General features: G+C 42.5%; 2 protein-coding genes across 2 annotated transcripts; both read left to right on the top strand.

The window, feature by feature from the left end:
* The first annotated feature begins 121 nt into the window (after positions 1-121).
* Positions 122-2,377, top strand: LOC111956919 (regulator of G-protein signaling 5). The gene is made up of 5 exons (XM_023977620.2): positions 122-273; positions 463-552; positions 748-809; positions 1,311-1,477; positions 1,686-2,377. Exons 1-5 carry the CDS (start codon positions 230-232, stop codon positions 1,860-1,862), a joined length of 540 nt encoding a protein of 179 aa, XP_023833388.1. The 5' UTR covers positions 122-229; the 3' UTR covers positions 1,863-2,377.
* A 27,509-nt stretch (positions 2,378-29,886) lies between these two features.
* nos1apa (nitric oxide synthase 1 (neuronal) adaptor protein a) lies at positions 29,887-54,901 on the top strand. The gene is made up of 10 exons (XM_023976929.2): positions 29,887-30,192; positions 30,645-30,716; positions 36,012-36,104; positions 37,028-37,086; positions 37,239-37,347; positions 41,148-41,292; positions 41,632-41,753; positions 44,888-45,034; positions 48,257-48,425; positions 53,673-54,901. The coding sequence occupies exons 1-10, from the start codon at positions 30,088-30,090 to the stop codon at positions 54,197-54,199; spliced, it is 1,548 nt and encodes a 515-aa protein (XP_023832697.1). The 5' UTR covers positions 29,887-30,087; the 3' UTR covers positions 54,200-54,901.
* Positions 54,902-58,599: the final 3,698 nt, after the last annotated feature.

The following is a 58,599-nucleotide window of genomic DNA, read 5'->3' as shown; positions in this document are numbered from 1 at the left end:
AAACGAGGGAGTATTTTTTTCTCCTCCCACGGCCCTCATGTCATTGGCTAAGAGGCGTGATGTCACAGAGGGGGCTGCCTTATAAAAACACACTCTTCACACACAGGCAGTAGACCACACTGAGAACTACTTTCACTGCAGTGTTAGAACCATCGCAGACTAAAAGCTCCGGAACACTACAGAAATACAGCACAGCAGCACAAAGGATCACATCTCATCATCTCCCACCATGTGCCGAGAACTGGAATCACTGCCTATCACATGTCTGGAGAGGTATGTTTTGTCATARATCTCTACTATTTCTACCATCTCATTATACGTCCCTGGATTTGGGTTACATTTTGGATTTACATCGATGGGAATTATTATATATCTACTTCATGGGGAAATTGGATGGACAGTTGTAAATAAGATGTGAATGATTGCATCAATCTGATGTAAATGGTTTCTCTGTTTTCACAGGGCAAAGGAACTCAAAGCTCTCTTTAGAAGCTTTCTACAGAAGCCAGATCTGAGCATCATCAGTGACTCACACAAGACTGACAAAATAAGGTAAGATATTTTAGCTCAGAATACTCCATTTCTATATAGCTTTTAAACCTGATCTAAACTGAATAGTGATAAATGTAGTCATGATTGAAATTTTGCATCGGAAATGGAAAAAAAACTTTAGGATACTATGCTAAATAAATGCTAACAAATATTTTTAGGACTGGGTGAACTAACCTGACTCTTTTTTATCAACAGGTTAAATATGGACGAACCCTTAAAATGGAGGCAGTCGTTTGAGAACCTGCTGTCCAACCAACGTAAGTCTGATTATTGATATGGGTTATCATACTGATCACTTCTCTTGCCTAAATGATATACGAATGTAGGATCTTAATTTGATCACCCTGTTGTTGCAGGAAATTATTTTAAAAAGCTAAAAGTGTGTCAACCCCTTCAAAAATGTCCATTAGTTATAACCCACACAATTATTCCCTATTCCTGTTGCTGCGGGATTATTTTCCTGCTGTGAGAAACTGGTCAAATTAAGATCCTGCATCTTTAGCATACTTAATTGGGCATACTGTACAGGCTCAGAAGTACATCTTGTAGAGATGTGCATTGCAAAAGTGTATAGGAAAAGCCATGTAGCTGGTACCCCATATAGCCAGAATAAATAGCCTAAAGAGCAGTATCAGGATGCACTCATAATATCACATTAAAATATACTATTCATACTTAAACACTATAGGAAATGCAGCTTTTTCCAAATATCAAAAAATCGACACAGTTGAAAGTGAATCTCATCTTTTCTTTTCCAGATGGACTGTGCTTGTTCAGAGCTTTCCTGGTGTCAGAGTTTAGTGAGGAGAACATAGCTTTCTACCTGGCCTGTGAAGATTACAGGATAACCAAGCCCTCCTCAAAGCTATCCGCTAAGGCTAAGAAGATCTATGAGGAGTTTGTCTGCAGTGACGCACCAAGAGAGGTAAATATCAATATACAGTATAAATATAATGATGAAATTGTTCTGACTACATACAGAATATGTTTGAAGTGGAATTCATGGATTGGATGTACACTGCATAAATATATGCGCCCACACACACATAATTGACTAATTGTACATGAACAATACTCAATAACACTTAGTTTATTGTTAAACACATATTAATCAAATTGCCCTCTTTACCCAGGTCAACCTAGACCATGATACCAAAGCCATCACCAAGAAGAACCTGGAACGCCCCGGCCAGTCCTGTTTCAGCCTGGCCCAGGAGAAGATCTACGCCCTGATGGAGAAAGACTGCTACCCTCGCTTCCTCAAGTCCATCACCTACCTGGAGATCAGTCGGCAGGTCAAAGCCGGTTAAGACCAGTTAAGGCTGGTTAAGACTGGTTAATGCTGGTTGAGGCTGGTTAAGGATGGTTAAGGCCCACTGCAAGTGGCGAATGGGACACAAAGAAGAAGTGTATAGGAAACAAGCTGAAAAGCACACACTGGAAACCAGGTAGCCTCACTAGGTTCCTCCTCAGTACTGGTTGGTCAGAAGTATGGAGGGGCAACTGAAGATGAATACTGGACTGGAAGTCAGTCAGAATCAAGACTGGAAATCTTGTCCTGTGGCCTGGGAAAGAGCCTCGCTCAATGTGAAGATTGAGGTATTGAGGTTTGCTCAAGGTGAGCCTGTGTCTTGAAGTCAAGGACACACCAAGAGGTTCCTGTTCACGGCATTTGAGTAGAAAGAATAACGAGACGGAAAAGGACTGCTTTGCACAATCACTGATGGAGAAGCTGTTGTAGTCTTGTATTATCCAATGCTTTAATTTGTCTATTTATTTCTGTATTTATTAGCATTTATTTATTCGTTTCTACTGTGCAACTGTTCGACTTAGATTGTAATATTTATGTATATATATTTATGTGTTTTTTCTTCACAGAATTCCTTATGTGACAGGAAATTATTTGAAATAAAATGTAACTACATGAAACATAATGACATGAGGTTTTATGCATTTTCATTACCAGATCAAAAAGGACAGAAATGATCAGATCAAAGGTTGGGTTTCTTTTACATTCAATATGATGTATGAAACATGCAAAACATATCCATAATTTCTGTCTCTCCTCTCTGACTTGCACATACTGTATATAGACTTAGAAGACAAAGGGGAAGGAGGTTGAAATCATTTGGCTCCGTGAACAAATGAAAGATAATCATCACTGGCCATGCACCATAAAGTCCCATCTAATTGGGATGAAGCCTTTGCCTCCTAATATCAGGCAGGCACTTAAGTTGCAGGGAGGACAGGGGGATCATGACCCTACTAATATTACAGACAGGCCAATTTGAATCCCTCAATAATATACCATAATGAATTTGATGCATTCATCTTTCTGTGGCTTTACACTATACAGTACTATTCAATTCAAAATTGTATGATTGGATCCCCCCCCCCCCCCCCGTGCCAATGATGCATTTGCTTTGGCCTCGTCCTCAGAGGCCATGGTTTGTGAAGGGGAAAAAGTTGAGCGAGGCTTGTAAGGAGCAGGGTTTCCACTGGGTGCATGTTTAGTTTTTTGCCCTAGCACTACACAGTTGATTCAAATAACCAAGTCATCGTCAAGCTTTTATTATTTGAATCAGCTGTGTAATGCTAGGGCAAAAAACAAAACGTGCACCCAGGAGTGCCAAAGGACCGACTTTGGCAAGCCCTGGTAACGAGAATGGAGCAATAACTCCTAGTGGTCTAAGTAAAAAATACTTTAAAGTACTACTTAAGTTGTTTTTTGGGGGGCATCTCTACTTCACTTTACTATTCATATTTTAAACTACTTTTACTGTTACTTCACTACATTACCAATGAAAATAATGTGATTTTTACTCATATGTTTTCCTTGACGTACAAAAGTTCTCGATACATTTTGAATGTTTAGCAGGAGAGGGAAATGGTCCAATTCACGCACTTACAGCGCATTCGGAAGGTATTTAGACTTTTTCCACATTTTGTTAAGTTACAGCCTTATTCTAAAATGGATTCAATTGTTTTTTGAAACAATTGAAACAACCCTCATCAGATCAACCAACAATGTACCATAATGACAAAGCAAAAACTTGGTTTCGTCAGACCAGAGAATTTTGCTTCTCATGGTCTGAGAGTCCTTTATGTGCCTTTTGGCAAATTCCAAGCGGGCTGCCCGTGCCTTTTACTGAGGAGTGGCTTCCGTCTGGCCACTACCATAACTGCCTGTTGGTGGAGTGCTGCAGAGATGGTTGTCCTTCTGGAAGGTTCTCCCATCTCCACAGAGGAACTCTGGAGKTCTGTCAGAGTGACCATGGGGTTCTTGATCACCTCCGTGACCAAGGCCCTTCTCCCCCGATTGCTCAATTTGGCTGGGCGGCCAGCTCTAGGAAGAGTCTTGGTGGTTTCAAACGTCTTCCATTTAAGAATGATGAAGGCCACTGTGTTCTTGGGGACCTTCGATGCTGCAGAAATGTTTTGGTTCCCTTCCCCAGATCTGTGCCTCGACACAATTCTGTCTTGGAGCTCTACGGACAATTCCTTCGACCTCATGGCTTGGTTTCTGCTCTGACATGCACTGTCAAATGTGAGACCTTATATAGACAGGTGTGTGCCTTTCCAAATCATGTCCAATCAATTGAGTTTACCACAGGTGGACTCCAATCAAGTTGTAGAAACAGCTCATGGATAATCAATGGAAGCAGCTCAATTTCGAGTCTCATGGCAAAGGGTCTGAATGCTTATGTAAATAAGGTATTTCTCTTTTTATTTTTAACAAATTTGCAAATATTTATAAAAATCTGTCTTGGCTTTGTCATTWTGGGGTATTATGTGTAGATTGAAGAGGAAAAACATTTTGGAATAAGGCTGTAACGTAACAAAATTTTGAAAAGGAGAAGGGGTCTGTATACTTTCTGAATACACTGTACAGTATCAATAAAACATGCCTGGTGTTTAATTGATCCCTACTGCCTCTGATCTGACGGACTGACAAAACACACGTTGAAMAATCTCTCTCTCTTTCTCTTCTTAACAAACCCTTAACTTTGTGAGCTGACTTGTAACAAATAAAGAAGAACACTCCCATTTGACATGGTCAATTCATAAGCACAAATAAGAATTGTATCGAAAAAATATATTTTTTAAGTAGAGAAAGTTGATATTGCGACGTGGCTAGACGCACATGCGTTAATTCTTAAAACGAGAGATAATTGGAAATGGGTATTTTTTGAGTTCCCTGACAACTTTAGTAGTATTTTAAACTTTCAAACAACTGGTTTCTATTAGGCTACAGACTTAGAGAAGGGATGTTCCTCTGAACCTCAGGCAGTAGACTCAAGCAGGCCTGTTTCTCTTCTCAGTCAGAGGAGGCCTGCCTGCCTGTCTCACRGACTCAGACCAGCGGCAGCAACCTATCCTCCTTATTTATGTGGAACACTCGTCATGTTTATGCAACCCAATAATCACCCTAAGAATACCTCCAGAACCACCTTCATATTTATTTCAACGGAAAATCTACAAAGGAAATTGGCCAACCCTAGTCTTTATTGATAGAGATGCATGTGACATTGCACAGCGGTACGCTGGTTTATTATTCCTTTATACAATTGTTCTTCTTGGTTTCAACATGGAAGGAAACCAGGTACTGGTGTTTGTATGTATTGTTTCTTGATGAGTGAAAGGTATTCTTATACCATATTTTCTGTGACAACAGTAGCACTTTATTCAATTCGGGGAAGTGAGGGAGCATATGATGTTCCTCCATGGTGAAAAGGGGCCATGACTGAAAAAGTTTGGGAAGTGCTGATCTAGCTAATGATTATCACAAATACAGATGGCCACATGCTTCAGCTGATTTATTTATAGCCACCACTCTGCATCAGTTGGGCTACAGATGGTAATGTTTATTTCTAAATGACACACCAGCCTGATAATCTGGACACATTTTTAGGCACATTTTTGGAGGGGAAAAAGTAATTTTAATGGTGTCACCATTATTTGATTTTCATGAATTTTGGAGTAGAAAAGTCACCAGGTCTGCGTTCAGTATTAAAAAAAAATGAAATGCAGCGTTCAATTAAACGGCAACGGTGCTGTCCAGAATTACCAGTTGAAAAACAGGGAGGGGCTCGTTTGTGGTTTGAAAATGCACCGCTGCCCGTCAAATACGTCACTCATTGATTCACGCCACACCCATCAAATGGAGCAAATGACACCTCAAAGTCTGTTCAAGAACGTTGAAGAATGTTTCGGAAAACGTAATTCAGTGCAAATCGTTATGCAATGTAGCCAACGTTCCGTCAAACTGAACACACCGCAGAATTGACTTCCTCAGTCGTTCTACAAAAAAATGACCAAGCATGGTTCCCTTCTGAACTGTTAGAGTTAGACCAACAGTTTAAAGTAATACAGACTTTTTTGGTATTTCAGTTGTGGTTGAACAAACAATCAGGAAATGTATTTCCCCTTCAAAATTCACCAGAAACAACCATTTCACAGTTATATATCTCCCAGGGGGGCCATTGTGTTGTATATTGGGGCGGTCAGGTTCAAAGTTACGCCGTTGGTCTCAGGGTTCTTGTGTATGTGAGGMGGGTAGACTGCAGGAACATCTGGAGGAGCAAATTCTCCAGTACGCTCAGCCTCACAGAGGGGTTTTCCCAGAAAGCTGCTTCAGAGAGTTTTGCCTGGCCGTGGTCTCCATGAAGACTAGCGATCACCCATTGCGCACCTCTTCAGGTTTATTTGCTGTGGCGCCACAGCCCACGAGTGAACCCCTCAGAGCCGCGGTGACTCACTTTACATAACCTCTCTCTCTTCCCCCTTTCCTTCCACACATCAATGAAGTATGTAATACAGACTCCCACAGAAAAGTGGGTGAGGGGAAAAAAAGGGTTGTTCATCAAAGCCACTCATCACATGGAGAAGGATGGTAGCCAACCGACATCTCCAGTCAACCCACTAACTCAGTAACTATAAGGTGGGTGGTCCCGTGTGGCTCAGTTGGTAGAGCATGGCGCTTGCAACGCCAGGGTTGTGGGTTCATTCCCCACGGGGGGACCAGGATGAATATGTATGAACTTTCCAATTTGTAAGTCGCTCTGGATAAGAGCGTCTGCTAAATGACTTAAATGTAAATGTAAATAAGGTCAAAGATTGATGGCACATCTTCCCAATGCAGTGCACTACTTTTGACCAGGGCCCATCCTCTCTCCAAGGAGTATGTAGTCTGACCAGAGGGCAAGAGACAGAGCAGTAAAGCAAAGGATCTTTGGTCTGAACTATATCAAAAATATTTGATTGTAACTGTGGCAATAGTTGGAAGAGATGCATTATTTACATATGTACTGTATACAGTTCATTGTACTGTAATGAGCATGAAAAAAACCCAAATGAATGATAGAATGATTCTATGTCATTGTTGATTAGAAACCTGTATCTTCTACAGACAAGCCCTCGCTTGACTGTATTTAACTATATGTATCTCTAGTATGGTGATCAAATCCTATGTTTACCATTCAACTTGGTTGATCGATTACAGCTAATGCGTCTTAATCAAGGGGCTTTAAATCCCCTACTAGAAAGTTTCATAAATGTATTTCTCCCCAGTTCCACCTAGGCCTACACTGTTAGAAAAAAGGGTTCCAAAAGAGTTCTTTAGCTGTCCCCATAGGAGAACCCTTTTTGGTTCTAGGTAGAACCCTCTGTGGAAAGGGTTCTCCTATGGGGACAGCCAAAGAACCCTTTAAGGTTCTAGCTAGCGCCTTTTTTTCTAAGAGTGTAGAGCCGTTTAAAATGACCTTCATGCCTAGACTAAGTCCTTAGTCAGGCCTCGACCAGAAGAGAGTAGCTGTGAGAAACGTGTAGGTCTCAGACCTACCATTTGAAACACTACTCTAAGTGTCAGTCTATTGCGTCGAAGCAGATTTGCTTGGAAATGGTTTTACTCACTCACTACGCCATGCCCAAGGGAATATTTCCTGATTTCAGTTACTGGAAGTACTTACAGTGTCAAACTCCTAACCACTCTGGAGAGAAGTTATAGAAGTCTTTCCAGGGTAACAGTCACACAATAGGAATTCCTTTGAGTACTCCAACTCTGCCCCGTTGTGGTGAGATGGTTGTAAATGAATGCACTTTTGGCTCAATAGAGATTACCCTGAGGTCATTGCTAGTTCACTGCAACTCCGCAATTAGTTTAGAAGAATTTCTTTATGTGACGTTCAAGTTTTATTCTTCCACATTCACACCATTCTCAGCACTAAGATGTGAATAAACTCGCACTGTGAAGCTCATGTAGCCTCATATTGTAAATGGTCCATGGTCGTATTTGGAAGAGTTAACTGAAAGGTTTCTTGGAGGTTCATAAGCAGGGCCAGGAGTTTTTCCTGACCATGTGAACGGACCAAGGAAAACTCCGGGCCCTAGTTGCAGGTATAGCGAGATTCCCCTAGCTTGGGTGAAAGGAGTTTTTCCTGGTCACATAAACATCCCTTCCCTATACAGCATATCCTAGATGATCTGATCACTACTGAATCACTAAGAAAACATGATTTATCATTCAAAAAGATTGTTCCATCTTACTGAGATGTTCTTAATATACTGTGTGGGTGTTGTGGGAGAAAACATCCCTTTGGAGACCTGTGAGAAATTAACAAACCAGAGAGATTACTGTGCTTTCTGAGATTTCAAAATAAGGCCTTACACATTTTTTTAAAATCCAACTATGGACCAATTCACTGTGACACAGCGGACCTATTGGTGCATTGGTTGAGATTTTATTTTGATTTATTTAAGGAAGAAACATCCACCCCTGTTAGAACATGTACTGAGATTTTATTCCATGAAATGGTTTGAAATCCACCCACAGAGGGCAAACAAACTGTAAACAAGGCTGTTGCTTGGCAAAAGAGCTTTCCTGGCTTTCTCTTCAGTGGAAACCTTGGCTGGTTGGATTCTCTTCCTGTCTGTCGGTCTGTCTGTCTTTGTCTGCAGACAAGCAGTGCGGCTGGATCACCAAGGTCCAATGTTGTTATAACCGAAAGGAAACAATGGTAGGGATTTTCTTCCGGTGACTGTCTGTCTGTAGCTTTACAGTGTGGGTGGTTCCCAAGGTTCAGGCGGCAGGCCAGGTACCTGAGTCACTGGCTGGAAGAAAAAAACAGACAGGTCCTTTCTGATTCCTGTCAAGCATAACAATCAACAGCCTTGTGAATCTTAAGTCATTCGTCAATTCTCTAAATTGACATAACAGAGACATAATACTTTAAAACCTGGTCCTTGAGCATCTCAAAAGAAATGGAATGTCAGAATGAACTGTTGGTTTGTAACAAGTCAAGTGGAAAAGATGGATGAACGCGTAAGCAAGCGTAGCTGTGAAGAGCAACAGATATATGTGGACTTACTGTTGTTGCAGAAGGACCCACATGAAATCATTTCACTGTTACTCTACACCTGTTGTTTTACGAAGCATGTGACAAATACATGTTGATTTTATTACTAGCCTAAGAGGGCCCTTATCTTTCTAGGCTCTCTTTTCCAAGAAGATGGATCATTGGACTTGGCAGTTGGGACAGAACAGCTGACTTCTCATCAAACCCCTTGTGAGAACATGTTAGTCCTTTCTCCCTGTCTTGTGTCCAAAAAAAACATGGTGGACTTCAAGGAGTTGCCAGTAAATCTGAAGCAGGTACAACAACAAGAATATGAACAAAGAGTAGCAGGCCCATTTGAGTTAGAGCTTGATCAGTGCAAATGAGTCACATACTGGACATGTTTAATACAGTACACTGATGGCTTAGAAGTGATGCTTGATGATTTTGCCCTTCACTTTTAAAAAAACAAACGATGTATGATGTTGAGAGAGCCATGTTCAAAATACAGGGCCATAGTCATGGTAACAAGGTTACTAGGGGAACCAAGCCGACGAGTAGCGGAGGGGTCGTTTGGAGAACGTTCTCGAATTACATGACATTTGCCACGCAACCGCTAACATTAGATCCCCATGATTGTGATTGCCTTAATCCATTGTGGTTCATCTTATTGTAAGACAAATTAATGTTTTGCAATTAACCGTCCGTATCATAACGGATAATAATCAACGTTTAACGTTTGCCTCGTCACTGGAAATGTAATGGTGGTTGCCTCAGCTCTGGCATTAATTAGGTACATATTACTCACAGCATGGCATTTACAGTTTGCAGGGTGATTGCTTTCCCCCCCAAAGCTTACAAAGACTTACTGGAATGAGTATAGGTTCCGGAAGGTAATAAAGAACCGGAAAGGTGTTGGATGTTCCTTGAAATAGTCGTTCAAAATACTATAAATATTCATAATATAATTTAAATACGCATATGAAGTACTTTAAATACTCATAATATAGCAGAATTATTTGTTTTTTTCATTGTTAAATTATAACACCAGAGGACTGCAATTAGTTGTCATCACATTAAAAATAAAGAACTKAAACTCCAAAAATAGCATTTGTCATTGAGTGTTTGTCATTATTTTCTATTGAATACACATTCCTTAGTTTAACTGTAAATAAAAAAAGCAGGAAAGGGTTCATTTCAGATTGCTTGTTTGTGGACAAAAGCAAGTTTTTAAAAAGTATTTTGTGGCACATTTGTGTGACCAGATCCCAGAGGGTGAATAACCCACTAGACGAGTCCATGTCCTTTGGGATATAACTAATGTGATGTCAACATGAGCAGCCCAGATGTCTCCTCTAACTCTCAGCTGGACTCAATTCCTCTTCTTTAAACCCTTGGCCCATAAGCTGTCTCTTTAGAACAGAGCTTTTCAAAGAATTATGCAGAGGAGAAACTAATACAGGAAACCTCAGAGAATGTGTAAAAGGTTTGCGGCCTTACAGCAAACATGCTTTGAGAGGTAAATGCAGTTCTATATGGCCCCCCATTCTGACCTGAGCGCGTAAATGCACTTTTCTCTCAATGTGTATTCTGACCTTGAACTTATGCATGAGAATAGAGTGCTATTCACCTGCTATTCGTTTTGGGTGGAGAGTCTACAGATGTGCCATATTCTGACCTTGACTTCATTCCCTAATAAATTCCACCAGCTGTACCACAAGGAAACCATGAATAAGGTCTAGCGAACCTGCCAGTTCTAAGTGGAAAAGCATCTACTTAATTTTTTTACAATAGATATAAAACTATTCTCCGGCACATCACAGCACCCCTCACCCTCACCATGGGACCCATGCACCAGGAAAGCCTTCCCTACCTCATCACCACCGCACCCGTACACAAAGCAATCCTCTGCCTCCCGTGACTCCAACGTCATAACCCCACCATTTCCCGGGTCGAGGATGAAAATCACCGCCTGCAGACCAGGATGCCGGAGGACTTGCTTTCCCGTACCCTGTGGTTCCATGCTGGTTGAGAGTCCAGTAAGTGCCCTCCAGCCCATCAATTGGTCCTCCCATATCGTTGGCCCCGTGTTTTGGGACGTAGATGTGGACATACGCCAGGTTCTGGAGAGGGAACCCGCTCCTGCTACCTGCCCTCCAGAACGCATCTACGTCCCCATGGGGTTAAGAGATCGGCTGTTGACCTGGTCACACACATCCCTCGCCGCTGGATACCCAGGCATCACCCACACCATCCAATCCCTCTCCAAGAAGTACTGGGGGCCCACCTTGGCGCAGGACATCACCCACTATGTCAACTCATGCTCCATATGTACCCAATCCAAATCTACCCAGCACTACCCAGCAGGGAAACACTTCCCCTTCCACTACCTCAGCGGCCTTGGTCACATCTGTCCATAGGCTTTGTAACTGATCTCCACCTGTCTGATGGTTTTACCATTACGGTTGTTGTTGTCAGATACTCTAAATCCTGCCATTTTACCCCTCTCTCTGGTCTACCTACCGCTCTCCAGGTCACTGAGGCACTATTCCAGCTGGTCGTCTAGTACTATGGGCTTCCTGACGACATCGTTTCCAACCATGGTCCCCAGTTCACGTCACGGGTCTGGAAAGCCTTTATGGAGAACCTGACATCCATGTACCAGCCTCAGTTCAACGGACAGGTGGAGAAGACCAACCAGGAGCTGGGGAGGTTCCTAAGGAGTCACTGCTAGAACCAGCTTGGAGAGTGGGCCTGGTTCCTTCCTTGGGCGCAATACGCCCAGAACTCACTTTGACACTCCTCCACTGGGCTGACACTTGGTGGACTCCGAGCCAGACCGAGGCTCCTGCAGTGGACGAGTGGTTTCTGGCACAGAGGAGGTGTGGAACACCTCCCACGTGAGGCTCGAGTTAGCCGTCCGCCGTCAGAAGGATCAGCCGGACCGCCACCGCAGTGAGGCTCCCGTGTTCCATCCTGGTGATCGCGTCTGGCTCTCCAACAGGAACCTCCCGCCCTGTGGAAGCTGAGCCCCCAGTTTGTGGGGCCTTTCAAGGTCCTCCAGAGAGTCAATGAGGGAACCTATCATCTCTACCGGATCTCACCCTCCTTTCATGTTTCCCTCCTCAGGCTGGTGGTTCCAGGTCTCCTAGCTGATGCCGTCCTCCACGACACCCCGCCGCCTCCCCTGGACATTGAGGGGACCCCCATCTATGCTGTTGGGGGTCAGCTCCAGTACCTAGTGGACTGGGAGGGGTACAGTCCTGAGGAGCACACTTGGTTCCCAGTGGCGGACATCCTGGACCCCAACATCATCCAGGATTTCTATCTCCGCTGTCCGGACCGGCCCCCTCCTCACCCAAGGAGCCGGTGACATCCTGCGGCTGTAGCCGTGCATCGGGGGCATTGTCACGCCTACTCCTGCTCCCTTCCTCCAGTGCTCGACATCGCCGGTCTACTAACCACCGGTCCTGGCAACCCACATTACGCACACCTTGCAACCATCATTAAATTGCATGGCATTTTAACTTGCAGAGATGGGCACTCTAATGTCTTAATTATAGYCTACACCGACTTTCTGTTTCCTATTGCTATCATGTTAAATCCCACTATGAGTATCGACCATCAGTAAACCTAATAACAAAACATATTCAACTGCCAATTTACTGTTAGTTCCCTAATGTATAACCTACATTATCATTGAATTACATTGTTTAGTTTACCTTAATTTGCGTCTGTCATGCCTAATCCTGCTCCCTTCCTAACTCTCTCTCTCTCTCTGGCACGGGAGTCGCCGGTCTCTTAACCACCGGTCCTGGCAGCACCCATTAAGCACACCTGGCAACCATCATTGTGCACACCTGCTCCCCATCGTTATGCACCCCTGGACTACATCATCACTCTGATTACTCTCCCTTTATTTATGCCTCAGTAGTATCAGTCATTAGGTAGTATTGTTTTCTCTCACGTTCAGTGCGCGCCTCATGTTTGTTAATCTGTGTAGGTTCATTATTAAACTCACCTTTTGCACCTGCTTACTGACTCCCGGGCGTGTACGTTACAGCTTCCTCTGTAAAAGCTGTCATGGCCATGTGATTGTTGCTGAGGATTATTATTAACTGTTGATAATATGAAGAAAAACATGTAGGCTAATTAAATCTTTATTAAATCAACACCAATATACCAGTTGGTGTTGAAACGGAGACGAATATGCATATATTTAGATGGACTTCTTTCATTGATTCCTATTTTATGAACCCGTTCTCTCTATGTATTCCAGTCTGTCGACAAAATTCTAATTAAAAGGACACCGTATTTAAAGGGATGGCTTGAGACAAATGTACTGATAAACCCTATTGAATGAAAACGCCACAAGAAAATCTGTTGGCCAGCAAGTCGGAGGGTTTTCCGCGTTTGAGTTACATTTATTCAGCGTGTGCAAGGGAACCACGTCTGCAAAGCCCTTTACGCACCTTCATAAGATAAGACTGAAAACCAACTACTGAAAAGTGCGTAGGAATGGCGTGCGTAAGAAAGGCGTCATTTCCTAAATTGGAATTGGGCACCATGAGCATTCTGTCCAAATAATATGTTTACTGAATGAATTTTCACATCTAGGCTATTTAAATAGCTCTTTTTGATACAACAGTTGTCTTTTAGGGCTCTGTTTGACTAATGATTTATTAATCCTTTACAGGTTTTTCCCTCTACTTTGCAATTGCTCAGTGTCATTAAAATCATGCCACCAGTTGAACACTTACTTGTTTACCACTTGTTGTTTAACACTTGTTTAAAGCTTTAACACTTGTTCTCCTGACTCCTAATGTTTGAATGGAAATGTACAGTATATGTGTGCTTTTCAAATGTAACCCCATTCAATTGTCTTTATTGTAAATGTTTAGAAACGGATGTTATTCTGATTCAAACAAATTACATTAGTCTTTGAGTTGATGGTATGCCAGATTGTCACATGCTCATTCTTCTTGTTGGGCCAAGCAGATCAAATTCAAGTTTGGTATCCTGCTCCAGAGGCCAGACCATGATCACACTGAGAATGTCATCCCTCTTCCAAAGAAACCTGAGAGATGTCTGGAGATGCCTCCGAAGCATGGCAGGTAATGAAAACCATACTCTTCAAAACAGACAGAGCTTGCAGGCCCTAGAAAAATATGTGTCCCTACAGAATAATGTGTTATTGTAAAAGCTCAAATGTTGATTGCAGTACTTTTCATTATATTAACAAAGTCATGTGCTGGATTATTATGTTTCTACATTGTCAACATTTTTCTATACGCATAGAAAGTGGATACATGGACATGCGTCACAATTAGATTTAATTTCTTCCCGGTACAGGACATGCTATTTATGCATACTCTTGCATAATTGTTTAGGTATCAGATTGTTCTGAGAATTCTCACATAGAAACTTCATTGGCAGGAAGGATGTTTGAAATGCTTTTTATACTGAACAAAAATATAAATTCAACATGTAAAGTGTTGGTCCCATGTTTCATGAGCTGAAATGAAAGATCCCAGAAATTTTCCATATACACAAAAATATTATTTCTCTCACATTTTGTGCACAAATTTATTTACGTCCCTGTTAGTGAGCATTTCTCCTGTGCCAAGATACTCCATCCACCTGACAAGTGTGGCATATCCAGAAGCTGATTAAACAGCATGAACATTCCATATACAGCCGGGCTCCAGAGTGGCGCATCAGTCTGAGGCACGGCTGCCATCTAGAGACCACATCTAGGGTGTCGTGTGGGCGAGCAGTTTGCTGATGTCAACGTTGTGAACAGAGTGCCCCATAGTGGCAGTGGGGTTATGATATGGGCAGGCATAAGCTATGGACCTTGAACACAATTGCATTTTATTGATGGCAATTTGAATGCACAGAGATACAGTGACAAGATCCTGAGGCCCATTGTCGTGCCATTCATCCACTGCCATCACCTCATGTTTCACCATGATAATGCATGGCCCCATGTCACAAGGATCTGTACACAATTCCTGGAAGCTGAAAATGCCCCAGTTCTTCCWTGGCCTGCATACTCACCAGACATGTCACCCATTGAGCATGTMTGGGATGCTCTGGATCGACGTGTACGATAGCGTGTTCCAGTTTCCGCCAATATCCAGTTACAACTAACAGCCATTAAAGAGGAGTGGGACAACATTCCACAGGCCACAATCAACAACTCTATGCGAAGGAGATGTCTCGTGCTGCATGAAGCAAATGGTGGTCACACCAGATACTGACTGGTTTTCTGATCCACGCCCCTACTTTTTTTTTTAAGGTATCTGTGACTAACAGATGCATATCTGTATTCCCAGTCATGTCAAATCCATAGATTAGACCTACTGAATTGAATTCAATTGACTGATTTCCTTATATGAACTGTAACTCAGTGAAATCGTTGAGATTGTTGCATGTTGCATTTATATTTTTTGTTCAGTATAGAAAAGGTAAATGTCTTACCCAGTACATTTTGTCACATCTGGCCTTAACTACACGTCAAATACACCCACACTCTGTCACATAGGATACACTGAAACATGGACCTTCTCTTCCTTATTCATCTATCAGAGTCCAAAACGTGTATGAGTACGCACAGCGGTGTTCTAGAACATTGCACCGTTGGCATTCGTACTTTTTTGAATTCTCAGCACGGCTCAAGGAATTTGTCCAACTGTCWACACGTTGAAATGAAGAGGTCAGGTCGGTTGGGAATTTTGGCGATGTGCGTGTTCGGGCCGTGCATCCCTCCGCGGGCGGTAGTCTCAGAGCCATGTAGCTATGTCACAATGGGACGCTGGTCTAACACTTCTCTGCATCTTTGCACTGTGAATTACACTTAAAAGTGGCAATCAGCAGTTGCTACGTCAATTTTTGGACTTAGAGATTAATGATGTGTAGCCATTGGTTCTTGAAGAATGTAACTTATAAATGGCTCATGAGCTTAGTTTAACTGTAATACCTCATCGGAACCCAAAATATAAGCTTGTTTTACTCCAATGGTTGTAAACAAAAACAAAAAACGTAAATAAACACTCTATAGCCTCAAAACATGGTTAAAACTCAAATGTTGATATCATGGATAATCAGTCCTTGCATCCACAGCTCTGTCTATGAAATTGAGAGAGGTTACATTTCTCCAGCCCCATCCCTCAGCTTTTTACTGAATCAGGGGTGGGGCGACCGCTTTGTTATTGTTTCTACTGCTGATTGTAGCTTTACTGTCACAAATACTACCGAAGGTGACTCCCCTTCCCGTTCGGGTGGCGGTCGTCGTCGCCGGTCTACTAGCTGCCACCGATCCCTTTTTCCTTTTCGTTTATGTCTGTCTAATTGTTTTCACCTGTTTCTTGTTGGGGTTTTGGGAGGTGTACTATTTAGGTTCGTTTCGCCCGCTAGTGTTTGTGCGGGCTTATTTTGTGTTCATGTTACGTCGGGAGTGGATTATTGATTGTGGGTTTTTCGCTGTCCAGTTTATTTTAAACAGTGGTCTGTGGGTTGTGTTTGCGCCTGTGTTTTGGCGTCACCCCTTTTGTACTTGTTCCTGTTTTCACTGTGGACATTAAAGCGTTTTGTTCCCGTAAAACTTCTGCTCTCTCTGCGCCTGACTCTACACACATCATTCTCCTGACGTTACATTTACAATACATTACAATAATAAAACTGGGGACGACGACATGAATTTCAGAATGTGAGAGGGACATGTCCCCCCCGTCCCCAGKYAAAGTTCCGCCCCTGGTAGCAAATGCTATGTTACACTCTCGCAAGGTGCAAGGGAAGAGTGGGTGACAGTGCACTGACAACGCAAGTGAACTTATATCACTTGCTACGTACACTGCCAACGGCTGATATAGTTAGTACGTCAGAGCTTTACATGATACATGCATCACACCTGAAAATAGAAAGTGTTTAGTTCATTCAATCTGCAATAAAAAGATGTCAAGCAAGGCTAAAAAAAAATCAATCTGTTTAATACTTTTTTGCACYCTATTGCAAATGTTCTTAGAGAAYAAAATCTCAAATTTGTACAATTCCAGCCCTGTTCCTAACTGTATTTCACTGTTAGACTTCTAGAATGTTGCTTCTCTAGCAGCCATGGATTCTCTTAAACCTAGTGTTCGTAACTCTCATCATGGCCTTAAAAACAGATAGCCTCTTCTCAAAACAAGTTTTCTAGCTGAAGCAAAAATGTTATACTCAGGTTGAATTTAGAAAATTCACCTGTTCAGCTGCCCTGACAAATCGCCAGTACAGTCAGTATCCAGACTGAAGAATAACCGAAAAACATGGAATGATGATTATGCTCTTGAGGACATGAGCATGACATGTCACGTAAGAAAGGGTGTTATTTTGGTATTGGTGTATCTGGCTTTCTGCGCCACACAAAGGAGGCCATCAGTTTCGAAACYCTGAGGCAAAAAAGAGTGAGGTTACATTGACTGTGATTGACAGGAATGTTTGGTCAATTATTTATTTCAGATGTCATTCCCGACTCAACACGGTCAAACTCCATTTCCATCAAGCCATGGAAATTTTGTCACTCTAAATGAATTCAAAATGTGGAACTAATATAATTCGATAAGAAGAACAATTGAGGCAATTTCCTGGTTATTTTTTTACTATTTCTATCGAAAAACAATCTGAAATGGTACATTATGCGTGCGCTATTGAGAGAAGTCCGGCATTTGTTATAATGTTGTTGAGATTTGTCAGCGTGTGATAGTTTCAAGTTCTCAAGTTTTAATGTCACATGCACAAGTACAGTGAAATGCCTTTCTTGCAAGCTAACCCCAACAACGCAGTAATCAATAACAATGTAATGCTAAAAGTAACAAGGTAGAACAAAAACTTAAAAATAAGAACACGTTAAGTAAGTTAGAATACTATATACAGGGTCAGTTCCAGTACCATATTTACAGCGTGCAGGGATTCTGGACCAATAGAGTTAGACATGTATAGGGGGAAGGTGACTAGGCATTAGGATATATGATAAACAGAGTAGCAGCAGCATATATGATGATTGTATAGGAGTGGGTCCATTATTATGAGCCGTCCTCACCTCAGCAGCCTCCACTGATATGCACATACACTTATACTGACTATACTGATGCCTCCAAAGCATGGCAGGTGTTGCTTCTCTAGCAGCCATGGATTGAGTCAGTATAAGAGAGAGTCAGTATAAGTGTATGTGCATATCAGTGGAGACTGCTGAGGTGAGGACGGCTCATAATAATGACTGGAATGGAGCGAATGGAATGTTATGATGTATTTGATACCATTCCACTTATTCCACTCCAGCCATTATCACAAGCTTGTTTTCCTCAATTTAGGTGCCACCAACCTCCTGTGGTGCATATTATGTGTGTGTGAGCAAATTATGGAGTGAGTGTTTGTATGTGTGTTGAAGTGTCTGTGTGCGTAAGTGTAACGGCCCTGTGAGTGTGCATAGAGGCCGTGCAAAAATAGACTGTGCAAAAATAAGAAGAAGTCCGTGTACCCATTCTGTTAGCTATTTTGTAAGCTATTTAGCAGTCTTATATAAAAGCTGTTCAGGGATAGAAGCTGTTCAGGAGCCTGTTGGTGTCAGACTTGATGCACCGGTACCGCTTGCCGTGCGGAAGCAGAGAGAACAGTCCATGGTTTGGGTMGTTGGAGTCTAACAATTTTCCTGGCCTTCCTTTCACAACGCCTGATATAGAGGACATGGATGGAAGAGAGCTCGGGTCCAGTAATGTACTGGGCCGTCCGCACCACCCTCTGTAGCGCCATGCGATCAAGGGCGGTGCTATTGCCATACCAAGCAGTGACGCAGCCAGTCAAGGTGCTCTCAATGGTGCAGCTGTAGAACCTTTTGAGGATTTGAGGGCCCATGCCAAACCTTCTCAACCTCCTGAGGGGAAGAGGCGCTGTTGCGCCTTCTTCACAACTGTGCACGTGTATTTGGACCATTTTAAGTTCTTAGGGATTTAGACAGCAAGGAACTTGAAGCTCTAAACCCACTCCACTACAGCTCTGCTGATATGGATGGCGGCGTGCTCGCCCCCCCCGTTTCCGGTAGTCCACAATCAGGAAGGGTTGCCTGGTAGCCTGAGCGTTGGGCCAGTAATCGAAAGGTTGCTGGATCAAATCCCAGAGCTGACAATTTAAAAATCTGTTGTTCTACCCCTGAACAAGGCAGCTGTTCAGGGGAGCCGAAGGCAGTTGTTCCCTGGGAGCCGTGGATGTCGATTAAGGCAGCTCTCCGCACCTCTCTGATTCAGAGGGGTTGGGTTAAAACACATTTCAGTTGAATGCATTCAGTTCTACAACTGACTACGTATCCCACCTTTTAGTATTACCGCCTTTGGTTGGATCACTATATACAGTGCATTCGGAAACTATTCAGACCCCTGGAGTTTTTCCATATTTTGTTACCTTACAGCCTTATTCTAAAATGGATTAAATATTAACATTGTTCTCATCATCTACACACAATAATCACAAAGCAAAAACAGGTTTTAATACATTTTTTGAAAATGTATGAAAAATAAAAAACTGAAATTTCACATTTCCATAACTTTCAGACTCTTTACCCAGTACTTTGTTGAAGCACCTTTGGCAGCAATTACAGCCTTGAGTCTTCTTGGGTATGGCGCTACAAGCTTGGCACACCTGTATTTGGGGAGTTTTTCCCATTCTCCTCTGCAGATCCTCTCAAGTTCTGCCAGGTTGGATGGGGAGTGTTGCTGCGCAGCTGGCTGGGCCACTCAAGGACATTCAGAGACTTGTCCCGAAGCCACTCCTGCGTTACCTTGGCTGTGTGCTTAGGGTCGTTGTCCTGTTGGAAGGTAAACCTTCGCCATAGTCGGAGGTCCTGAGCAGGTTTTCATCAAGGATCTCTCTGTACTTTGTTCTGTTCGTGTTTGCCTTGACCCTGACTAGTCTCCCAGTCCCTGTCGCTGAAAAACACCCCCACCACCATGCTAAACTGTAAGGATGGTGCCAGGTTTCCACCAGACGTGACGCTTGGCATTCAGGCCAAAGAGTTCAATCTTTGTTTCATCAGACCAGAGAACCTTGTTTCTCATGGTCTGAGAATCTTTAGGTGCCTTTTGGTAAACTCCAAGCGGGCTGTCACGTGCCTTTTACTGCGGAGTGGCTTCCGTCTGGCCACTACCATAAAGGCCTGATTGGTGGAGTTCTGCATAGACGGTTGTCCTTCTGGAAGGTTCTCCCATCTCCACAGAGGAACTCTAGAGCTCTGTCAGAGTGACCATCGGGTTCTTGGTCACCTCCCTGACCAAGGCCTTTCTCCCTTGGTCAGGGAGGTGACCAAGAACCTGTCTGGGTGATTCCAAACATCTTCCATTTAAGAATGATGGAGGCCACTGTGTTCTTGGGGAACTTCAATGCTGCAGCCATTTTTGGGTACCCTTCCCCAGATCTGTGCCTCGACACAATCCTGTCTCTGAGCTTTACATACAATTCCTTCGACCTCATGGCTTGGTTTTTGCTCTGACATGCACTTTCAACTGTGGGACCTTATATAGACAGGTGTGTGTGCCTTTCCAAATCATGTTCAATCAATTGAATGTACCACAGGTGAACTCCAAGTTGTAGAAACATCTCAAAGATGTTAAATAGAAACAGGATGCACCTGAGCTCAATTTAGAGCCTCATAGCAAAGGGTCTGAATACTTATATAAATATTATATATTTTCTTTTTTAAATAAATTTGCAAACATTTCTAAAAACCTGTTTTCGCTTTATCATTATCGGGAATTGCATGTAGATTGATGAGGGGGAAAAAGATTTTGTACATTTTAGAATAAGGCTGTAACGTAACAAAATGTGGGAAAAGGGGAAGGGGTCTGAATGCACTGTATTCCTCTTATCTAGGTGGGTGAGGGCAGTGTGGAGTGCAATTGAGATTTGCGTCATCATTTGAACTGTTGGGGCGGTATGCAAATTGTAGTGAGTCTAAGGTGTCTGGGATGATGGAGTTGAAGTGTGCCATAACCAGACTCTCAAAGCATTTCATGATTACAGAAGTGAGTGCTACAGGGTGGTAGTCATTGTGGCATGAAGCCTTAGAGTTCTTGGGAACAGGAATGATGGTGGCCATCTTAAAACATGTGGGGATTACAGACTGGGACAAGGAGAGGTTGAACATTACCTTGAATATGCCTGCCAGCTGTTCTGCACATGCTCTGAGAATGCGCCCTGGAATACCATCGGGCCCCGTGGCCTTGCAGGTGTTGACCTGATTAGACTGTACTCACGTCGGCCTCAGACAGCTAGATCACCCAATCTGAGTTGTGGCGGCCTTTACACCCAGCACAATGTTACTATTGTCAAAGTGTGCATAAAATGCATTGAGTCGTCTTCCTTTGTAATCCAGAGATCTAGTGCCATCCTCTGGACACAGAGAATGTTGTCATGACAAAAAAACCATGGAGCAGTCAAAAAACGACTTAAGGGAAAGGGGGATACCTCAGTTGTACAACTGAATGCATTCAACTGAAATGTGTCTCCCGCATTTAACCCAACCAACTCTGAATCAGAGAGGTGCGGGGGGCTGCCTTAATCGACATCCATTACTGTGAAAATAAGGTTTGTGACAACCACTCAATACATTCGACTAATATAGAGGATTGTCATTTTCATAAGAGAATAATTGTTTTAGTAATTGCAAATGATTTATAATATGAGTTTTCTCCCAAGTTGTCTCTTGTGATGGACATTTCTACCTGTATTTACTGAGATATCCAGACCAGTTGAATACACCAAGCAGACCAAATAATAGAAGAAATCCCAAAGCTAAGACCGTAAAACACTTCAAACGTTACTTCCACAGTGCAAATCCAGGTACGCAAACACATTTAGCCACGAGGCAAGGGGTATCACTTTTGACCAAAAATTAAACTTACAAATAAATGCATTCCGGATAGTAGGTAGTTTTAATTGTGTTGTTTTCATTGGGTATGTTTACATGGAAAGATTATAAGAATACTCGCATTAATGAAATAGTTTGATTAAAATGTTTACATGCTTTGCAAGAGGAACGATTTCCCTAATTCTCCTGTTTACATAGTCAATCAAAACCCTTAAAGGCGCAGGTTCTTTTTTACAGCTCCTATTTCAGCACATCTGTCCTCCAGGTACATTACACGTGGTCTTTGCCCTGTTGGCATTGTGTAGCAAATCCATTCAGGGGCCCATGGCTTGGTCCTTGTGCCTAAGCATATCAAATGGATTCTGTGATCAGTTGTTGCCAAACAGTACCATCTGCATAGGACTACTTTGTTAATCTGGAGACCAATAGTGAATACAGTAGGCACGTTTGAAAACAGCAGCTGCGCTGTTTCCAGATTGTACCACTAGATGTCATACCTGTATCAATTATTACATATTGTGGGGTTTTATCTGAATTTGAGATAAAATCAAATCAAATCAAATTTTATTAGTCACATACACATGGTTAGCAGATGTTAATGCGAGTGTAGCGAAATGCTTGTGCTTCTAGTTCCGACAATGCAGTAATAACAACAAGTAATCTAACCTAACAATTCCACAACTACTACCTTATACACACAAGTGTAAAGGGATAAAGAATATGTACATAAAGATATATGAATGAGTGATGGTACAGAACGGCATAGGCAAGATGCAGTAGATGGTATAGAGTACGGTATATACATATGAGATGAGTACTGTAGGTATGTAAACATAAAGTGGCATAGTTTAAAGTGGCTAGTGGTAATGTATTACATAAAGATGGCAAGATGCAGTAGATGATATAGAGTACAGTATAATACATAACATATGAGATGGGTAATGTAGGGTATGTAAACATTATATTAAGTGGCATTGTTTAAAGTGGCTAGTGGTACATTTTTACATCATTTCCATCATTCCCATTTTTAAAGTGGCTGGAGTTGAGTCAGTATGTTGGGCAGCGGCCGCTAAATGTTAGTGTGGCTGTTTAACAGTCTGATGGCCTTGAGATAGAAGCTATTTTTCAGTCTCCTCGGTCCCTGCTTTGATGCACCTGTATTGACCTCGCCTTCTGGATGATAGCGGGGTGAACAGGCAGTGGCTTGGGTGGTTGTTGTCCTTGATGATCTTTATGGCCTTCCTGTGACATCGGGTGGTGTAGGTGTCCTGGAGGGTAGGTAGTTTGCCCCGGTGATGCGTTCTGCAGACCTCACTACCCTCTGGAGAGCCTTACGGTTGTGGGCGGAGCAGTTGCCGTACCAGGCGGTGATACAGCCCGACGGATGCTCTCGATTGTGCATCTGTAGAAGTTTGTGAGTGCTTTTGGTGACAAGCCGAATTTCTTCAGCCTCCTGAGGTTGAAGAGGCGCTGCTGCGCCTTCTTCACAACGCTGTCTGTGTGGTGGACCAATTCAGTTTGTCCGTGATGTGTACACCGAGGAACTTAAAACTTTCCACCTTCTCCACTACTGACCCGTCGATGTGGATAGGGGGCTCCCTCTGCTGTTTCCTGAAGTCCACAATCATCTCCTTTGTTTGTTGACGTTGAGTGTGAGGTTATTTTCCTGACACCACACTCCGAGGGCCCTCACCTCCTCCTGTAGGCCGTCTCGTCGTTGTTGGTAATCAAGCCTACCACTGTTAGTGTCATTCCGCAAACTTGATGGGAGTACAGGAGAGGGCTCAGAACGCACCTTGTGGGGCCCCAGTGTTGAGGATCAGCGGGGTGGAGATGTTGTACCTACCCTCACCACCTGGGGCGGCCCGTCAGGAAGTCCAGGACCCAGTTGCACAGGGCGGGGTCGAGACCCAGGGTCTCGAGCTTGATGACGAGTTTGGAGGGTACTATGGTGTTAAATGCTGAGCTTGTAATCGATGAACAGCATTCTCACATAGGTATTCCTCTTGTCAGATGGGTTAGGGCAGTGTGCAGTGTGGTTGCGATTGCGTCGTCTGTGGACCTATTGGGTCGGTAAGCAAATTGGAGTGGGTTCAGGTGTCCGGTAGGGTGGAGGTGATATGGTCCTTGACTAGTCTCTCAAAGCACTTCATGATGACGGAAGTGAGTGCTACGGGGCGGTAGTCGTTTAGCTCAGTTACCTTAGCTTTCTTGGAACAGGAACAATGTGGGCCCTCTTGAAGCATGTGGGAACAGCAGACTGGGATAAGGATTGATTGAATATGTCCGTAAACACACCAGCAGCTGGTCTGCGCATGCTCTGAGGACGCGGCTGGGAATGCCGTCTGGGCCTTCAGCCTTGCGAGGGTTAACACGTTAAATGTTTTACTCACCTCGGCTGCAGTGAAGGAGAGCCCGCAGGTTTTGGTAGTGGGCCGTGTCAGTGGCACTGTATTGTCCTCAAAGCGGGCAAAAAAGTTATTTAGCCTGTCTGGGAGCAAGACATCCTGGTCCGCGACGGGCTGGTTTCTTTTTGAATCCGTGATAGACTGTAGACCCTGCCAACTACCTCTTGTGTCTGAGCTGTGAATTGCGACTCTATTTTGTCTCTGTACTGGGACTTAGCCTGTTTGATTGCCTTGCGGAGAGAATAGCTACACTGTTTGTATTCGGTCATGTTTCCGGTCACCTTGCCCTGGTTAAAAGCAGTGGTTCGCGCTTTCAGGTTCACGCGAATGCTGCCGTCAATCCACGGTTTCTGGTTTGGGAATGTTTTAATCGTTGCTGTGGGTACGACATCGTCAATGCACTTCCTAATGAACTCGCTCACCGAATCAGCATATTCGTCCATGTTGTTGTTGGACGCAATGCGGAACATATTCCAATCCGCGTGATCGAAGCAGTCTTGAAGCGTGGAATCAGATTGGTCGGACCAGCGTTGAACAGACCTGAGCGCGGGAGCTTGTTGTTTTAGTTTCTGTTTGTAGGCTGGAATCAACAAAATGGAGTCGTGGTCAGCTTTTCCGAAAGAGGGCGGGGGAGGGCCTTATATGCGTCGCGGAAGTTAGTATAACAATGATCCAGGGTTTTACCACGCCTGGTAGCACAATCGATATGCTGATAGAATTAGGGAGTTTTGTTTTTAGATTAGCCTTGTTAAATCCCCAGCTACGATGAAGCAGTCAGGGTGTGTGGTTTCCAGTTTACAAAGAGTCAGATAAAGTTCGTTCAGGCCATCGATGTGTCTGCTTGGGGGGAATATATACGGCTGTGATTATGATCGAAGAGAATTCCCTTGGTAGATAATGCGGTCGACATTTGATTGTGAGGAGTTCTAGATCAGGTGAACAGAATGACTTGAGTTTCTGTGTGTTGTTATGATGATCACACCACGTCTCGTTAATCATAAGGCATACCCCCCCGCCCCTCTTCTTACCAGAAAGATGTATGTTTCTGTCGGCGCGATGCGTGAAGAAACCAGCTGGCTGCACCGACTCCGTTAGCGTCTCTTGAGTTAGCCATGTTTCCGTGAAGCAGAGCACGTTGCAATCCCTGATGTCTCTCTGGAATGTTACRCGTGCTCGGATTTCATCAACCTTATTGTCAAGAGACTGGACATTGGCGAGTAGTATGCTAGGGAGTGGAGCGCGATGTGCCCGTCTCCGAAGCCTGACCAGGAGACCGCTACGTTTGCCCCTTTTACGGCGTCGTATAGGGTCCCCGGCTGGGATCAGATCCATTGTATTGGGTGGAAGGCAAAACACTGGATCCGTTTCYGGAAAGTCATACAAAAATTTGCTTTTTGGTCTTCATTTAAGGTTAGGGTTAGGCATAAGGTTAGCAGTATGGTTAAGAATAAGATTACGTTTAAAATCACATTTTAAGAAAATAAATTGGAAAAATAGGCAGGGTTTATCTTTATGGCTTTGTGTCTGTGGTAACTGGTGACGACCCTGTTAAATGCGCTTGTGCAATAACTCAATCAGCCCTTGCACTCATTCTAAACAACGCAATTGTTTTCAACTTTAGCAATGGGTAAATTCTACACTCTGTTCACAACAGATTCTAGTTTTGGGAACAGAAAACTGCATTGAGGCTGAATGTTTCACTGCCAGTGTTCAATAAATGTGAAATAGAATACAGCTTTGTAGTGAATTCCCATTAATACATGTTTTAAAACAGAACAGTCTCAACAGCCAATTACTGCAGGATATCGAAGGATATGCAGTAACAAAAACCACCAGTATTTCAGTTCTCAAACGGGGGTGCGGGGTTGTCGGGTACACCAGTGGCTGCTGTGCTGTTCTAATGAAAACAGCGGAATCCCCCGATTTAAAAAACACAGCTGGTCTTCAAGAGGACGGGGCTTTCACGACAACTGGTAACTCGGGGAAAAAACAAGGTCAAAGCATGACGTCAGTGATTTTCAGGTTGAAATGTCAGTGCTCTAGAAAGATACCCTAGTTTCTAACTTGGATTTCCGAGTTTGATGATCGTTAAACTATTTTTGCCAGTCGGAGCTCGTTTTTTCCCAAGTTCCTAGTTGTTTTGAATGCAGCATTAGACGCTGAGAGGCAAGTAGCCTAGCGGTTAAAAGCGTTGGGCCAGTAACTGAAAGGTTGCTGATTTCAATCCCTGAGGCGCAAGGTGGAAAAATCTGCCGTTCTGCCCTTGAGCACGGCAGTTAACCCTCAATCATTTTCTCCCCGGGCGCCGATGATGTCGATTAAGGCAGCCCCTCGCACGGCTCTGATTCAGAGGGGTTGGGTTAAATGCGGAAGACACATTTCGGTTGAACGTATTCAGTTGTGCAACTGACTAGGTATCCCCCTTTCCCTCATTTGTCAGAGGCTCTTCTACCTCCAAGCCATAAAACTGCTAAAGAGTTCATTAATGGTTACCCGGACTATCTGCACTGATCCTACACACACTTACTAAATTACATTGAGTGTACAAAATATTAAGGACACCTGCTCTTTCCATGACATAGACTGATCAGGTGAATCCAGGTGAAAGCTTTGATCCCTTATTGATGTCACTTGTTAAATCCACTTCAATCAGTGTAGATGTAGGTGAGACAGGTTAAAGACGGAGTTTTAAGCCTTGAGACAATTGATTGTGTATGTGTGCCATTCAAAGGGCAAATGGGAAAGACAAAACATTTTAGTGCCTTTGAATGGTGTAAGGTAGTAGGTGCCAGGCGCACCGGTTAGTGTCAAGAACTGCAACGCTGCAGGGTTTTTCACGCTCAAAAATGTCCTGTGTGTATCAAGAATGGTCCACCACCCAAAGAACATCCAGCCAAATTGACACAACTGTGGGAAGCATTGGAGTCAACATGGGCCAGCATCGCTTTCGACACCTTGTGGAGTCCATGCCCCAACGAATTGAGGCTGTTCTGAGGGCAAAACGGGGGGGAGGACTTCATATTAGGAAGTTGTTCCTAATGTTTGGTATACTCAGTGTATATATACACAGGGCCGGTTCCAGACATAAGCAACAGTCGTGGTTGCAACTTACCATTACGAGTAAGAATAGTGGAATAAACCAGGTGCAAATTCAGAATTTGGTTGTGCATCAGCAGTTTTTTGCTTGTTATGTCAGTCACTGACAGTCACTCAATTAGCCATGTCAGCTAACAACTTTTGATTGGTCGTTAGTCTAGCCAGCTACAGTGCATTCGGAAAGTATTCAGACCCCTTGACTTTTTCCACATTTTGTTAAGTTACAGCCTTATTATAAAATTGAATAAACTTTTTTRCCCCCTCATCAATCTACACATAATACCTCATAATGACGAAGCAAAACAGGTTTAAAGACCTGATTGGGGGAGTGCTGCAGAGATGGTTGTCCTCCTAGAACAGGCCTGGGCAACTCCAGTCCCCGGCGAACTGATTGGTGTCACACTTTTGCCCCAGCCCCAGCTAACACACCTGACTCCAATGGTCTGGAATTGCTTGGGCCTGTTCGAGAAGGTTCTCCCATCTCCACAGAGGAACTCTGGAGCTCTGTCAGAGTGACCATCGGGTTCTTGGTCAACTCCCTTACCAAGGCCCTTCTCCCCCAATTGCTCAGTTTGACTGGGCGGCCAGCTCTAGGAAGAGTCTTGGTGGTTCGAAACTTCTTCCATTTAAGAATGATTTGGGCCACTGTGGTCTTGGGGACATTCAATGCTGCAGAAGTATTTTGGTACCCTTCCCCAGATCTGTGCCTCGACACAATCCTGTCTCGGAGCTCTACAGACAATTCCTTCGACCTCATGGCTGGGATTTTGCTCTGATATGCACTGTCAACTGTGGGACCTTATATAGACAGGTGTGTACCTTTCCAAATCATGTCCAATCAATTGAATGTACCACAGGTGGACTCCAATCAAGTTGTAGAAACATCTCAAGGATGATCAATGGAAGCAGGATGCACCTGAGGTCAATTTTGTGTCTCATAGCAAAGATTCTGAATACTTATGTAAGTAAGGTATTTCTGTTTTTTATTTTTAATACATATGCTAAATAAAATAAAAGTTATTGCTTTGTTATTGTGGGGTATTGTGTGTAGATTGATGAGGGGGAAAAAAACGTTTTTTAAAAAGTAATTTAGTCCATTTTAAAATAAGGCTGTAACGTAACAATGTGGAGAAAATTCAAGGGGTCGGAATATTTTCCGAACGCACTGTATCTAAACTTGTTGTAATCGTGGACGAATACCGACCGGGCATGTTGTTGGTCATTCTGACTCAGATATCATATTAACATGGCATAAGTCATCACAAAATGTATAGAATTGCACAAATTTTGCTTTATAATGGCAAAAATGTCTCTCCACCCGATGGCAAAATGGGTAGAATTGCAGGAAATTTGCTGTAAAACAGCACAGTTTTTCTCTTTGCCCCATGGCAAAATGTGTAGAATTGCAGAAAAAATTGCTGCTGACACTCATTTGCTGCTGATACTCTGAACAGCAAGAGTCAATGAACAGCATTCTTGCATAAGTATTCCTCTTGTCCTGATGGGATAGGGCAGTGTGCAGTGTGATGGCGATTGCATCGTCTGTGGACCTATTGGGGCATTTTTCCTTCACTCTGCGGTCCAACTCATCCCAAACCATCTCAGTTGGGTTGAGGTCAGGTGATTGTGGAGGCCAGGTCATCTAATGCCAAGAGTGTGCCAAGTTGTCATCAAGGCAAAGGGTGGCTATTTTGACGAATCTCAAATATAAAACATATCTTGTTTGGTTACATTTTTCCATGTGTGTTATTTCATATGTTTGATGTCTTCACTATTATTCTACAATGTAGAAAATAGTACAAATAAAGAAAGACCCAAGGATGAGTAGGTGTGTCCAAACTTCTGACTGGTACATTATCTACCTCAAATACTACAGCACATTGATCTGGTGCTGGTGCAGTACTCACTGTAGCTCCATTCTTATTATTTTTCGTCTTGTTAATCTTTTTTCTTTTCATTGTTTTTTTCAAACTCCGCATTCTTGGGAAAGGCTCGTAAGCAAGCGTTTCGCGGTAAAGTATACACCAGTTGTATTCCTCGCATGTGGCAAATAAAAATGGATTTGATTTGGCACGCGCGTAAACTGCGCATCACCTGTTGTTTTTATTTATGGCCAAGACAGGAAAAACGGACAACCTTGCCTTGAGGAGATTCGATTAATCTGTCCCGGGACCCCGGGGAGGCGTGTTTTTCACCGGGTGAAATTTGATTGCATTCGTTTTAGAACCGGGCTTCCTCCCCGGCGTGAGCCAGGCGCCCAGTTCAAAGCACACGGCAAAGTCGGCTCAAAACAAAAGTGACGTGGTAATGAGTAGGATTCTGAGTTTTCACGTCAATGTGATTTGCTTTTGATAAAATCCCGTTATCTGATTTCCCAATGAAAACTAGTTTGACAATTCAAACATACATTTAATGGAAAATAGATGTATGTTTCTGGACGATGCATCATGCTGCGTTACACTGGCGCAGATTACGGTTCAATTTGAGATGTACACTCCTCCCTCACCGCTTTTGCCCGTTTCCTTCATGGGCCATAGACCGGTGCCCCGTGGTTCAGCATAATCGAATCCGGCCCTTGAGAATTGTGCGTCATCCAAAACAGCACTAGAGCGGCAGATATTCCATCTCGGACTGTATAAAATTGTACCACTAGACGCATATTGTGTTGGCATAGTGGTTCCATTCCATAGGCAACTAACCAATCAAAGACCTTCGTGAGTGTTGAGCGAGATGCGCGTATTTACAGTCTTCTAATAGCGTTGGCATAAAACTAGTGTCGGACTAGTCGTGTATCGGAAGGGCGATGCCAGGGATAACCAAGTATAATTTAGTGGATGATGCACAGGACTTGAGGATCCCCATGCACAACGAGGCYGCATTTCAGCATGGGGTCTGCTTTGAGGCAAAGGTAAGGTTACCTAGTAGGCTATAAACTACAGTAACCGCTTATCAATGTGGGGCAACAATGTAGTTAAGGATAACAGGAGTGACCCGGCGTCGCTTAGTAAATAATGAATTGATATCTAAAATGACATGACAGTACAATGTAATGAGGATATATTTACATGTTTTATTTTAATCGTACGCTAATATTACGCTGTGCTTGTTAATTTAATTCTAAATGCACTGTATTAGATTATAGGTTACAGTGCGCTCTTGACATCTATTAATTCATTTTATTAAGCTATATTATACCAACTTGTTTGCTATTCAAATCCATTTACAGTGCGTTAACAATTTATTCCGAATGTATAGTGAACTCCTTTTGACAAGAAGCAGTTGAGATCAGAGTAAGAGTTGAAGATATCAATAGGCTACTTGAATTACTAATGACGTCTCATAACTTTGTAAATATTATAGTACATTGGCAGTCTGGAAGTCGGTCGTCCAAATAGCCGAATGGAGATAGTGGCTGCAATGAGAAGGATACGGGTAAGGCACTTTCAACAATACAATCTGTGAGCCATACTATTAAATGTATTTCTCTCCCTTCCAGAAATGATTATTTTGCTATATATTAGGAATATTGCAATGCCCTTCAAAACTTGGACTGTATGTGTGTGTGTGTGCATGCACGTGCACGTGCTTGCATGCAAATATATTTTTAAGAGACTAATATTCTACTCTCTCACATTGGTATGGTATCTGCCTATCAAACAGAATGACATTGCCTCTTATCAATTATTGCAAGTCAATCATAATATTCTAAGGCTATAAGACTATAATAACAGTCTAAAGGCCCCCACAGACTACGATTTTAGCAGTCTTATGCCACGTTTTTGCGGACCCAGACAAAAAGTCCACGTCGTGGGCAAATTCTTAGGTCATAAATGATTGTCGGACATCTTGGCTCGTTCAGTGTGACAGCAGCTGTGTTCGAATACCCATACTAACATACTGTATACTACATACTTAGGGTGCGTTCGTAAATTCAGAGCGTTGTCAGATTGAGTTTTTCGCTCTCTGAGCGTTCAGAGCGCACACTAGATGCTCTGGCCGAGGAATAGGGTTGATCACAGCGTTCTGACCTCACAACGGCAGTCAAGCACCCAAGCTAACATTGGCTAGCTTGCTAGCTAATTCAAGACACAAATGAGAGGACACCTCACTCTGACCCTTTTACTCGCCCTAGCAGAGTTGGTTAGGCTGTTTTTATGTTATCCAGAGCATTGGTGACAGTAACTGTGCTGCTGGCAACAATTTAATTACGCTTTTTTGCCGACATTTACTGACACGGCCATATTCAACTGGTGTTGAGCGTTTGTAAATTCATTAGTTATTCTGCGCTCTTGCACACTCAGACAAGAGTGCTCTGAAATCGGAGTAGATAGCCAGAGAGAATTTACGAGCGCACCCTTAATGAGTATATACTACATACGAAATACTATTAGTTCATTTTAGTATACTGTAAATTAACTATCGTTTCAGTTGAGCATACTAGTGCTTTGCTTTTGCTATGCAACCTCTTGCTAGCTTGGCAGCATAACAAATGACTAGCTAGACATTTTACATTTTCGGGTGTGTTCGTAAATTCAATCTGGAGTACCAGAGAGCACTCAGAGTGCGCTCTGGGTGTTTGTAAATTCAGAGCATTGTCAAATTCAGAGTGTTTTGCTCTCAGAGCGTTCAGAGAGCACACTGGACGCTCTGGCGGAAGAGTAGGGTTGATCCGAGCCTTCTGACCTCACAACAGCAGTCAAGCACCCAAGATAACTTTGGCTAGCTACTTCCAGACACAAATGAGAGGACACCTCACTTTGACCATTTTACTCACCCTAGCAGAGCTGGTTAGGCTGTTTTTATGTTATCCAGAGCATTGGTGACAGTAACTGTGCTGCTGGCAACAATTTAATTATGCTTTTTTATTATTATTCATCAGTTATTCTGCGCTCTTGCACACTCAGACAAGAGTGCTCTGAAATCGGAGTAGATAGCCAGAATTAACAATGTCCATTGAGAACACACAACGACTATACCACTTAGCTAAGAATGACGTGAATAATCAAGTCAATAAACATTTTGTAGTTAGTTAAATAGCATATAGTTAATATACTGCCTGGCAAGTTCGATGTATTTAGTAGTCAACTAACGTTAGGTGGCTAGCTAACATACTGGTACATACAGCTGTAATGCTATGCGGTTCGTAAGGATAGCGTAGCCAACAAATTGTCAGCCAACGTAATGTAACTTATTTGACAAATCATTACTTTATTACATTGCTCAACATCTTCTTAACATTTTTCATAATTAGTTAAAGCAATGAATTTGTATCCTCTCTCATCGGACTTCGGCTGCATATTGTCCGCCATTTTCTTCAAATCTGAAAACTTGAAGCCACGGCCATTTTCTGAAGACATTTTTATTATTTTTTTTTTCACCTTTATTTAACCAGGTAGGCTAGTTGAGAACAAGTTCTCATTTGCAACTGCGACCTGGCAATTCCCATAGCATTATGGGTCCTAAAAGCATGGAAATAGTGTCCACTGTTTGTGTACTTCGTATTTTTGCGGATTTAATAGACATCCGGGAACTTTTGGCATACTAACTATATCCATACTATGACCAATAAGCCTACTACATACTCAATTTACGTCACAAATAGTACTGTTAGTGAGGTTAGTATGAGTATTCGAACACAGCTAAGGTCTGCCGATTAAGTACCACTATGTGCGGTCGTAGGCTCGGACAAAGTTATGGCAGTCAAAACTTTAGCATTTATAGTGTAGTGTTCCTGGTGTTACGAGCCGATGCCGGTGACTGACCAATGGGAACACGGTCGGCACTGAGTATACACACAATATTATGATTATTACGTTAGCTAACGTAGCCTCCCAATCGCAGAATGTGGCGATGGAATTTAAGCAAATCATACATTCTAGCCAGGTTGATATAAAGATTTTAATTTGACAACATCGCACAGTGTGACGGAAAAATAGTTAAAGACTGAATCCGACGTACAGTGTGGAAAGGCCTTAAACCAACCATCTCTTCTAATCTTATATAACCAATATTTCTAACCATCTCTGTTCGAAGAGTCCTCTTTCTAAATCTTAAAACCAATATCCCTAACCATCTCTTTAAGAGACATCCACTCCTCTGGAGAGATGAGACAGAGACGGCAATGGTGTCTTGCATTAACGGATACTGCAGTGGGCCAGAGTATTACAGTGTTACAGAGAGGATTTAACTGCTGCAGAGTCAGCTGGGAGAGCCAAATGTTACATTTAATCTAGTGATGCGTATGTGTCACACAGAGGTCGGCCAGTTCCTCAATGACACCCAGAGAGGGACAATTTCTATACGTTTTATTTTCACATGCACAAGTACAGTGAAATGCTTAAGTTGCCTGCTCTACCCAACAGTGCTGTAATCAATATCAAAATAGTTTAACAAACAAAATCTTTTTTACAAATTATAATAATAATTACATATCTGTCTCTTATACACATCTAGATGTGTATAAGAGACAGGTGTGTGTGTGTGTGTGTGTGTGTGTGGTGTGTGTGTGTGTGTGTAAGTGTTTGGGTGTTAGAGTGACAGTGTAGACGTGATAGGTGGATATACATGTGAACAGGGCTGGAAAGTAACTGGTAGCAAGAATATATAAATACTTAAGGTAATATACTAGTGGTAATATATGCATGTAAACAGGAGTAATAGTGACCAGTAGCAGGATAAATAGATAGATACTAATGGTAATCAATAATCAATGAACAGCAGTGTAGTGGTTGTATTTAACAATCTTATGGCCAGGGGATAGAAGCTGTTTAGGAGTATGTTGGTCTTGATGCACCAGTACCGTCTCCACCATCTGACGGGAGCATGGAGAACAGTCCATGTCTCGGGTGGCCAGTCTTTGGCCATTTTTAGTGCCATTCTCAGACACTGCCTGGCATGTATGTCCTGGATGGCTGTGAGCTCACCCCAAGTGATGCGCTGGGCCATCCGCCTCAACCTCTGTAGGGCATTCCTGTCGAGGGTGGTGCAGTTTCCATACCAGACAGTGATACAACCAGTCAGGAAGCTCTCAATGGAGCAGCTGTAAAAGGTTCTAAGGATGTCAGGAGCCATGGCAAATCGTTTCAGCCTCCTGAGGGAGAAGAGACACTGCCGTGCCTTCCTCACAACTGTGCTGGTGTGAGAGAACCATGATCCTCAGTGATGTGGACACCGAGGAACTTGAAGGTATTGACCCTCCACTGCGGCCCCATCGAAGTGAATAGGGCTGTGCACCTGCCCATGTTTCCTGAAGTCCACGATCAGCTCCTTGATCTTGCTGACATTGAAGGAGAGGTTGTTGTCCTGGCACCACATTGCCAGGCAGTGGTGTAAAGTACTTAAGTAAAAATACTTTGAAATACTACTTAAGTTGTTTTTTGGGTATCTGTACTTTACTATTTACTGTATTTTTTTAAAACTACTTTTACACCACTACATTCCTAAAGAAGATKATGTATTTGTTACTCCATACATTTCCCCTGACACCCAAAAGTACTCATTACATTTTGAATGCTTAGCAGTACAAGAGAACATCCCTGGTCATCCCTATTGCCTCTGATTTGGCGGACTCACAAAACACACATGCTTCGTTTAGAAATTATGTCTGAGTGTTGGAATGTGCCCCTGGGTATCTGTAAATAAATAAAAAACAAGAAAATTGTGCAATCTGGTATGCTTAATATATACACTACCAGTAAAGAGTTTGGACACACCTAGTCATTTAAGGGTTTTTCTTTATTTTTACTATTTTCTACATTGTAGAATAATAGTGAAGACATCAAAACGATGAAATAACACATATGGCGTCATGTAGTAACCAAAAAAGTGTTTAAAAAATCAAAATATATTTGAGATTTGAGATTTTTCAAAGTAGCCACCCTTTCATAAAATAGTCCATAGTCCAAAACTAAAAATGAAGGAAAAAGGAAAAAGTCAGCCAATAGAACATGCAGAATATCAATTCATTTTTACAGGAAAAGAAGAGCAGCATGGAGAATCTTCAAGCCTTTGACATGAGAGAATCCTGATTAGCCTTTTGGTGAGGATCGGAGGGGGGAAAAGTGCTTTTGATAAAAGTCCTCATTTGATCAATTCGACTTCTGATGTTGTATTTCCTCATTTGGGGAAAAACATGTTTATTTTAGATGAGTATTTGTCGTTTAGATGTCTGGTCCCTTTGACTGCAGTGAGGCAGCGGGAACGGTTCGAACTACTCAAAGGCAAGAATAAAAGCGGTGCACACTGCTGAGTCTTCCTTCATGTCTAATGCACTCTGAGGGGAGGGGGAACCTAGTTGCTGAAGACTTTGCCAGCTCTACAATCTGACTTTTCCTGTTTTCTTTCAGCCTTAGGCGACATTGTGTTGACCCAAACTTTGATTTACTCTCAGCAGCAGATGGTGTCTTGTAGGGACAAAGATGGTAAATACTTAAGTACTCACTCTCTGCCTCAAAGCACGTTTCTATCCCTTTACATCTCTACAGGAACTGTATCTCTGACAAGGTTGAGGAAAATTGGAATTGGAATCTAATTTTACTTCCTGAATACGAATGAATTGAAATGGATTTTACCCCAACCCTGCTCTGTGGTTATGTGCAAACTATAATGACATGATACACACACAAAGTCCATGATGTCACCCCTAGGCTATATACCGTGGGCTTGTATGGATCATTTTATATTCCAGTTTCATGTACAAATCTATGGAATTCACATTTCCCCCCACAGTATGAATTCAAATTGAAGAACATCAAGAAGAAGAAAGTCAACATCATCGTGTCTGCGGATGGTGTAAGGGTGGTTTTGCGGAAAAAGAAAAAGGTAAGTCCCCTTCAAAATATGAAATAACTGATGAAGTCAGAGTAGCTACCAAAATGATGGTCTTCATCATGAATTGTTCTATTGGAGAATGTGTGCCTTTTCTTACATTTGTATGAGCTTGACTGTCTTGTGCTCATAGTGAAAACTCACATCAACATTTCAGCCACTTAGCAGATGCCCTTATCCAGAGTAAGTTCCTTTTATTTATGTTTATTTTACCTTTATTTAACTAGGCAAGTCAGTTAAGAACAAACTCTTATTTACAATGACGGCCTACCCCGGACGACGCTGGGCCAATTGTGCGCCGCCCTATGGGACTCCCAATCACAGCCTGGATTCAAACCAGAGACTGCAGTGACACCTCTTGTTCTGAGATGCCGTGCCTTAGACCGCTGCGCCACTCAGGAGCCACTCGCTACACTCACATTAGTGAGTGGATACATTTCATTTGTACTTTTGTACATCAACTATTATTTTGCACCAAGGTCAATGATACAAGAAACTGAAACTGTTATGTTATTTCTTAGCCCATCATATTGAAGGGCTAGAGTTACTAAATGTTTCCACCAGTGTGAAGTGTGCAACTATTATTTTCCAGATGCAGTAAATCAAAAGGAAAATTCATCATCAATGATGAAAAGACGGTTCTATCGTCAAATGTGAACAGGCTTTCGTTGCGTATGGAGGCGGAATGGCTTATGGTTGTGAAATGTGGTGATTTGATGAATGATTGAATGCCATAGCTCTTTGTCCTTCATGGAAGCTGCAAGGTCCCTCATCTTGAGTGTCTCTGCAGATGGAAAAAGTTTAAGAACCTCCATATGTACGTATTTCCTATAGGTGAAACACTGACCCTAAGTCATGAGTCGTAGAAGTGAATTACAGCGTTGCGTAAGTGTTGTTGCTCTGTGGTTGTGTTCCAGAGGAAAGAGTGGTCTTGGGATGACAATACAGTCATGATAACACAAGACCCCATCTACAGGTAAAGACAGGCACCAAGTGCCCTCAAACATAACCCTCTTTAAGACTATTCTTTGGTATGTCCATACAAACACATTGATGATTTTTGATTGAGTAGTTCAGATTGAAATCAATCAAATTCTCGTGATCAAGATATTTCCCCGTCCCTTTTAGGATTTTCTATGTGTCACATGACGCGCAGGACTTGAAGATCTTCAGTTACATTGCGAGAGATGGAAAGAGCAACATGTTCCGTTGTAATGTCTTCAAATCCAAGAGGAAGGTAAGACCTTAGAGATCCTATAATTCTACAGTATACAGTTGAAGTCAGAAGTTTACATACACCTTAGCCAAATACATTTAAACTCAGTTTTTCACAATTCCTGACATTTAATCCTAGTACAAATTCCCTGTCTTAGGTCAGTTAGGATCACCACTTTATTTTAAGAATGTGAAATGTCYGAWTAATAYMWYYYYYYAWTYWTTTATTTCAGCTTTTATTTCTTTCATCACATTCCCAGTGGGTCAGAAGTTTACATACACTCAATTAGTATTTGGTAGCATTGCCTTTAAATTGTTTAACTTGGGTCAAACGTTTCGGGTAGACTTCTACAAGCTTCCCACAATAAGTTGGGTGAATTTTGGCCCATTCCTCCTGACAGAGCTGGTGTAACTGAGTCAGGTTTGTAGGCCTCCTTGCTCGCACACGCTTTTTCAGTTCTGCCCACACATTTTCCATAGGATTGAGGTCAGGGCTTTGTGATGGCCACTCGAATACCTTGACTTTGTTGTCCTTAAAACCTGTTACGGCTAGACGTTCCGCTAGCGGAACATCCGGTGAAATTAAATTATTAGAAATATTTAACTTTCATAAAATCACAAGTGCAATACACCAAAATTAAGCTGAACTTCTTGTTAATCCAGGCATTGTGTCAGATTTTAAAAAGTCTTTACTGTCACGACTTCCACCGAAGGTGGCTCCTCTCCCTGTTCGGGCGGCGCTCGGCGGTCGTCGTCACCGGTCTACTAGCTGCCACCGATTCCTTTTTCTTTTCTGTTAGTTTTGTCTTGATTGTTTTCACCTGTTACTTATTTGTTGTTAATTATTGGCCTATTTAATCTTACAGGGCCCGCCTGCTTTTGTACGGGCTTATTCTACCTGTCAGTGGTGTGATTGTTGTGTGAGTACGTATTTTGCTGTCTGTTATTTTCCCTAGTTTTGGGGACATACCTGTTTATTGGTATTTTTGCCTGTTTGTTGGCTAGACCCAGCTAAATAAAACGCATGCATTGGAAGCATTGCTCTCTGCGCCTGACTCCACACCCACCACTCCTAGCTATAATGATATGATATGATCCTTTGCTGTTGTTCTGGGATTGATTTGCACTTTTCGCACCAAAGTACGTTCATCTCTAGGAGACAGAACGCGTCTCCTTCCTGAGCGGTATGACGGCTTTGTGGTCCCATGGTGTTTATACTTGCGTACTATTGTTTGTACAGATGAATGTGGTACCTTCAGGCGTTTGGAAATTGCTCCCAAGGATGAACCCCAAAACAATTCTGAGGTCTTGGCTTATTTCATTTGATTTTCTCACGATGTCAAGCAAAGAGGCACTGAGTTTGAAGGTAGGCCTTGAAATATATCCGCAGGTTCACCTCCAATTGACTCAAATGATGTCAATTAGCCTATCAGAAGCTTCTAAAGCCATGACTTCATTTTCTGGAATTTTCCAAGCTGTTTAAAAGGCACAGTCAATTTAGTGTATGTAAACTTCTGAACCACTTGAATTGTGATACATTGAATTAAAAGTGAAATAATCTGTCTGTAAACAATTGTTGGAAAAATGACTTGTGTCCTGCACAAAGTAGATGTCCTAACCGACTTGCCAAAACTATAGTTTATTAATGACATGAAATTTGTTGAGTGGTTGAAAAACGAGTTTTAACGACTCCAACCTAAGTGTATGTAAACTTCTTACTTCAACTGAATGTTCTATGTGATGATTATATGGGTAAGAAGGGTGTAGCTCTCTGGGAGTGGGCTGAGTATGAGATTAAAGTTATCCACAGGTTCCAGATCAGTGATATATAATCCGCTTATTTCTACAGGGTATCAGATCGTGGCAGCAGCTGCTTAGGGAAGGGGCAGGGAATAGGGAGGGAAGGGGGCTGGGTATAGGGAATGTGCCATGATGCATTATATTTTACTTGGGACTCTTGGATCAATAGGGATCTTCGAGAGCTTAGTCTATACAAACACATACACACACGCTGTGCACGCACGCACGCACATGAACACAGTGCATACACATTTTATACACAGTACACACATCTGATGAATTTAAATTTCACATAACCCTGCATGCAAGAAAAATGATTGGGAAAATGAATGGCACGCGACTACCCCATAGTTGCATATGGAACAGCCACAATTTTCTGCATAACAAAAGCCTGGATAGCAACCCCACCAATGAGGTTGGCTCTCATCACTTCACCATGGATACCAGCCATGTACTGTAGACAGTGACTGAGTGAAGCAGCATACTAATGAGTGTCTGCGTTCCAAATGGCACCCTATTCCCTATTGGGGATTATGGGCCCTGGTCAAATGTAATGCACTGCGTAAGGAATAGGGTGCCATTTAGGACGCAGTCAGTGAGTGAGAAGGGAAGAAAGAGGCTTTTACTTCTGTCCTTAATGTCATCTTCAAGCTGTACCACCCACCGTCTTCACTTACCAGGGAACAGAGACGCAGGCTGCAATCCTGTGTAGCGTAGTCGTGCCATTCAGATGATTCCAGCCTTGAAGCTCTTATCTCAGGCTTCCAGATCGAACGTTGGCCATTGGAGGGGAGGGTGAAACGATGATACTGGGCTTGATTTACTGGACTTCATGTGGCTTCCCATGGATCACTGTATAGGGTTTATAGTATCCCCAGAATCGTAGTGTTTACCTTGTCACCCATGTGGCTCAGTTGGTTGAAGCACAGTGCTGGTTTCACAGGGGTTGTGGGTTCAATTTCAGCAGTGGCCATGCCAATAAGAAAATCTACTGAAAATGAAAAAATAGTGTTATAGAGTCTAGAACAGTAGTATACAGTTATCTACAGTTATATATGTCATGTGTGCTCCCTCTCCGGCCTCTAGGTCACCAGGCTGCTCGTTATGGCGCACAACTGTCACCATCGTTACGCGCACCTGCGTGTCTTCAGACTCACCTGGACTTCATCACCTCCCTGATTACCTTCCCTATTTATGTGTTTCTTATTGTGTATTATGTGTTGTTTCTTTTTTTTGAACACTCACTCCCTGAACTTGCTTCCCGACTCTCAACGCACATCGTTACAGAACAACGCTTCACCTAAGGGAAGCAAGTTGTGGGAGTGAGTATTTCAATAAATAAATACAACATAATACAAAATAAGAAACACGAACAACGCACAGACATGACACAGGAACAGAAACAATAACGCCTGGGGAAGGAACCAATGGGAGTGACATATATAGGGAAGGTAATCAGGGAGGTGATGAAGTCCAGGTGAGTCTGAAGACACGCAGGTGCGCGTAACTATGGTGACAGTTGTGCGCCATAACGAGCAGCCTGGTGACCTAGAGGCCGGAGAGGGAGCACACATGACATATATATAACTGTAGATTACTATATAACCAAGAGCGTTGCGCCTTGTAGGGTCTCAAGGAAAAACGGATCTGGAATGAACCAATCCGTTACAACGAAAGCATGCACCTACAGTAGATCAGTAAGGCTACGTCGCTGAATTACTGTGCGCTGTCAAACACTCTCCTCTCTCTTCTTTTTGTTCTCTTCCTCTTTCCATCCCTCACTCCCCCCTCTTTCTATCTCCCTCTCTTTCAACTGTTTCTCCTTTTATCTCCTTCCTACTATCCCCTCTTCCCTTCCTTCCTCTTGCCCCTTTCTCCACACCTGGTCCTGTCTCTGTCCTACCCTTCTCCTCTCTCTTTCCCCTCTCCTCCCTCCCCTCACCTACCTCTCTCCTGTCCCTCCATCAACTCACTTCCCCCTTCCCACTCCTCCCTCTCCCCCTTCCCCCTGCCCAACTCCAGTCCCAGGCCATGCGCATCGTGCGGACGGTGGGCCAGGCCTTTGACGTGTGCCACCAGCTGACCCTGCAGCAGACAGGGGAACAGATCTCAGAGGATGGAGGGGACACCAGCACTGCCGACGCAGAGGGGGCAGACGCAGTGCCAGGTGTGACTGGCATTTGCCCACGCACCATGCCGTCTTATTACATAGTACCTACTGTTTCATCTTTGCACAGTGGTGACATTCTCTACTGAGGCTGAATCAGTTAGAGATTGTCGTGTGTGTTGTGACTCCAGCGAGTGTGGAGAGCAGCCAAGTTTGAATTCCATGTTTCAGTTTTTTGGTCTGAGAAAAGCGCTATAAAAATATTATGTACTATTCATTTGTATATAAGGAATGGGTTATGTTATGTGTTTTTGCTGGTGATTGTTATTTTGTTTGTTGATGATCTCTTTCTCCCTCTCTCTCTCTCTCTATATATATATATATATATATCTTTCTCAGCCAAGAAGAGGTTGGCATTGTCTGATTCCACTGACCTTGAAGCCACTACAGAGGAAAGCATCGACCGTTTGTCATCCGACCAGGACAAGACCAAGAGCCAGGACCTCAGTAAAGATGGGAAGGTAATGTATATGACCTGGGTTGTGTTTATTAGAGCAAACTGGTGCATAATTTTTACAAAAAGAACTTCCCTTTTTCAGGACTCTGTCTTTCAAAGATAATTTGTAAAAATCCAAATAACTCCACAGATCTTCATTGTAAAGGGTTTAAACACTGTTTCCCATGCTTGTTCAATGAACCATAAACAATTAATGAACATGCACCTGTGGAACGGGGTGCTATATAGAACCACAAAGCACCTTATTTTTTGCAGTGTAAAGTTGTGTTACCCAACATATCCAGTGCCCTACAATTCCACAACCAAAGCTCATCCTTACAACATACGTTTGAGTAAAATAAGGTATTGAAATCGCCATCAGCTAACAAGTTCAAACCTCATACATACTCTAAACAGAACATGTTTTCTGCATATGATTTCTCCCTCAAAGGAAGCTTTATACAAATCAACAGCCGCTACGGAACGATCTAGTGTTGAACTGGGTTGATAGCTCATGTTTGTTGTCATAAGGTTGAGAAATATTTCACAGGGTTCTTGTAATATTGATGTGTTCCTATGGTTTATTGATGAAAACGCACAGCATGATGCTATCCAGTGCTCTACTAACCATCTTGTCATACCACCCACTTTCTCGCGCGCGCTCTCGCTCTCTCTCACTCTCGCTCTCTTGCTCTATCGCTCATTTAGAAGGACATTCTCTCAGTCAGAGTAGAGGGAAGTTGAACGGTCTGTCTTTTACTGTATACCATCAATAAACTAAACAAATAAACTGGTACACTAAGGATCATCCTAAAAAAACAAACCATACCTATATCTGAAATGAGCTGAGATAGAGTTAAGAGTCAATCTAGACTCTAGATGAGTTGTTTTACTGTGKCGTGGTAGATGTCTGTCTGGCTAACGTGCTGTACAATACAAGGAGGCGCTCAAAGACATCCATATTTACCATAAGACTGATAACAACCACTCTCTTTCAGTCCAATACTCTATTTTTCGATTTTGTTTCGATTTTTTTTTAAAGGTTAAATACACTACACTAAACGCAGAATAAAACAATTTATAAAGTCCCATGATGGTAGTGACTGCCCATTACTGCTTCACACGTATTTACCATATTTTATTGACATTACTTAACTTTAATAAAATATATCAGTTGTCTACTTTGTGCTTGGAAAATTCCAGAAAAGGATGTCATGGCTTTAGAAGCTTCTGATAGGCTAATTGACATCATTTGAGTCAATTGGAGGTGTACCTGTYGATGTATTTCAAGYCCTACCTTCAAACTCAGTGCCTCTTTGCTTGACATCATGGGAAAATCAYAAGAAATAAGCCAAGACCTCAGAAAACAAATTGTACACCTCRACAAGTCTGGTTCATCCTTGGGAGAAATTTCCAAARGCCTGAAGGTACCACGTTCATCTGTACAAACAATAGTACGCAAGTATAAACACCATGGGACCACGCAGCCGTCATACCGCTCAGGATGGAGACGCGTTCTGTCTCCTAGAGATGAACGTACTTTGTTGTGAAAAGTGCAAATCAATCCCAGAACAACAGCAAAGGACCTTGTGAAGATGCTGGAGGAAACAGGTACAAAAGTATTTATATCCACAGTAAAACGACTCCTATATCGACATAACCTGAAAGGGCGCTCAGCAAGGAAGCCACTGCTCCAAAACCGCCATAAAAAAAGCCAGACTACGGTTTGCAACTGCACATGGGGACAAAGATTGTACTTTTTGGAGAAATGTCCTCTGGTCTGATGAAACAAAAATAGAACTGTTTGGCCACAATGACCATCGTTATGTTTGGAAGAAAAAGGGGGAGGCTTGCAAGCCGAAGAACACCATCCCAACCGTGAAGCACAGGGGTGGCAGCATCATGTTGTGGGGTGCTTTGCTGCAGGAGGGACTGGTGCAATTCACAAAATAGATGGCATCATGAGGGAAAAAAATTATGTGGATATATTGAAGCAACATCTCAAGACATCAGTCAGGAAGTTAAAGCTTGGTCGCAAATGGGTCTTCCAAATGGACAATGACCCCAAGCATACTTCCAAAGTTGTGGCAAAATGGCTTAAGGACAACAAAGTCAAGGTATTGGAGTGGCCATCACAAAGCCCTGACCTCAATCCTATAGAAAATTTGTGGGTAGAACTGAAAAAGTGTGTGCAAGCAAGCAGGCCTACAAACCTGACTCAGTTACGCCAGCTCTGTCAGGAGGAATGGGCCAAAAGTCACCCAACTTATTMTGGGAAGCTTGTTGAAGGCTACCCAAAACGTTTGACCCAAGTTAAACAATTTAAAGGCAATGCTACCAAATACTAATTGAGTATGTAAACTTCTGACCCACTGGGAATGTGATGAAAGAAATGAAAGCTGAAATAAATTATTCTCTCTCGTATTATTCTGACATTTCACATTCTTAAAATKAAGTGGTGATCCTAACTGACCTTAAACAGGGAATTTTTACAAGGATTAAATGTCAGGAATTGTGAAAAACTGAGTTTAAATGTATTTGGCTAAGGTGTATGTAAAKTTCCGACTTKAACTGTACTACTTCAAATACTACTTGAGTAAAAGTCTYAAAGRATATGGTTTTAAATATAGTTAKGTTTCAAATGTAAATGTAATTGCTAAAAWATACTTAAGTATCAAAAGTAATAGTATAAATCGTTTAAGATACAGTAATGGGTTGCAAAATGCCAGTAACTTCCCCAAAATGTCCTGGTTTTCCTGAAAGCCTGGTTGGATTCCTGGAATCAGGAGGGAATAAGCAGCACATCTGGGAATCCTCCAACCAGGATTTCCTGAAAACCAGGGAATTTTGGGAAAGTGTTATCTTACAACCCTTGCAGCTCAACACTCTAACCACTTTACCCTGGSGRGGCAGGGTAGCCTAGTGGTTAGAGCATTGGGCTYGTAACCGAAAGGTTGCAAGTTCAAATCCCTGAGCTGACAAGGTACAAGTTGTTGTTCTGCCCCTGATCAAGGRAGTAAACCCACTGTTGGGTTAATTGAAAATAAGAATTTGTTCTTAACTGACTTGCCTAGTTAAATAAAGGTAAAAATAAACTGTGTATCCTTAGTCATTATAGATCATTAATCACTGACCTGGTCCTCATTTTCCCCATCCAAGGACCCAACCCAGCAGTTGACCTCATCCAGGTCGGGACAACCTGTGTCAAGCTTGCTAGCTGTGGACTGCTCTGTGGCACACCAAGTGCAGCTTCTCCAGAGACAGCTCCAGCAGCAGGAGCAGCAGGCCCAGGCTGCTGCAGCACAGGTAYACACACTTTTCCAAACAGTTCCAAATGATGGATTGCCTTGTTGAACGCAGCTCATGTGTGTGGGTCTGCGCTATTCAAACATGTTAATGTTCAGTTTGCCAAGGTTTCACTGTTTGTAATGGCAGTTTAGACCAGAAACAGGCGCTTTGATTTGCAGTGCYCTACACTACCTTTTCAGATTGTTAGCTTGCAACTTTAAACTGGAGTGTGTGAAGAGCACAAGTMGTTCAACTAGSGTTGCAAAGCTACCGGTAATTTACCAAAGTTACTGGGATATTCTGTAATTTTGATAATTAAGTGGTAATCTATGGCAATCTATTGTACTTTGGTCATTTATATTTGAATAACTTTWAAAAAATGTATTAATATATATAGTTTTCCTTTTTTATAACTTGTCCATATTGTCCGTGAGTTTCTAGWGGATACACCATATGGTTCAAGAGAAAATGTATTTAAAWAGCATCTAATCAACAATGGCATTATTTTTCAATTAACTCMGCAACTCTTCCAACTATTAACTTATTTCACAACTGCCACCAGTTTGGCGCCAAAACATTTATAACAAAATAAAATAAATAGAAGTGCGTAAAAAAGGATAGAAATTATATTTTATGCTGAAACCCTCATATTAAACACTAATGGTATTGACTAAATTGCTGGTTTGTATTTAAGGTGACGTTTTACAGCCTTGCCATAAAAATGTATTTTAAAATCGTCTTAGCTGTTTGATTATTTGATATATTTTACGCCGCGATACGGCCACACAGAGGGCCAGAGATATTTACAGACACCTGTGATAATCTGAAGTACCCAAAAAGGCCACTAGATGTCATATGATTAAAAAATATATAAAAACTTGAAAGTTAGCAAAATTCTGATAATTTACTGGTAACTTAGAATGTTTATATCCAGAAATATAACCTCCCTTTGCAACCCTAGGCTCATCTATTGTCCTACACGCAAACCTTTGGTTTAATTAGTTTTGGTTGCAACCCTGAGGTATCCCTATAATGATTGACAGTTCAACAAGGCAATTGTGGCTGTAAAGGGAGGACAAGACAGCGCTTTTCATCAAAGGTAGCGCTCATCTCGGCTGGAGTAATAACACATTCCTTATGGCTAATGAGCAAGCCAGCTCAACGGTGTCACTCTGTGCTCTCTTTTCTGTTTCTTGTTCTCTCTTCTCTTTCCTATAATCACATGGCTTGGTCTAATGAGGTTTGGGCTTGCTTTTGATTATAATGAGGGATTCTATCTAATGCTGATTGAACAGCGTCAGAATTGTAGAAGTGAAGAAACGTTTGCTTTGATCTTGATCAGTGGGTGTGTGTACCATGAATTTMAATTAGATCTTGTGTGGTGTGTGTTTGCAGTTGTGCGTGCCCCTGGTGTGTGAGTCTGCACACAAACATACCTACATACACTAKCGGTCAAACGTTTTAGAACACCTATTCATTCAAGGGTTTTTCTTTATTTTTTACTATTTTCTACATTGTAGAATAATAGTGAAGATATCAAAACTATGAAATAACACATATGGAATCATGTAGTAACCAAAAAAGTGTTAAACYAATCAAAATATATTTTATAAATAGCCATCGTTTCAAATAGCCACCCTTTGCCTTGATGACAGCTTTGCACACGCTCTGCATTCTCTCAACCAGCTTCATGAGGTAGTCACCTGGAATGCATTTCTTTTAACTTTTACTTGGTACCCATCCCGGATCCGGGAGCACCCCCCACAGTAAAAAAGCTGACTAGCATAGCCTAGCATAGCGTCACAAGTAAATACAAGCATCTAAATATCATTAAATCACAAGTCCAAGACACCAGATGAAAGATACAGATCTTGTGAATCCAGCCATCATTTCTGATTTTTAACAAGTGTGCCTTCTTAAAAGTTAATTTGTGGAATTTCTTTCCTTCTTAATGCATTTGAGSCAAACAGTTGTGTTGTGACAAGGTAGGGGGATAAACAGAAGATAATCCTATTTGGTAAAAGACCAAGTCCATATTATGGCAAGAACAGCTCAAATAAGCAAAGAGAAACGACAGTCCATTATTACTTTAAGACATGAAGGTCAGTCAATACGGAACATTTCAAGAACTGTGAAAGTTTCTTCAAGTACAGTTGCAAAAAACATCAAGCGCTATGATGAAACTGGCTCTCATGAGGACCGCCACAGGAATGGAAGACCCAGAGTTACCTCTGCTGCAGAGGACAAGTTCATTAGAGTTACCAGCCTCAGACATTGCTTCACAGAGTTCAAGTAACAGAAACATCTCAACATCAACTGTTCAGAGGAGACAGTGTGAATAAGGCKTTCATTGTCGAATTGCTGCAAAGAAACCACTACTAAAGGACACCAATAAGAAGAAGACACTTGCTTGGGCCAAGAAACACGAGCAATTGACAAATTGGAGAGTCCAAATTGGAGATTTTTGGTTCCAACCACCGTGTCTTTGTGAGACGCGGTGTGTGTGAACGCATTATCTCTGCATGTGTCTTTCCCACCGTAAAGCATGGAGGAGGAGGTGTTATGGTGTGGGGGTGCTTTGCTGGTGACACTGTCTGTGATGTATTATTACACTTAACACTTATTACACTTAACCAGCATGGCTACCACAGCATTCTGCAGTGATACACCATCTCATCTGGTTTGGGCTTAGTGGYACTAGTATTTGTTTTTCAACAAGACAATGACCCAACACACCTCCAGGCTGTGTAAGGGCTATTTGAGCAAGAAGGAGAGTGATGAAGTGCTGCATCAGATGACCTGGCCTCCACAATCCCCCGACCTCAACCAAATTGAGATGGTTTGGGATGAGTCGGACCGCAGAGTGAAGGAAAAGCAGCCAACAAGTGCTKAGCATATGTCGGAACTCCTTCAAGACTGTTSGAAAAACATTCCAGGTGAAGCTGGTTGAGAGATTGCCAAGAGTGTGCAAAGCTGTCATCAAGGCAAAGGGTGGCTATTTGAAGAATCTCAAATATAAAATGTATTTTGATTTGTTTAACACGTTTTTTTTGTTACTACATGATTCCATYTGTGTTATTTCATAGGTTTGATGTCTTCATGATTATTCTACAATGTAGAAAATAGTAAAAATAAAGAAATACCCTTGAATGAGTAGGTGTTCTAAAACTTTTGACCGGTAGTGTATCTGCGTATGTGTGTGTATACACTCTCACATCTCTTCTACGTGTGCCTACCTAGGTGCGCGTTCTCCAGGACCAGCTGTCAGTGGAGGTGTGTGCCAGGACAGACGCCCAGGCCCGGGTCCAGAGACTCCTACTGCAGAACACTGATCTACTGCAGCACATCTCCCTACTGGTCAATCAGATCCAGGAGCTGGAGCTCAAATCTGTTGCAGGACTCAGCTCCAGTGAGTGATGGTTCTTCTTCTTCTTCCCATTTGTATTATTTATTAAGGATCCCCATTAGTTCCTGCCTTAATGTTGCTGGACCCTATTCCTGGGGTCCAGCAACATTAAGGCAGTTATGTACAATCAAAAATATTACATGACATCTCATTAAACTTTTCACAATACATTATGTGTGTGCCCTCAGGCCACTACTCTACTACCACATATCTACAATACATAATCCATGTGTACTTGTTTGTAGAGTGTGTGTGTGTGTGTGTGTGTGTGTTATAATGTGTATGTGTATGTCTGTGTGTGTGTGTGTGTGTGTCTCTTCACAGTCCCCGCTTTTCCATGAAGTGTATTTGTATCTGTTTTTTAAAATCTGATTCTACTGGTTGCATGGCTCTATGTAGTAACATGCGCCTCCCATAGTCTGTTCTGGACTTTGGGATTGTGAAGAGACCTCTGGTGGTATGTCTTGTGGGGTATGCATGGGTGTCCAAGCTGTGTGCTAGTAGTTTAACCAGACAGCGTTACTCCAGGGTTACTCCAAGCAATTTAGTCACCTCACAATGCTCATTTTCCACCTTATTCATTACTAGATTTAGTTTATTGTTTACTCCATGTGTAACTCTGTGTTGTCTGTTCACACTGCTATGCTTTATCTTGGCCAGGTCGCAGTTGCAAATGAGAACTTGTTCTCAACTAGCCTACCTGGTTAAATAAAGGTGAAATAAAAATTTTTTTAAAAAGTTGAGGTTTAGGGTTTAGTGAATGATTTGTCCCAAATAAAATGGTTTTAGTTTTTGAAATATTTAGGACTAACTTATTTATTGCAACCCATTCTGAAACTGACTGCAGCTCTTTATTATGTAAGGTAAGGGTCCTAGAKAGCTGCCCTGGGGAATTCCTGATTCTACCTGAATTATGTTGGAGAGGCTTCCATTAAATAACACCCTTGGTGTTCTGTTAGACAGGTAACTCTTTATCCACAATATAGCAGGAGGTGTAAAGCCATAACACATAAGTTTTTCCAGCAACAGACTATGATCGATAATGTCAAAAGCCGCACTGAAGTCTAACCAAACAACTCCCACAATTTTTTTATCATCAATTTCTCTCAGCCAATCATCAGTCATTTGTGTAAGTGTCTTCCGTACATGTTGAATCTCCTTCCCTATAAGCATGCTGAATGTCTGTTTACTGTAAAAAAGCATTGTKTCTGGACAAGCACCATTWTTRCCAAAKGTTTACTAAGGGTTGGTAACAGGCTGATCGGTCGGCTATTTGAGCCAGTAAAGGGGYCTTTACTATTCTTTGGTAGCGGAATTACCACACAAGATCTAATTAAAATTCATGGTACACACACCCACTGATCAAGATCAAAGCAAAATTACTTTTCCTTCCCACCAAGCCAGAATCTCTTACTTTTTCTTCATCCCTTCGCTCTTTGATTGTCTGCCTTTCTTTATTCCTCCTTCTCCCTTCATCCCTTGTTCTCTTCATCCCTCTCTCTCATCTCTGTCCCTCTCTTCTTGTGTCTCCCTCCCCCTCACTTCTATTTATCTTTTTCTCTCCCTCTCTGTTCATCCATCTCTCTCTCTCTTACTTCATCCACCTGTCTCTTCATCCCTCCCTCTCTCCTCTCATCTCTCCCCCTCTCTTCATCCCTGTTTCTCCACTCGCCCTCTCTTCATCCTTGTTTCTCTTCTCCTCTCTCACCCTCTCTTCATGCCTCCCTTTCTTCTCTTTCTTTGGTTCTCTTGCTCTTCCTTTCACACAGAGGGGATTCTGTACTGTTATGTAAACTCASCAAAAAAAGAAACGTCCCTTTTTCAGGACCCTGTCTTTCAAAGATAATTCGTAAAAATCCAAATAACTCCACAGATCTTCATTGTAAAGGGTTTAACTTCTTATGGCTGCAGGGGCAGTATTGAGTAGCTTGGATGAAAGGTGCACAGAGGTGCCCAGWGTAAACGGCCTGCTCCTCAGTCATAGTTGCTAATATATGTATATCATTAGTAGTATTGGATAGAAAACACTCTGAAGTTTCTAAAACTGTTTGAATTATGTCTGTGAGTATAACAGAAGTCATATGGCAGGCAAAAACCTGAGAAAAAATCCAAACAGGAAGTGGACATTTTGAGGCTGGTCGATTTTCAACCAAGATCCTATTGAAATCACAGCGAGATATGAATGAGTTTCCTATGGCTTCCACTAGATGTCAACAGTCTGTAGAACCTTGTCTGATGCCTCTACTGTGAAGGGGGGCCAAATGAGAGGGGAATTAGTCAGGTCTGCCATGACCTGACCATTCTTTGACCATGCACGTTCACATGAGAGGGAGCTCAATTCCATCGCTCATCTGAAGTCAATGTAATTCTCCGGTTGGAACGTTATTCAAGATTTATGTTAAAACATTTTAAAGATTGATTCAATACATCGTTTGACATGTTTCTACTGACTGTTACGGAACTTTTGGACATTTCGTCAGCTTTTAGTGAACGCCCTTCCTGACGTTAGATTTGTTTACCAAACACGCTACAAAAATAGCTATTTGGACATAAATGATGGACATTACCGAACAAAACTAACATTTCTTGTGGGAGTCCTGGGAGTGCATTCCGACGAAGATCAGCAAAGGTAAGTGAAGATTTATAATGCTTTTTATGAGTTTTGTTGACTGCACAATTTGGCGGGTAACTGTATGGCTTGCTTTTGTGGCTGAACGCTGTTTTCAGATTATTGAATATTGTGTTTTGCCGTAAAGCTTTTTGAAATCTGACACAGCGGTTGCATTAAGAACAAGTGTATCTTTAATTCTATGTAAAACATGTATCTTTCATCAAAGTTTATGATGAGTATTTCTGTTATTTGACGTGGCTCTCTGCAATTTCTCCGGATATTTTGGAGGCATTTCTGAACACGGCGCCAATGTAAACTGAGGTTTTTGGATATAAATATGAACTTAATCGAACAAGACATAAATGTATTGTGTAACATGAAGTCCTATGAGTGTCATCTGATGAAGATCATCAAAGGTTAGTGATTAATTTTATCTATTTGTGCTTTTTGTGACTCCTCTCTTTGGCTGGAAAAATGGCTGAATTTTTCTGTGAGTTGGTGGTGACCTAACATAATCGTTTATGGTGCTTTCGCTGAAAAGCCTATTTGAAATAGGACACTTTGGTGGGATTAACAACAAGATTACCTTTAAAATGGTATAAYATACATGTATGTTTGAGGAATTTTAATTATGAGATTTCTGTTGTTTGAATTTGGTGCCCTGCACTTTCACTGGCTGTTGTCATATCATGCCATTAACGGGATTGCAGCCAAAAGAAGTTAAACACTGTTTCCCATGCTTGTTCAATGAACCATAAACAATTAATGAACATGCACCTGTGGAGCGGTCATTAAGACACTAACAGCTTACAGACGGTAGGCAATTAAGGTCACAGTTATGAAAACTTAGGACACTAAAGAGGCCTTTCTACTGACTCTGGAAAAACACCAAAAGAAAGATGCCCAGGGTCCCTGCTCATCTGCGTGAAAGTGCCTTAGGCATGCTGCAAGGAGGCATGCGGACTGCAGATGTGGCCAGGGCAATAAATTGCAATGTCTGTACTGTGAGCGGCCTAAGACAGCGCTACAGGGAGACAGGACGGCCAGCAGATTGTCCTCGCAGTGGCAGACCACGTGTAACAACACATGCACAGGATCGGTACATCCGAACATCACACCTACAGGATGGTGTGATCTTCGGTACAGGTACAGGATGGCAACAACTGTGAGGTTGTTGGTGAATGGAGAAAGGCGGAGTCAGGCGCAGGACACAGAGATGAGTATAGTCTGACAGTTTACTCAAAAATAAAGAATAATATTCCAACACGGAAAACACAAAATATCCAAAGCACAAGAACACGAACCCACATGACACACAATAACGCACAAAACAGAGAGAGAAGCCAGAGGGTTAAATAAGGAACATAATTAATGGAATAGAAATCAGGTGTGTATAATGAAGACAAAACCAAACGAAAATGAAACATGGATCGGTGGCGACTAGAAAGCCGGTGACGTCGACCGCCGAACGCCGCCCGAACAAGGAGAGGGACCAACTTCGGCGGAAGTCGTGACAACAACAACTGCCCGAGTTACACCAGGAATGCACAATCCCTCCATCAGTGCTCAGACTGTCCGCAATAGGCTAAGAGAGGCTGGACTGAGGGCTTGTACGCCTGTTGTAAGGCAGGTCCTCACCAAACATCACCGGCAACAACGTCGCCTATGGGCACAAACCCACCGTCGCTGGACCAGACAGGACTGGCAAAAAGTGCTCTTCACTGACGAGTCGCGGTTTTGTCTTTGCGTTTATCGTCGAAGGAATGAGCGTTACACTGAGGCCTGTACTCTGGAGCGGGATCGATTTGGAGGTGGAGGGTCCGTCATGGTCTGGGGGGGTGTGTCACAGCATCATCGGACTGAGCTTGTTGTCGTTGCAGGCAATCTCAATGCTGTGCGTTACAGGGAAGATCCTCCTCCCTCATGTGGTACCCTTCCTGCAGGCTCATCCTGACATGACCATCCAGCATGACAATGCCACCAGCCATACTGCTCGTTCTGTGTGTGATTGCCTGCAAGGAATGTCAGTGTTCTGCCATGGCCAGTGAAGAGCCCGTTCTCAATCCCATTGAGTACGTCTGGYACCTGTTGGATCGGAGGGTGAGGGCTAGGGCCATTCCCCCCAGAAATGTCCGGGAACTTGCGGGTGCCTTGGTGAAAGAGTGGGGTAACATCTCACAGCAAGAACTGGCAAATCTGGTGCAGTCCATGAGGAGGAGATGCACTGCAGTACTTAATGCAGCTGGTGGTCACACCAGATACTGTCTGTTACTTTTGATTTTGACCTCCCCTTTGTTCAGGGACACATTATTCCATTTCTGTTAGTCACATGTCTGTGGAACTTGTTCATTTTATGTCTCAGTTGTTGAATCTTATGTTCATGCAAATATTTACACGTTAAGATTGCTGAAAATAAACGCAGTTGACWGTGAAGACGTTTCTTTTTTTGCTGAGTTTTTWAAATAATTGTCCACATTGACATCACAGCTCGTAAGCAACACTGTCATCTTGCCCTTTCGAATCTATCATCATCTCCTCTCTCAGTCCTGTCCTCAACTCACTTCCTCTCGCTATATTCCCTCCACTCATCTTCTTTCCTCCATTCCAACAAATTCTCTCTCTCTCTCTTCTCTCCACAGTGGGCTCCCAAGACAGTCTGCTGGAGATTACCTTCCGTGCCAAGCCCCCCTCCGTGCTACATGACATCACCACCACCCACACCTCCATGGGCCCCCTGCAGGGTCAGCCCCAGATAACCAATGGCCCCTGGGCCTCCATCCTACCAGGGGCCTCTCCTCCAGGGACCAGGGCCCCGGACAGCCACTCTCTGGGCCCGGGCGGAGTGAGGCTGGAGTGCTTCCGCTTCCCCCGCAGTGGGGGAGGGGACAACCACGAGAGCCAGAACCAGGAGGCTGAGAGTCCATGCTCGGGCTGCCCAGGCGGGGACTCCCCTCTYGGGGGAGGGGAGGTTCTTGGAGCCCTGGAGCTCCTCCGTTTCCGGGAGTCGGGGATTGGTTCGGAGTACGAGTCCAACGCGGATGAGAGCAGTGACAGGGACAGCTGGGGGCGGGGCGAGGGGACACGACCTGAGGGCGCGGCACTCCTGTTCAACGTAATGAATGCGGAGAGCCCCGCGGACTGTCTGGGTGATGAGGTGGCCGTGTAGCCCTCCGCGGCTTCGACTTCACCCAAGAACGAAATCATATCACACAGTCTACAGTTCTACAGTTCTATGGTGTTAACTGTTCACCGCCCTCCAAACTCTGCTCTGCAGTCCTTTTGTTTGATATTTGTTTATAGTTGTTGTTTGTGTGTTGCATTTTTTGTACTTGTTGGATATTTTATTATTCGTTTTTGTTTATATTTGGTCACATTTGTCTGATGTTTGTTTATATGTGTTGCAGTTATTTCCATGTGTTTCTTGAATGTGTTTACATTTGTCCATATATTTTGTCTCGGCACTTGACTTGCTGCTGCTGTTCCTGCTCTCCTGGGCTTACTGCAGTGTAGTTGTAGTCTGTGTCACAGCCGTCTAAATATATGGTTCTGGTCTGTGTTATTGAACCATTGTGTAGTAGTGAAACACACCCAGCATGGCCAGTCGTTGGCGTTGTTTTTTGATGAAAAGACTTTGAATGGATTGAAAATGAATAAACGTCTAATGTAAAGACTGTGTACTTCAAAAGCCTGCTGTACTGTAGTGCTGTATTACATGACTGCATCTCATTTGTGATGGACAATTGATTCAAGACAGTTTACAAGTTCAAGTTTTCCTCCACCATGATGCTCCATGCAATATGTCCTCTTTCCCAAGAGTTTGGTGCAATTCACTTTTGAGCAAACTCAATATCATACACCCAAATAGTTGTTGTGTTTGGTGTTGTTTGTTTGGTGCAATTGAAGAAAATCATGAAAATTAGTTGTCTTTTGTTGAATGACAACACACACTTCATTGAATGATCCCTACTCTTGACCAATGACTGATGAAGGGGCGTAGACTTCGGCTCCGAACTTCAGCTTGCCTCAATATTTTTTTGTGTGTTCACAAACAGCCGAACAAACCCTTGCCGAAGACCAAAACGAACAAATACGTCACAAAATGGCGTCGTAATATATGCATGAACTGTTCCGAACTGTTTCGGAAGGGAAGTACGCGGACGCCTTAGGTGTACAATATATCTCACCACAGATATTTACCATCTCTCCCAATACAAGGCATGCTAGGGTTTAGATGGAACCAATAATATCTTACTAATCTCTAATAGAGAAGAGGTTTGAAGCCAATTGAATATCACTTAGCCAAAATGTTATTACGCCTATATCTACTGTAGCTCAACATAGCTATTTTCCCTCTCTCCCAAGATTAAGGCGGTTAGGATTCAGTTTGGAGCCAACAATATATCACTACTCTTTAGACATTTACTGATTTTATCATCCCCCTAAGGACAATTTGTTTGCAACACAGAGGTGTGTGTAACAAAATCATCAGCAGCATATGTYGCAGGTTCTCCTCTCCCTGCAGCTTGGCTGTCACTGCTCCCTCATGTCTCCGTACTGCACCAAAGCAGCACTGTCATGTTCTAATGGCCCAGCTGTCAAACAGCAGGACTTTTTGGACTCAGCTCCAAGCCTCTGACTCATCGTATTGGGGCCACGTCTTTGAGCACTCTCCAAATCGATACATCTCTCTCACTCTCTTTTTTTGTGTGTTTTACTCTCTCGCTCTCTCTCTCCCTCACACACACACAGCTTTCCGATCACACACACACTCTTTTTCCCTGTCACCCTCCATTTTTGTGTTTTACTATTTCGCTACTCTTTCTTCTCTCTCAATCGTTTATTTTCAGGGTCATGTCTTTTCTGATATGAAAGTGTACAAAAAGTTGAAAGGGAAGATACATTCAGTTGGACAACTAAGTGCATTCAGTTAGGTGTGATGTCACTAATGCTCTCCTCACTGAATTAAATGCCCATTCTCAAATGCCATGTTCGATGTATCTCCTCTTTTAGCTCATCTGAATGAATTAAAAATAACTTACTGTCTTAGTAGGTGTCCCAAATGGCACCCTATTCCCTATGTAGGGCACTGCGTTTGACCAAAACCTGATCAAAATAAGTGCACTACATAGTGAATAGGGTGCCATTTGAGACATATCCTTAGTTCGCCTTATCCAGACCTGGGTTCAAATACTATTTGAAATCTTTCAAATACTTTGAGCATCCGCTTTAAGATGGGCGGGGGGCTGCACTTTTGGGACTGTTCTATTACATCCATTGCAAAAGGCAAGCTCAATCAAGCACAGCGGAAGTATTTGAAATTATTTCAAATAGTATTTGAACCCATGTCTGCTCTTATCATATTCAGCACCGATTCTCCTCTGGATATGACTTTCCGTTCTCCAACTAATGTTGACCTTTTCAAATAGCTGTCTCTCTGGGTATTTATAGCTATTTTCTGTCTGTGGACTGTGTTGAGATCATTTTGAAGGGTGCCGGCCTAACCGGGAGAGTGAGAAGACAACAGCGCTGGTCTTTGGATTGGGTCAGTACCCTTGGGAGCATTCGTTAAGCTCAACGTGACAAGACTACTGACACCTCCCTGTTGCCTAACTTTGGGTTGCTAATGAGGTAGAACACATAAATGTTGGACATGCTACAAAACATTTGATGTTTATGGAATCGAGTGTTTTGACTCATCAGAGTTAAAAAAMAGTTCTGAAGGTGTGTGCCCCTGTCTGATGGTTGACTGCATGACTAGATAGCTGATATGACTGTCATTTCTAAATCASTATTTTCAGTGCTTCAGCTTAAAGTGCAGCCAAAAGTTCCATGAATATCAAGAAAAATATTCAGCTTTAAAAAAAAATATTAATTTGTAAATATTAATTCAAACATAATTCCACTTRGAAATTATTGGGTATTATGTGTAGGCCAGTGACACAAAATCTAAATGTAATCCATTTTAAATGCAGGAAAAAGGAAAGTGGTGTGAATACTTTCTGAAGGCACTGCAGCCGATTCAGTCAATAATTTCTAAATCACAAATTTAACGCTTCAGTTAAAAGTACCTCCAAAAGTAGGTGACACTTGCTCAACAAATCCTACATTATCAGCTTAAACACATGTTTTAACCAGATAATGTAACAATCCCATCAATATTTGAGACAGAGATAGTCACACCCTATTTCTTCGGGTTGTCAGAGTATWTTGTCAAAAAGCACAACTCTGTAGGACTGACACACCCTGTATTGAGACTACAAAGTAAAGTAGTAAAAATTGCAGTATGGTAACAGCCCAAATATGCTCTTTGTGCTTTGAGGTAACACTCACAGTGGCCTGCAGATGAGTACTCAGAAGAGCACTGTGATAATGATTATTGGAAATTAGAGAACAAAACCTGGGCCCACAAACATCACACACAGTCAGAACAATGTTTATTATATCCTTTTCATATAATAAAACCTAGTTATCATTTTTGCTCCTGACACTGAAGGCATGTCTAGCCTATAGCTACAAAATATCMAGCTTACTCTCAAACAAGGACCAATAACAATTAGGCTATCTATGTATAGAGGTCAGTCCCTCCTATCTCCATCTGTGGTCGGTCTTTTATGGAMGCGGAGAGTGTTTACTCCTGTCAAAATCTGTCCACGATAAGCCGACCGATAAGAAAACCGCCTGCCTTCTCGCCTTTGGCAAGTACGGGSAGCTGCAGCTCAATACGGTGACCGAAGTATGGGTGTGTCTAAAGGATGAGTGTATGGAAAGAAAATCAGCTAATTGGCAAAAAAYAAATCGCTCCCATAATTTTATTTCAAGTAGGATAGCAGCCCGCACAAGAAATGACTAATATTGATAACCATCTAGATGTCACCTTGATATGTACATACAATCTACGCAATGGGAGGGCATGAACGGCAACAACACAGGGACACAGCGCCCTTCCCTCCCGCTTGACAAGCACTACTGTCCTGCAACGGCCTGCGAAGTAGCCAGCTACCTAGTAGCCAATATCAGGGTGACAGTCACAGTAAGCACACYCATACCAACGCATGAAGCAACAGTACACCGATCATGAGTAGGTCTACTTTTAATACAAAATAAACAAGTCAGTTTTATAACCATTTTTTTTATTATTATTTGTATAAAACTAACAGTGAAATACGACTCCGACTCAAATGTATGGTAGTTTCGTGGTAAGATACAAAATAAACACTGCCCAATCAATCAAAACCGTTTAACCTGTAGCAGAGCGCTTTCCCCACGCCCCCTTGCTTTTGACACACCCACTTCTTTCCACACACCCACTCATTCAGACACACCTACTCTCCATACTCCGGTCGCCCTATTGTAACGCAGCTACCCCCTTCTCACCTTTGYAACAACGACTTCAGTTGTTGGAACGGTCACTCGACTATCTTGTRAATATAATAGAAYAGATTTAGTTATGGTCAAGTACTTCCATATTATTGCTTTCTTAGAAAGGCATTGGCTGTTTGGGATTTCACGCCCACAATACGTAAACATGGATGAGTAGGCTAGTGCGAGAAGTTTTGATTAATCTTT

This window comes from Salvelinus sp. IW2-2015, linkage group LG32 (genome assembly GCF_002910315.2).
Source record: "Salvelinus sp. IW2-2015 linkage group LG32, ASM291031v2, whole genome shotgun sequence".
NCBI classification, from domain to species: domain Eukaryota; kingdom Metazoa; phylum Chordata; class Actinopteri; order Salmoniformes; family Salmonidae; genus Salvelinus; species Salvelinus sp. IW2-2015.
The sequence above is the reverse complement of the archived record's forward strand: the minus strand, read 5'-3'. Positions and strand labels throughout refer to the sequence as shown.

Coding starts and splice junctions, on each gene's coding strand:
- LOC111956919 (XM_023977620.2), top strand. CDS start 230: ATGTGCCGAGAACTGGAATCACTGCCTATCACATGTCTGGAGAG. Junction 274..462: donor CCTATCACATGTCTGGAGAG/GTATGTTTTGTC, acceptor CTGTTTTCACAG/GGCAAAGGAACTCAAAGCTC. Junction 553..747: donor CACAAGACTGACAAAATAAG/GTAAGATATTTT, acceptor TTTTATCAACAG/GTTAAATATGGACGAACCCT.